Source organism: Schistocerca nitens, chromosome 9, assembly GCF_023898315.1.
Source record: "Schistocerca nitens isolate TAMUIC-IGC-003100 chromosome 9, iqSchNite1.1, whole genome shotgun sequence".
NCBI classification, from domain to species: domain Eukaryota; kingdom Metazoa; phylum Arthropoda; class Insecta; order Orthoptera; family Acrididae; genus Schistocerca; species Schistocerca nitens.
Window position 1 is genome coordinate 81,291,773 of NC_064622.1, and position 72,089 is coordinate 81,363,861.

The window sequence follows — 72,089 nt, forward strand, 5'->3', positions numbered from 1 at the left end:
AATGGCCAGGGAAACATTTAATTATTACGTAAATGATAATTATGGGTCAGAGAAGGTACTTTTTGCTACTAAAAGAAAAACACATACTACCAAGCTATTTGCATATATATTTAACAAAAATTGTCATGACTTTACATATAATTGAAATAATTATTTATAGACCGTGATTTATATGCGACCGTCATATAGGACGTCAGAACCAACCAGACACATAAGACAAAGAAGAAGACAAGAGTATGAAACAAAGAAATCTTTTTCTTATATACTACGATACAGAGATAATAGTAATTACTATTCTATGAGCACATATCCATTGTATTTAACATATCGATAAGTTGATTTGCATTACTGTCTTCAAGAAGCGATGCTATAGAGAGTAACTTTTCCTATGAAATGACATTCCAAGACAACCATTTTATAATGAAGTATATATTGAAAAAGACTGAATAGAACTTTGCGGGATCTTCACGCATAACATTGGTCTGAACAACACTTTGCTTAACAAAGTGAGGAATGATTTAGAAAGATAAAATTTTAACAGAAAATTTCTATAAGAAATCAAAGAGCTTAATCTGTTGAAATCTTAATTCATGAATCAGGGAAGTGGGGTGGGTAATCTTTCTCTCAGCTCTGAACAAGTGAACAAAGTTAACTAGCTGACAATAATCATTCCTACAAACTACCTGTGCAATGCTGCGGTCTTACCTCAAACTTCTTACCTTCAAAAAAATAACATTCTTAAAAAATTTTATTTTTTCGCCTTCCAGTACATAGATCATATTCATCCTTGCTGACCTTTACAATAAATCTTTTTTCATCTAACAGATACGCTCACTAGTCAATACAGCACTGCTGAATGCGTCTATCATCTAACACACTTCAACTAAGGATGAATCACAATGCGCAGAGGCAAAGACTGTGCCACGACCAGACCAAAGATTGTTTAACAGTGGCGTAACTTGCTATCTCTCTGACGTGCGCATCGATAACATACAAAAGCCAAAATGGCATTGCCGCGCGGGGCAGCCACGCGGTCTAGGGCGCATTGCCACGGTTCGCGCTGCTACCCCCGTCGGAGGTTCGAGTCCTCCCTGCGGCACAGGTGTGTGTGTGTGTGTGGTCCTTAGCGGAAGTTTAAGTTAAATTAAGTAGTGTGTGAGCCAATGGACCAATGACCTCAGTAGTTTGGTCCCATACGAACTTACCACAAATTTCCAATTTTCAAAATGACATCACCATTGGTATACGGATAAGAAGTGCATGACGCCGTTGGAGCGTGTTGGAGTGAAATGGCGCAGCAACTGGAAACGTAGTCCTAATGGCAGTACGACTCTTGGAAGCAGGAAGTCTGAATTCCACAGAGACAACCCGCGAAATTGAGGGGTGTATCGACCAAATGCTGTGTCACGTCCCGCCGTAGGGAAACGCTGTCGACAATTTGACCAAGGAGGCACAGACGAGGGTGTCGCTGATCAAGAAGTCCAGTTCTTGGATCAGGCAATTACCATCTCTTCGGCAAGCTGAAAGAACATCTGGGGGGAGGGGGGGGGAGGGGGGCGGAAGGCAAGAGATTTACGACTGCCACACGCAATGACGGTGGTTAACAGAGATTTGGTGACGACGCTGAAAAATAGTATTTGTATCTGTGTCAGTTTGAAATTCAGTGCAGCCTTCAATAGCATTTACACTATCTGAGCAAAGATATCCTAACACATATTGGTGAAAATTAATGAATGGGGTGTGTCCACCGTGCCTTTATGACGGCTCGAGCCCTGCTGAGGACTCTTTCATTTACGTGTCTGAACGTCTGTAAAGGAATGACAGCCCTTTCTTCTTAAAGGCCAGAAACCAGAGAATGTTGGACGCTGTAGTTTGCAGCGAAGATGACGTTCTAACTCATCCCAAAGATGTACCATTGGGTTGATGTCGGGACTCAAGGCAGACCAAATGTTTCGAGGATTACCTCACAAGATGGTGTTTTATAAGAGCGTGCATTACGATGCTGATGCGATGATCGTCTCCTAACTGTTGCTACTATACGCTGTACACAATGCTGTAAGATATGTTCATATACTTCCGCATTTAGCGTTTTCTTATGCGCAATATGGGGATTGCACCCTAACCACGAAAAACATCCCCATACTGTAATACCCCCTCTCGCACGTCACTGTTTCCACTTCACATGATAGGTGTCGTTCTCCAGGCTTTCGGCAAACCCCATTGTTTTTAACTGCCTGCGCATAGTCATTGTGCTAGCAGAGTTGCTGGCAGCAGTTTGGAACTCATGATTGATTCTTTCCGCTGATTTCATGCAATTTTTTTACACACTCAACAGTTCCAATCCGTCAGACCATGAGGTATACTTAGCTTGGTGGTGGTTTAGCTATGGTTGTTTACTCGCGTTCCCACTTTACAATCACATCACCAACAGTCGCTTGGTACACGTTTAGGAGAGAGAAAGAGGGAACTGTTAGGTGACACCCAAAGACACTGAACTTGTAAGTAGGCTGTTAAGGTTTTAATGTTGGTAACGCCACGTAGCGCTCTGTATGAAAATCACTGACTGTGCTGTAGGCAGTGTGTGGCTGGTTGGACACATTTTTAGAATATTCGCTTGTGTAGTGTTGGGCCGTTGGATGTGAACAGCGCGTAGCGTTGGGCAGTTGGAGGTGAGCCGCCAGCAGTGGTGGATGTGGGGAGAGAGATGCCAGAGTTTTGAGCGGACGTTTCGAGTGCCCTGATCGATCCATTCTGCTGTTACTGTCCTCTACTGACAACACAGTTCCGCATTACATATGGGTGTTTGGGTGTGTGTGCACTCTTGATCTGATGGTGTACTTGGCCTGCCATAAATGTGTAACCTACGCTTTGAAGTCCCTTCGCTCCGTACGTCTGGTCAAAGAGTGCTCGTTTGTGCTCTTGTAGCAGAATATTTTGATTGCACTGTTGGCGTCGAATACGACTGGCTCTAAAACTCGAAGGAAGTATAAATCGTTCTTTCTTAGAAAATCCATATTCCTTTTAACACCTCGCTGTACACAGCAGTATCGGACAGGTACTCAAATCCGTCCCCCTTTGAGTATTGTAAGTGCCCGGAAAAGAAACAAAGAGCAATGAGGAGATCTGGACGTAAGATATTTGGAAACACTGCGCCGTATTTGTAATTAGAAACGATAAGGGTACCATTGCGGACAGAGGACGACCGTCCCCTTGAGGCGACCCGCGTCAGTCGGGGCGACGTGGAGGGGCGTCGGTGCGGCATACCTATATATAGGGCGTCGGCGTCGATGTGAGGACGCTACGTCATCAGCTGCGCTGCACGGCGGCCGCCATGAAGGGCGCATTCTACCTCTGCGCGGTGCTCCTCCTATTCGTCTCAGTGCAGGCAAACCGGGGTGAGTGCAGCACCTTTCTCTCTCTCTCTGTGCCTCAGGCCGGTATTACACTATCAAATTTCTTTGTCAAAGATTTGATCAAAGAAGTGATCAAATATTCCGTCAAATATATTTGACAAAGATCTTTGACGTAGCGCTAGAAGGGGTATTACACTGTCATCAAATTTTTCGTCAAAGTTCAAGATGGCTGACAACAACTTGTTATTAACCTCAGCAGTTGCACGTACCGCAATTGCATTGTGTGCACATGCGGAAAAGAAGTGGGGGAAAAGAAGGAACCATACATACGAGTTTGACAGTCTTAAATTCCTGGGATTACAACTTGATAATAAATTCAGTTAGGAGTAGCACACCACAGAACTGCAGAAACGCTTTAACAAATCTGTATTTGCAATTCGAGTGTTAGCAGACATAGGCAAAATAAAAATGAAAAAGCTTGCATACTTTGCCTACTTTCATTCCATAATGTCATATGGTATAAAATTTTGCGGTAACTCTTTGAGTCAAACAAAAGTTTTCCGAGTCCAAAAGCGTGTAATACGTATTATTTGTGGAGTAAATTCACGGACGTCCTGCAGAAACCTTTTCAAAGAACTGAGTATACTAACTACTGCCTCTCAGTATATTTACTCCTGAATGAAATTTGTCCTAAATAATATATCTCTTTTTCCAACAAACAACTCAGTTCATACATACAATACCACGAACAAAAATGATCTGCACAAGGACTTAAAAGCACTTACTTTAGTTCAAAAAGGGATCCACTACTCGGGAACACTCTTCTTCAATAATTTACCAGCCAACATAAAAAATTTAGTTATAAATAAAGATCAGTTTAAAAGGAGCCTTCTACTCCATTGACGAAAGTTTTAATAGAAACAAATGATTTATTGTATTTATTCATACTATTAGTATTGTTATTTCAGCTTTAAAATGGACATGTTCCACATCCACGAGGATCTCCTCAGCACGGATCTATGGAACGAAAAACTAATCTAATCTGGCTGAAGCCGTGAGTTTTACGACGACACGATAAATGCATTGAACAAAACTTGTTACGTGAGCTTACAGTGGAAGACGTCAAGTCGTACATCAATTACTTAAGAATGGATGAGCATACATTTCTGTATGTGCTCAGTGAAGTGTATCCTCATATCACAAAGCACAATATTCACTTAAGAACTGCTACGTCTTCAGAAGACAGGCTCACTGTAACACTCCGATTCCTTGCTACAGGAGAGGGTTATATTAGGTTAGGTTCGGTCAGGTCAGGTCACGTCAGGTCACGTCAGGTCAGGACTCCAATTTTCTTAATCTATTTTTGTATTCAGGGTGCCTCATGTTGTAAAGCGCCCCATCAGCTTCATACATCTCTATTAATTTTGTAGTTGTCAGCACACACCAATTGTATTTACCGCCAATGCTTATAAAAACACTACAGACGACAGAACGCTGCAGCGATGCTAGCGCTCGATGTGGTAACATGTCACATTGCAGTGAACAGAAGACAAAGGACAAGCGATTTCTTTGATCAAATCTACAGCGAGGCCCTAGATTTGATCAAATATTGGACGCCATTTGACAAAGTTCCTATTACACCATCAAATATCTATGACAAAGATTTTTGACAAAGATATTTGACAGAGAAATTGATAGTGTAATACCGGCCTAAAGCCTAGTTTACACGATGACACTAGGTTGCAGGCAACTGCGCTACCAGCCGCTGCGCATGCGCGCCGCGCGTTTGCGCAACTCGTTGGTGAAACTAAACACTTTCGGCGTGTTCCAATTTTGGCGACTCTAGTTGCATGAGTTTTGGGGTTATGTGTGTTCGTATAGTGCAGACAAACTGAAATGAAGTGGGCAACGGAGAATAATGTTCGCTTTTTGGATATCTATGCTTTGCGTAGGTATTGTGGCATTTCAGTGATGCTGATTACAAAAATAAACAACATATTGCTGCCTCATAGACCGTCATGTGCGATCATAACATAGATGGTTTGACAATATCTGAGCTGCAGGGCAAAATTTATTGAGTTAGCAGCAAATATGCAACTGATTTAAGAAAAATATAACCAAGTGTAATTCTAGCTGTGGCAATGCTCTCGTCTACGAGACGAAAATCCCATCGTTCGAGTTGGCCAAGTCTTTGTTAAGGAATATTGTTGACAGGAGGGAAGGCTATACAAATTCAAGAAGCTGTATTCTTTATTCAATATTCATCTACTTAAAACGTCGCTGCAGTGCCCCACATTCACGTATGTTAGAATTATGAAATATTGCCACTGTACAGATCTGTCTTCAGGAGAGTAGTTTGCAAACCATTCTCTTCTTAATGGGACCTGCTTCGAATAATTATTGTTGCTAATGTTAATAATTATTACTGTTAACGTTATTGGTGTTAATGTAATAGCGTCATCACCAACTAAAACCGTATCTTATAGCATGCTGAGTGTTCTCGATTGTAATGGTTCAAATGGCTTTGAGCACTATGGCACTTAACAACTGAGGTCATCAGTCCCCTAGAACGTAGAACTACTTAAACCTAACTAACCTAAGGACATCACACACATCCATGCCCGAGGCAGGATTCGAACCTGCGACCGTAGCGGTCGCGCGGTTCTAGACTGATTGTAATGCACACAATATGATATATAATTTCGGTTCTGGCGACAGTGCTTCACGCATTACAGTACCTTCATTCCTTATCCCATATTTAACTCTATTTAGAAAAAACGTGAACACTTCTGGTGACATTCTAAACTAATTAAAAGAACTTCTGGGATCTTCCGTTGTAAATTATTTCAGCAAGAATGCTGAGCAACCGAGCTGACGTTTTTCTTCATCCAGTCACGAATCGAAACAAGTTTCTTATTTTTTTCTTATGCACCGATTCCACCCAACAAACCTTAACTCCATCACATCTCGTGCGACGTGCAGCTGCCAAAACTTTTATTTCACACACGACTCAGGGACCCACAAAACGACGAAACTGAAGTACACACTGGTTTCGCCGTGTGTACAGTCAAATATGAAACCATTTGCGTGCAGCTCATTCCACGCAACGAGTGGCGCAACCCAATGTCGTCGTGTAAACTAGGCTTAAGAGCCGCAGCAAACGATCATATTCCTACAATATTCCAATGCCTTGTAACACTACCGTCTGCTATACCATAACCTTAAAGTTGGAGGTAGTTCGTACAATGAAATTATTTTTATTCAAGCAGTTATGGTATAAAGCAACAGAGCAGTGTTACCTTCTGAGTGGAATTTCGTTTTGTTGACCGCGATTTACCTAACAGAGGTGGCTTATCGGAAGTGAAAGTCAGAATTACGTAAATATTTAAACAGTAACAAACAATATTTTATCTATCTACACTGTTCAAAGAATAAAGGAAACGGTCGCCAACCTAATTAGGCAAAAGAGTGATTGACATTCTTGTTCAAGAAAATAAGTATGAGTAACTTTAACGGACAAACACAACCTATACTTTGCCACACGTGAGTGCAATGAATTCTGGCACCTGAATACAGTATGTACATGTTAAGGTTGGAGCTAACAGATCAGAACAAACTATTTGCATAAATATAACAGATAACATAACACACTATTATCTTGATGACTTAGTCAAACTGAATGAGCTCAATAACGTTACTCTTAATATTCACTGCAGAATCGTAAATTGGACATAGGTTTAGTATTACTTTTCAGACAAATTCCTATCTGACATGAAATATGGGTACGGTTCACAGAAAATTTAGTTACTGTGCATAGGTTAAGTCTCTCACTACTAACACCTTTCTACTTAGAATGAAAATTAAATTGAGTTCACTAACAAATTACTTCTCACTGTCTATTGAATAAAGAAGTTACTATTTTCATAAACAGTGACCTTTCTATTAATCGTTATCTAGCATGAGCACAATAGACAAACTGTTGACCCTGTTACACCATTAATATGCACTTTTAATACACAAGAGGAACCCAATATTGGCCGGCCGGAGAGGAAGTGCGGTTCTAGGCGCTACAGTCTGGAGCCGAGCGACCGTTACGGTCGCAGGTTCGAATCCTGCCTCGGGCATGGATGTGTGTGATGTCCTTAGGTTAGTTAGGTTTAAGTAGTTCTAAGTTCTAGGGGACTGATGACCTAAGATGTTAAGTCCCATAGTGCTCAGAGCCATTTTTTTGAACCCAGTATTGTACATAATTTGACTTGAACAGCAAGAGTAATTTAATCTTTCTATAAGTAACTTTGTGCCTTTGAACTACTTTCAATGTAGGGGGGCCCTTAATCTTGACCACTGTAGGAGAGCAAACTAAACACACTTTCATTACATCAGTGAACCACTTAGCAAGCATGAACATATAACTCTGAACAGTTTTGAACTTTTACTGCAGTGAAACACAAAATTGAGATATTTGTTAGATCATTTCAACAAACATTATTAATCTTAGCACACTCTATTGCCATATTAATTTTAATATGCTTTCAATAAAGGACAGTCGGTAATCATAGTTCAAACAGAGAGGAACCTGAGAGGTGTTGCGATAAGGAAAAAATCAAGGTAGGTACATAAATTCAGTTATAAATTACCTTATATTTGAGCACACTAACACATCCAGTGAGCTGATGTACATTACTATAGTTCTTCTGCTCTATTACAGTGAATGCGCAATGTGCTGGCGAGTGCATGTCGGTAGGTGGATTGGCAGGTAGAATTGCTGGACTCTGTCATTTCTTGGTGGCAATGATAGATACCAATTTCGGAATAGTTCCAACTCTTTATCCATCCATCCGAGGCACTGGAAAGCGTCAGGAAAAGCCTGTCTCGGAACCAGCACAATACACAACTTCTACATAAGTAGTTGATAGTTTGGTAGCTTGTCCCCAACTGACTCTTAATCCACCTTTTCTACCTATGCGAACCACAATTTGCGCGCGCTACTCAGTTCCGTTTCCGAGGGGAACCACAACGCCTTTTACATATGAAATAACTAAAAACCCTAAGTGAAGGTCACCAGTTTACATAACAGTAACCAAACATATTAAATAAAACAGAACATTTGGACATACTGACATTTCTACAAAACATTATTCATCACAATTCCAAATATATACAATAAGTTTTGTCCCCCTCCAAATAAGACAAAGAATTTAAATGATAGATACACTACATTGCATAGAATCAAACCATGACATCAAAGTTTCTACAAAGGAAAAAGCGAACACTTTTGTGCTATTAATGCAATCAAACAATATTTACAGAAACTCAACGATATAACACTAAACAAAACAAAAGGCAAAATAAATCAGTACCAGCATTAGAGCTATGGTGTTATACAGCCTCTGTTGCTCCGGAGTACGATGCCAAGTTCCTTGGGACATGCGACTTTCACGTAACATGTCTCGCTGTACGGGAATGTACATAATGCATGTACGAGTAGAGGTTATGGACATATGATTGACGACATATGGAAGTTTGGGTCTGGTCGTGAGTCGTGCATGGGTAGCCGCATGGTAAGTCGACAGGATATATGGGTTCAAGTCGAGGAAAGGCAGGGATATTTATTGTCTTCATTCCATTATATAGCTGATGGTTGTCCATGTTCGAAAATACGAATACATTGCATGTAAATCACATTTCTTGTCAAATTCCCTATCTCCATTTCCGTGTTTGCCAAACAAACATGCAGATGGTCAAACCAAGTTTCTAAAACTTAACCTCACTTTTAAAGCAGCTCTGACGTAGTACCTCGCAGCTTATTATTTTGACAGTAGCTTTTCTTGCATTGACTTTAGCACTGTGAAGAAAAGGCTACCAATGAAGGCCTTTAGCACTACCAGTAAAGAATAAAAAGAAAACAAGACGCTGGTACAAGGAAAGTTTTAGGAGAGGTGAGCGTAGCCACAAAAATTGTTGATCTATTCAGAACCTGATGATTACATCAACTTTCTCCGAATGAACAGTCAAACTTTTAATTAAGTGTTAGAATTACTCGCTATCACATTGAAAAAAAAAGACACAGCTATACGGAAATTTATTCCAGCACATAGAATACTGATTTTTGTTTTCATCTTCCTGTGCATTTTTTGGGTGAGAAAGACGCAACCTATCTATCATTTTGGTAGTGTTGTTGATCTTCTCATTTGTGCACACAATCAGTTTCCCAAAGGCATTGTTAAATGTGAAATGCTGGTAGCAGTTTGTAACTCACCACTGAGTCTTTTCGCTGAATTCATGCGATTTTTTTACCCGCTCCACAGTTCCATCCGTCAGTATATGAAGTCTACCTGGTCTGGTGTCGGTTCAGCTATGGTTAAAGCAAAGAGATAAACTTCAATAAAAAATTCATTTTCGCTCAAAATGGACGGAGAAACATCAACATTCGTACGGTCCGTCATCATCGAAGTTTCAGAAGCAGCTGGTTTTTGTTTAACAAGTGAAAGTGTTATCAGATCGGCCGTCAATCAAAATTTCTCTTAAACATGACGAACAATGTCTCTTTTTGACAAACATGCCATTCAAAGCAGCACATTAGGAAATAACTTGCTGAACATACGAAACCTAACAATTTTTTGAGTGCCTTTAAAAAGCCTGGGAGTGCCAAGACGGGCAGTGGGAAAAAATTTTGTGCCATCATTCGAGCAATTGCATCCATGGTACTAATATTTTAAATTACTTGAAACAAATAAGTTCTCTACAGTGGCTATTTTTCGTTACTATTTCATTTTTGCTTTGTGTCTGTGTAGCAATTTTCAAGCATATGAGAACAAAATTAGAAAACAAAGTATAAAGCAACCATTTGTTAGAGCCACCAGAATAAAGTCGGACTAAAATCAGAATGAGAAGGGCACTTACTATGTTTAACCCGTTAACTTCATGTGTTACAGTCATATAAGCTCTTCGGCAGCTGTAAGTGCACTAGCTCATCTCTTTTTAGTTTACTCTTATTCTGGTGACTATAGCCAACGATTGCAAAATGGTCACTGCAGGAAGTTAACTGCTTGAAGAAGATTATTACAGCTGTGGACCCCGTTACAACTAAATTAATAAATATTTATACATCAAGTAATGTTGTCGAAGAGAGGCAGATGTTTCTAAAAAGATTAATCAGACATGTTGGAATATAAACGTAGGTAGAAGGAAGGTAACTGCGAAGAAACATACAGTAACAGAAGAAGTACTTAAATTGTTGGACGAAAGCAGGAAGTAAAAACATGTTCAGAGGAAGAAAGTGGTAGGGCAGTATGGGTCACTTAGGAATGAAATAAATACGGGGTGACGATTATTGAACTATACGAAATAAAATCCTCATAACTTCTGAACGGTTCGCGTTGGGACGTTCCAACTGAATGGTTTGTCGCGGGGCATTATGGGAATTAATATAGGCTGTATGATTTTGTTGAGTGGTGAAGCCCACTTTCATTTGGACGGGTTCGTCAATAAGCAAAAGTGGCGCATTTGTGGGACTGAGAATCCGCATTTCGAGATAGGGAAGTCTCTTCACCCTCAACGTGCAATGTGTGGTGTGCTATGTCCAGTCCAGGAGCAATCATTGCGATATTGCTTGATGGTGCGATGGCTACCGAAAGGTATGTGAAGGTTTTGGAAGATGATTTCATCCCCGTTATCCAAAGAGACCCAGATTTCGACAAGATGTGGTTCATGCGAGACGGAGCTCGACCCCATCGAAGCAGGAGAGTGCCTGATGTCCTGGACGAGCACTCTGCGAAGCGCATTCTGGTTCTGGAGTGACCAAAGGCCACTGGAATGAGCCTCAATTAGCCGCCATATTCTCCGGTTCTGAACACGCGTGACTCCTTGTTGTGGGGCTATATTAAAGACTAGGCGTACAGCAATATCCCCAAAACCATCGGTGTGCTGAAAACGGCCATTCAGGAGGTCATCGACAGCATCCAAGTTCCGACACTTCAGCGGGCCATGCAGAATTTCGCTATTCGTATGCGCCACATCATCGCCAATGATGACAGGCATATCGAACATGTCATAACCTAAATCTGAATATCTGTAGTGACGGTTACATGCTGAATAAAGTATGTGCACGCCATAGTTTGTAACTAATTTGCATTTCTTTCCATATCGTTCGATAATTGTCGCCATGTAGGAAGCGGAGGAAGACCAGGGTGAAATGGTTGCAAGAGAAGTATGAAGAATTCGAAAAGAAGTAATCGTCGTAAGGACTGATTTCGCATGCGGAAAAGTCGAAACAAATTTCAGTGAAATTAAAAGGATTGGGGGTAGCATTACGAGCGTGATGGGAATTCCGTTGTTAAACGCAGAGGTGAGAGCGGATAGTTGGAAAGAATACGCTGAAGGCCCTTGTGAGGGTGAGTAATTGTCTAATGACGCAACAGAAAGGAGGAGGTGAAGAAGATTAGCGTTTAACGTCCCGTCGACAACGAGGTCATTAGAGACGGAGCACAATCTCGGATGACGGAAGGATGGGGAGGACAATCGGTCACGCTCTTTCAAAAGAACCATCCCGGCATTTACTTGAGGCGACTTAGGGAAATCACGGAAAACCTAAATCAGGATGGCCGGACGCTGCTTTGAACCATCGTCTTAATCGAAAAAGAAATATGCGTCGGCGTTGGAAAGATAATCTAGAGGATAAGCATTGGAGTCTGAATTGAAGAGTTCTGGAAGACTTGAGCTCAACGAAGGGATTCACAACATTCCATCAGAATTTGTAAAATTATTGGGGGAAGTGGCAACAAAACGATTACTCACTTTGGTGTGTAGAACGCATCAGACGTCCACAAAAACATCATCCACACAATTCCAAAGACAGCAAGAGCCGACTACTGCTAGGATAATATACAGGACGCAAAAGAAAATCGAGGATCTGTTAGATCAATTTGGCTTTAGGAAAGGTAAAGGCACAAGAGAGGCAGTTGTGACGTTGCAGTTGATAATGGAAGGAAGACCAAATAAAAATCGAGACGCATTCTTAGGATTCATCGACATGGAGAATGCATTCGATGATGTATAATGGTGAATGATGTTCGAAATTCTGAGAAAAATAAGCATAAGCTACAGGGAAAGACGAATAAAAATATATACAAGAACCAAGAGGGAAGAACAAGACTGGAAGACCAAAAACTAAGTGCTCGGAATAAAAGCAGTGTGAGGCAGGGATGTAGTCTACCGCCCTTACTCTTTAGTCTATACAGTGATACGATTCGCTGATGGCATTGCTATCATTTGTGAAAGAGAAGAAAAATAAGGATCTATTAAATGGGCTGAAGAGTTTTCTCGGGCGTGGGCTGAAAAAGAAAAGAATAGAACAGGTGCAGAGAAAAATATCACCAAAAACATATTTGAAGGTCAAAATACTGCAGATGAATTTCAGATACTTTGGGAGTATAATTAGAGCAGAAGACAGGCTGTAAAAAAATTGTAATGTTCGGAAGAACACAGTCTGAAGATGGTTTGAAGAACCGTCTTCCAGGCACTTAAGAGTGATTTGCAGAGTAAACATGTAGATGTAGGTCGAACGTAGAGGAAAACAAAGAGAAAGTGGATAGAAGACATTAAAGAAAGTACTGGAATGTAGAAGTGGTCGCTAAATGTTATTATCTTTACCTAAACTTAAGTATTATTTTCTCAACAATCTTCAAATAGTGAGCTACAGCCCTCATTTTTATGTATGTAATTTGTGAATTTACTCATGGCACTTTTGTTGCCTATGTCTGCAGTCACTTTCAGAATCCAAATTAATTGTCAAATTAACGAATTTAATACGTTTGAATTTTGAATTGCTGCTGTATCCATGTATTACCACAATAAAATAAAAAACGTCAATGATTGGAGGAGTACGAATGAGAACAATGGTGTATTTAAGTTTTCAAAAATAAGAGCAAGTTTTTATTCATCCTTTCATAACTACAGTCAAGCTGATAAAACTTACTAATAAATAATAATAGATGTCGTGCGACTAGGGCCTCCCGTCGAGTAGACCGTTCGCCGGGTGCAAGTCTTTCGATTTGACGCCACTTCAGCGACTTGCGCGTCGATGGGGATGAAATGATGATGATTAAGACAACACAACACCCAGTCCCTGAGCGGAGAAAATCTCCGACCCAGCTGAGAATCGAACCCGGGCCCTTACGATTGACATTCTGTCGCGCTGACCACTTTTTTTTTTTTTTTACTATTTTTGTTCGATATACTTCGTTGCGTTCGGTCGGGGCGGACATCACAAGACATCCGTTCAAATTGATCGTTGGTTCCTTGACTCAGTTTTTCAGTTTTTTTATTACAGGGAGCACGCAGCCCGCTGACCGAACACGCTGAGCTACCGTGCCGGCTACCCACTCATCTACCGGGGGCGGACATAAAACTTACTAAGAAAATGCGAAACATAAATCAGACAAAAGGGATGATTTTTGAGTGGCAAAGCAGTTATTGGGGTGGAAATTATACAAATTCACGCCTGAATTAATCCCTCTTAAAAAGCAATCTGACTTTGCTTACATGAATCCACTGTGAGGCCCAATTCTATGCAAATGGAATCGGCTACGATCAAGTGCACGCAAACTATGGTTCACGGATAACAGGGAGCTGTGAATATCATTTAACAACCCTATGCCGTTGCAGGAATACTTCACCTAGATTCAGATGGCAGCAGAAAGCGGCGGGCTGTGGGCAGTGAGCGGCGCACTGCAGCAACTGTACATCTACATCTACATCTACATGACTACTCTGAAATTCACATTTAAGTGCTTGGCAGAGGATTCGTCGAACCACAATCATACTATCTCTCTACCATTCCACTCCCGAACAGCGCGCGGGAAAAACGAACGCCTAAACCTTTCTGTTCGAGCTCTGATTTTTCTTATTTTATTTTGATGATCATTCCTACCTATGTAGGTTGGGCTCAACAAAATATTTTCGCATTCGGAAGAGAGAGTTGGTGACTGAAATTTCGTAAATAGATCTCGCCGCGACGAAAAACGTCTTTGCTGTAATGACTTCCATCCCAATTCGCGTGTCATATCTGCCACACTCTCTCCCCTACTACGTGATAATACAAAACGAGCTGCCCTTTTTTACACCCTTTCGATGTCCTCCGTCAATCCCACCTGGTAAGGATCCCACACCGCGCAGCAATATTCTAACAGAGGACGAACGAGTGTAGTGTAAGCTGTCTCTTTAGTGGACTTGTTGCATCGTCTAAGTGTCCTGCCAATGAAACGCAACCTTTGGCTCGCCTTCCCCAAAATATTATCTATGTGGTCTTTCCAACTGAAGTTGTTCGTAATTTTTACACCCAGGTACTTAGTTGAATTGACAGCCTTGAGAATTGTACTATTTATCGAGTAATCGAATTCCAACGGATTTCTTTTGGAACTCATGAGGATCACCTCACACTTTTCGTTATTTAGAGTCAACTGCCACCTGCCACACCATACAGCAATCTTTTCTAAATCGCTTTCCAACTGATACTGGTCTTCGGATGACCTTACTAGACGGTAAATTACAGCATCATCTGCGAACAACCTAAGAGAACTGCTCAGGTTGTCACGCAGGTCATTTATATAGATCAGGAACAGCAGAGGTTCCAGGACGCTTCCCTGGGGAACACCTGATATCACTTCAGTTTTACTCGATGATTTGCAGTCTATTACTACGAACTGCGACCATCCTGACAGGAAATCACCAATCCAGTCGCACAACTGAGGCGATACCCCATAGGCCCGCAGCTTGATTAGAAGTCGCTTGTGAGGAACGGTCTCAAAAACTTTCCGGAAATCTAGAAATACGGAATCAACTTGAGAGCCCCTGTCGACAGCGGCCATTACTTCGTGCGAATAAAGAGCTAGATGCGTTGCACAAGAACGATGTTTTCTGAAACCATGCTGATTACGTATCAATAGATCGTTCCCTTCGAGGTGATTCATAATGTTTGAATACAGTATATGCTCCAAAACCCTACTGCAAACCGACGTCAATGATATAGGTCTGTAGTTAGATGGATTACTCCTACTACCCTTCTTAAACACTGGTGCGACCTGCGCAATTTTCCAATCTGTAGGTACAGATCTATCGGTGAGCGAGCGGTTGTATATGAGTGCTAAGTAGGGAGCTATTGTATCTGCGTAATCTGAAAGGAACCTAATCGGTATACAATCTGGACCTGAAGACTTGCCGTATCAAGCGATTTGAGTTGCTTCGCAACCCCTAAGGTATCTACTTCTAAGAAACTCATGCTAACAGCTGTTCGTGTTTCAAATTCTGGAATATTCCATTCATCTTCCCTGGTGAAGGGATTTCGGAAAACTGCGTTCAATAACTCCGCTTTAGCGGCACAGTCGTCGGTAACAGTACCATCGGCACTGCGCAGCGAAGGTATTGACTGCGTCTTGCCGCTTGTGTACTTTACATACGACCAGAATTTCGTCGGATTTTCTACCAAATTTCGAGACAATGTTTCGTCGTGGAACCTATTAAAGGCATCTCGCATTGAAGTCCGTGCCAAATTTCGCGCATCTGTAAATTTTAGCCAATCTTCGGGATTTCGCGTTCTTCTGAACTTCGCATGCTTTTTCCGTTGCCTCTGCAAGAGTTCGCACCTGTTTTGTGTACCACGGGGGATCAGTTCCATCTCTTACCAGTTTATGAGGTATGAATCTCTTAATTGCTGTTGCTACTATATCTTTGAATTTGAGCCACATCTCGTCTACATTTGCATGGTCAGTTCGGAAGGAATGGAGACTGTCTCTTAGGAAGGCTTCTAGTGACACTTTATCCGCTTTTTTAAATAAAATTATATTGCGTTTGTTTCTGGTGGATTTGGAAGAAACAGTATTGAGCCTAGCTACAACGACCTTGTGATCACTAATCCCTGTATCAGTCATAATGCTCTCTATCAGCTCTGGATTGTTTGTGGCTAAGAGGTCAAGTGTGTCTTCGCAACCATATACAATTCGCGTGGGTTCGTGGACTAACTGTTCGAAATAATTTTCGGAGAAAGCATTTAGGACAATCTCGGAAGATGTTTTCTGCCTACCACCGGTTTTGAACAAGTATTTTTGCCAACATATCGAGGGAAGGTTGAAGTCCCCACCAACTATAACCGTATGAGTGGGGTATTTATTTGTTACGAGACTCAAATTTTCTCTGAACTGTTCCGCAACTATATCATCGGAGTCTGGGGGTCGGTAGAAGGAGCCAGTTATTAACTTAGTTCGGTTGTTAAGTATAACCTCCACCCATACCAATTCGCTCGGAGTATCTACTTCGACTTCACTACAAGATAAACCACTACTGACAGACACAAACACTCCACCACCAATTCTGCCTACTCTGTCTTTCCTGAACACCGTCTGAGACTTCGTAAAAATTTCTGCAGAACTTATTTCAGGCTTTAGCCAGCTTTCTGTACCTATAACGATTTCAGCTCCTGTGCTTTCTATTAGCGCTTGAAGCTCAGGGAGTTTCCCAGCACAACTACAACAATGTACAACTACAATTCCGACTGTTCCTTGATCCAAGCACGTCCTGTATTTGCGATGCACCCATTGAGATTGCAGCCCACCCCGTACTTTCCCGAGGCCTTCTAACCTAAAAAACCGCCCAGTCCACGCCACACAGCCTCCGCTACCCGTGTAGCCGCCAGCTGAGTGTAGTGAACTCCTGACCTATTCAGCGGAACCCGAAACCCCACCACCCTATGGCGCAAGTCAAGGAATCTGCAGCCAACACTGTCACAAAACCGTCTGAGCCTCTGATTCAGACCCTCCACCCGGCTCTGCACCAAAGGTCCGCAGTCGGTTCTGTCAACGATGCTGCAGATGGTGAGCTCTGCCTTCATCTCGTAAGCAAGACCGGCAGCCTTCACCAAATCAGATAGCCGCTGGAATCCAGAGAGAATTTCCTCAGATGCAAAGCGACACACATCATTAGTGCCGACATGTGCCACCACCTGCAGCTGGCTGCACCCTGTGCTCTTCATGGCATCCGGAAGGACCCTTTCCACATCAGGAATGACTCCACCCGGAATGCACACGGAGTGCACACTGGATTTCTTCCCCTCCTTAGCCGCCATATCCCTAAGGGCCCCATTATGCGCATAACATTGGAGCTCCCAACTACCAATAAGCCCACCCTCTGTGATTGCCCGGACCTTGAAGACTGAGAATCATCCTCTGAAACAGGGCAGGCAGCTGCATCTGGCTCAGCTAGAGACAGTGCCTGAAACCTGTTTGTCAGACGCACCGGGGAGGCTTTCTGATCAGCCTCCGGGGACGTCTTTCGCTGCCTGCCACGCCTTGGAACGACCTCCCAATCAACCACAGGCGAGGGCTCAGCCCCACTGCGGGCAGCAACCGGAGCAACCACAGCGGCAGACCGATCTGGGGACAGACGAGACGAGGTTGATATCCCCGTGATACCCAAGTCCGGCTCCCCACAGTGGTGCCCATTGGCGACAGCCTCAAGCTGCGCGACCGAAGTCAGCGCCGCTGTAATGTCCTGACGCGTCCACGAAAACTTGCAAACTACGCGGACTGGCGGTCTGATTATTAGAAGGCCAAAAACTACCCTCTCAGATCCCTGAAAAAGTGTGAGGTGAACCCATACGCTAGTCTGGCCAACCAGTATGATTCACAGGCACGATAGCACGTGCTGGAATTGCCAAACTTCAGTTGGCCGACTTTGCCGACAAAAACAAAAACTGCACCCCCTCTTTTGGTCATTCAACCACGGGTCATACACACACACACTGCTGCATGCCTGCAAAAGTTTTGTAATTTTCTATGTGTCAGAATTGTTCCTGTGGACCCCTCAGGTCTTTGACATACGTCCCTGAACATAAAAACAATAATCGTATGGTTAAAAGATCACGGAAACATTTAACTAACCCAGTCACATAGAATCTGAGGTCAGAGATGATTGTTTTCCCTAACTACAATACAATATCTTTGAGCACTGAGCAGTCTCTGCCAAAATGCCGTAAACGCAAAATAAGCAAAATGTACATGAAATGTGTAATATAGCGAGACTTCACACAAATGACACAAACAAAATAAATACATGTGTCAATTTCAACAGGTTGTTTCATTATTAGTGTATTGGTTTTGTGTGATCTTTTGTCAATCTTAGATTTTAGATGAGAATGACCTTTTACCCCAGTACATATTTAAATATAGAGTTATCCCTTAAAAGATTACCTTTAACCTAATGAAATAAATACAGCAAGGCACACAACAATAGGAACTAAAAAACACAAATATATTTAAAGTCTCTTATTTCTCCCTTCTGAAGGGCCTTTAGTGAGTCTAAAAACTAACCTAAACATTAGATGGACAAATAAACACAGCACTACAGTCAAGATATATTAACAGGTTAGATGTGGCAGGTGTAGTGGGTGATTTGGTGCTGAACATAATCAGTAGTGGGAGCAGTTTCGGGGAAGGACCTGTCTCCATCTATGTCAGCAACACGTAGGCATCTGGACTACTCACTGACCAGAGATGTTGCATCTGCTAACAAACGGTTGCTCTTGTTGAAGACAGTCCTCCAGCAGCAGTTGTCAGTGTCAAGGCAGGTGTCCGGAGATGTCAATCGATTGGTCCGGCGCTCTCCAGTTGCTCCTTTCTGGTCAGCATCGCTGTTACGTTTAGGTCGGATCCCTCGGTACTCTTGCGCAGACTGTGGTGGTGCCAAGTGGTCATGTGACGTCAGAGGCGAGTCGCCGTTACCTACTGGCTGCAGGTGAGGCATCCCTGTGGTTGCTTTCACTCTCCATTGGTACGAGTGAAAGAGACGAACAGGACTGCATCCACGCCTCCGTCGCCCTTGAGCTGCTCCAGTGTCATCGCGTCCGCTGGATGCCAGCACTGTCGCTCCAGGGTGGGGGGCGGGTCGCTTGTAACTCACAGCTGCCGATCTGGCCTGCGGTAACGTCAGGTCACCCGGTCTCTTGTCCGGGGACGTCGCCCCTGCTGTGACGTCACGCTGGCAGCCGCACCCAAGCTCTCGCTAAGACACGTAAAGCCTGCCAGCCGCCTTGTGATACGGACGGCTGCGCTGCACCAAGCCACGTCCAGCCGCGGGCTTCTACTAAGTCACCGTTTGGAACGCCATAGTCCTCTGCACAACCCTTAGCACACATTTTAGTGCCGTGTTTTTGCAATAGATGTTTACTCAAACACAAATGTAGAAAATCATAAATGTAAGAGTAGGGAAGGAATAGCGATGGAGGGATTTTTTTTTTTTTTTTGGTAGGGGAGGGATAAACCATGCTAAGTGGACACAAGTACATAGCAGTCTGATGGAGTGTGAGTTAGACCAGAAGGCGACTCTTACACAGTACAGAAATACACAGAAATATAATTAATTATAATTGCACGCTTACAGTAATCTAATTTTTAAAAAAAATTGTAGGTGGAAGACAAAGCTGGCCGGTGTGGCCGAGCGGTTCTAGGCGCTTCAGTCTGGGACCGCGCGACCGCTACGGTCGCAGGTTCGAATCCTACCTCGGGCATGGATGTGTGTGCTGTCCTTAGGTTAGTTAGGTTTAAGTAGTTCTAAGTTCTAGGGGATTGATGACCTCAGATGTGAAGTCCCATAGTGCTCAGAGCCATTTGAAGCATTTTCAAACACAAAGTAGTGGAAAGGTTATGTTGCCAACACTACAAAACACAAACCGCAACACATGCTTAGAAGTACAAAAACAAACAGAATACAGTGGTGTGCATAAAAGTGTGTCGTGAAAATCATAAGAAATGCATACTGCTGCAGAAAAACAAAAAATTAGAACAAAATTATCAGAGTCTAGCGCAGGAAAACGATGATGTGCTGGCAAACGACATTTTCCAATGCAAGCGAGAAATCAAGAAGAGATCATCGTAAGTACAAAATGGTTCAAATGGCTCTGAGCACTATGGGACTTAATATCTGAGGTCATCAGTCCCCTAGACTTAGAACTACTTAAACCTAACTAACCTAAGGACATCACACACATCCATGCGCGAGGCAGGATTCGAACCTGCGGCCGTAGCAGCAGCGCGGTTCCGGACTGAAGGGCCTAGAACCGTTCGGCCACAGCGGCCGGCTACAGTGATCTGATGGCAACCTTTGTCACCACCGCCAACGCCGTTGGATTTACTAAAGAAGTGCCAAACATAAATCAGAAAACAGGAATGATGTTTGATTGTGAACCATTTATTGAGATGAAATCTATACAAATTCTCCCCTGAATTAATCCCTCTTACGACGCAATCTGACTTTGTTTACGTGAATCCACTGTGAGGTCCAACTCTACTCAAATGGAATCAGCTACGACCAAGTGCGTCACGAACTGTGGTTCACGGAGAACAAGGAACTGTGAATATCATGTAACAGCCCTACGCCGGTGCAGCAATACTGCACCTTGATTCAGACGGCAGCAGAAAACGGCGCGCTGTTGGCAATGAGCGGCGCACTGCGGCAGCTGTAATATTCTGACGGGTCGACGAAAACTTGCAAACTATGTGGACTGGCTTTCTGATTATTAGAACGCCGGAAATTTCCCTCTCAGAGCCCTGAAATCCCGGCAGATTTCAGTGTGTGACGCACCCATTCGCTGGCCAGGCCGAACAATTTGACTCACAGGCACGACAGCGCATGCTAGAATTGTCAAACTTCAGATGGCAGACACAGGTTGAGTAGGTTCACCCTCAAGATATACTATATGTCCGAGATGATATGTAGTTCCAATCTCGGTACAGTTGGAAAATGCCACTGGCTCTCAGTCCACCACAAGTTGCAGACCACAACTCTCACCCACTTGGGAAAGACCTGACGTTCTCCACATGGTGTGGATCAGAAGACGAAGAAGGCAAAGAATCACAATCACTTTCCAACAAGCGTCGGTACGGGATTTGAATTAACAGAAAAAGCCGCCTCCACGTTGTACAAACCAATCGAACTATCCTCTACTCATTTGAATCTCTCCTCTTGACTGTTCTGCTGGCCTGGTAGCCAATCCAGACGCAGCACCGAAGCTCCCGTGCTGGGTGAGCAAACCTGTGCTTTGCATATCCTGAGAGAAGCCAATCAGCGATTCAGAATCACTCTTGTCTGAAAAACGAAGATTTTAGACTAGGGAGGCGTCGTTCTCACAGTAAGCATGGCCATGTTTTGGCAAAAAGTGTCTACCTAGACGGAACCACAGTCCCTCGTTTATGGAGAGATCTAATCTTTCAAGGTCAAACATTTCCAATTTCTGAAAGAAGACTATTCAGCTTTCCAGACAGTCACACCCGTGAAATATATGTTTTTTTCCGCTCGCTAAAAGAAACTGGCGACTTTCTGGCGTAGGGGAGTTACAGTCTTGCCTCCACTAAACACATGCACCAGCCACTCTGTTCATATCATTCCAGCTTCTAACATGAGAATGCTTGTAGCATGCTACAAGCCTATTCTGAGTAAGCCTACTGGACTCTACACCCATCTGGAACATTGTATTCGTGCCGAGGTTTCACTGTACAATTTTTGTCCCGCAAACTTCCCTCCATTACTATAACGACAATTCCTTGATGTCACAGAATGTGTCCTATAAGCCAATCCCTTTTTCTTACTGCCAGCAAATATCGTAAGCAGTAGACTCAGTTTGCATCTGATGATGACGGTGTCTAAGGCAATGAAAACAGTCATGTGCCAATAAAAATACTGTCAATTCGAGACAGAGAATTCTTAAAAATGGTTCAAATGGCTCTGAGCACTATGGGACTCAACTGCTGAGGTCATTAGTCCCCTAGAACTTAGAACTAGTTAAACCTAACTAACCTAAGGACATCACAAACATCCATGCCCGAGGCAGGATTCGAACCTGCGACCGTAGCGGTCTTGCGGTTCCAGACTGCAGCGCCTTTAACCGCACGGCCACTTCGGCCGGCAGAGAATTCTTATTTTGCTTAAAGTTCTTAAGTTCAAAACTAATGCAAATGATAGTTTGCAGAGCTCACAGTGGCCTCAAGAGTTGTCATTTCATAGCAAATTGGATAGTGGAGGCTTGGATCAAATGATCTCTTGGTCAGACATCTGGCAATGTGTTGTTCCAGCTTGCACAGAAAAGTCCAACGACTATAGTAAACAAAATTCCACCTTTGTCACAATTTCTTTTACTAATAATTAATAAAAAAAATATGTAGGTTGCAGTAGTTATATGGAGATGAAGAGGCTTGCTCAGGATAGAGGGGAAAGCTGCATCAAACCAGCGTTCGGACTGACGACCAAAAGAAGAACAACAATAATGCTTTTGGTTTAATCCTCTTTATTTTGGCTTTTTAGTTACAATTGCATTGCATAGGTAACGTACTAGCCACAAAATTCTAGTCTGGGCGTGCCACCAAGAAGCACAGCACCATGAGTCCATGTATTGAGCGTGCGTACAACGTGCTGTATCGCTGCCAAAAGCTAATCCTGTTAAATAGTGTATCTGTACAGCCGTCAGGTATAGAACCGACAACCAAATGCGCTCTAGAACCACTGTAGATGTGTGTATCTCTTTGGCACTGATACTCCTTCGATTCTCTTCCAGCTCTGTCACTTCTTTTCAAAAATACCTGTGTTCATTTTCATAAATTAGCTAATCACATGTTTCCCACTCTGCATACAGGTGACTGTGTAATATTTACATTATTAATAACATTTAATAACGTGTGAAGTACATAAAATCTGCAATGTTCAGTGCAGGAATGTGATACGTATAAAAATATCTGTAAACTACACTCCTGGAAATTGAAATAAGAACACCGTGAATTCATTGTCCCAGGAAGGGGAAACTTTATTGACACATTCCTGGGGTCAGATACATCACATGATCACACTGACAGAACCACAGGCACATAGACACAGGCAACAGAGCATGCACGATGTCGGCACTAGTACAGTGTATATCCACCTTTCGCAGCAATGCAGGCTGCTATTCTCCCACGGAGACGATCGTAGAGATGCTGGATGTAGTCCTGTGGAACGGCTTGCCATGCCATTTCCACCTGGCGCCTCAGTTGGACCAGCGTTCGTGCTGGACGTGCAGACCGCGTGAGACGACGCTTCATCCAGTCCCAAACATGCTCAATGGGGGACAGATCCGGAGATCTTGCTGGCCAGGGTAGTTGACTTACACCTTCTAGAGCACGTTGGGTGGCACGGGATACATGCGGACGTGCATTGTCCTGTTGGAACAGCAAGTTCCCTTGCCGGTCTAGGAATGGTAGAACGATGGGTTCGATGACGGTTTGGATGTACCGTGCACTATTCAGTGTCCCCTCGACGATCACCAGTGGTGTACGGCCAGTGTAGGAGATCGCTCCCCACACCATGATGCCGGGTGTTGGCCCTGTGTGCCTCGGTCGTATGCAGTCCTGATTGTGGCGCTCACCTGCACGGCGCCAAACACGCATACGACCATCATTGGCACCAAGGCAGAAGCGACTCTCATCGCTGAAGACGACACGTCTCCATTCGTCCCTCCATTCACGCCTGTCGCGACACCACTGGAGGCGGGCTGCACGATGTTGGGGCGTGAGCGGAAGACGGCCTAACGGTGTGCGGGACCGTAGCCCAGCTTCATGGAGACGGTTGCGAATGGTCCTCGCCGATACCCCAGGAGCAACAGTGTCCCTAATTTGCTGGGAAGTGGCGGTGCGGTCCCCTACGGCACTGCGTAGGATCCTACGGTCTTGGCGTGCATCCGTGCGTCGCTGCGGTCCGGTCCCAGGTCGACGGGCACGTGCACCTTCTGCCGACCACTGGCGACAACATCGATGTACTGTGGAGACCTCACGTCCCACGTGTTGAGCAATTCGGCGGTACGTCCACCCGGCCTCCCGCATGCCCACTATACGCCCTCGCTCAAAGTCCGTCAACTGCACATACGGTTCACGTCCACGCTGTCGCGGCATGCTACCAGTGTTAAAGACTGCGATGGAGCTCCGTATGCCACGGCAAACTGGCTGACACTGACGGCGGCGGTGCACAAATGCTGCGCAGCTAGCGCCATTCGACGGCCAACACCGCGGTTCCTGGTGTGTCCGCTGTGCCGTGCGTGTGATCATTGCTTGTACAGCCCTCTCGCAGTGTCCGGAGCAAGTATGGTGGGTCTGACACACCGGTGTCAATGTGTTCTTTTTTCCATTTCCAGGAGTGTATTTAATGTTTGCGGATGCGTAGCTGTAATAGATTAAAAATTATCTTATGCATTTCCGTGTACAAATATAAGATTGCATGACTTTTTTTACAAATTTAGTATAAACACTTAAATGAAAATGTATTTAAAATTTTTCACTTGTTCGACACCCTTTGGGAACCATTTAACCTAAGATCTGTTGAAGCAATATTACTTCTTTTAGGTATTTTTGTTTTTATGACATGGTTCAAAAAATGGTTCAAATGGCTCTGAGCACTATGGGACTCAACATCTTAGGTCATAAGTCCCCTAGAACTTAGAACTACTTAAACCTAACTAACCTAAGGACATCACACACACCCATGCCCGAGGCAGGATTCGAACCTGCGACCGTAGCAGTCCCGCGGTTCCGGACTGCAGCGCCAGAACCGCTAGACCACCGCGGCCGGCCCTTTTATGACATGTTCTTCACCTTCCCTCTGTGAATACGTAGAACTTCTATGTTTAAGGTGTATCCTGTTATCTAACTCTTCAGCTATACTGAACATCCTACCATTTCTTGATTATGCTTCGACATCTGAAATACTACTAAATAATACGAACATTGAATTCAGAGTATATATTAGTGTCAACTGTATTCACAATGTCACAACGAGCCCAATTTTGATTTGTTCCAGAGTGCACGGCTGGCGAAACTAAGCGGGAAAGCTGCAAATTGTGCACGTGTTCCGCGACTGGAGTGTGGGTCTGTCCAGGTAAGGGAGATATAAATGAAAAGCACAGTATTGTGGATGTTCTAAAAAATTAAGTTATCTCGTTAACCGGTTCTTGACTTACAGGTACATCATCACACTAACTATCGTGGTCAAAGACTGTACACTGCTGCTGAGTAACACTGAAAGAGATTTTCTTTATTCTGGGACCTGCAGATTAGAATTAGTAGCCGGCCGTGGTGGCCAAGCGGTTAAAGGCGCTACAGCCTGGAACCGCGCGACCGCTACGGTCGCAGGTTCGAATCCTGCCTCGGGCATGGATGTGTGTGATGTCCTTAGGTTAGTTAGGTTTAAGTAGTTCTAAGTTCTAGGGGACTGATGACCTTAGAAGTTAAGTTCCATAGTGCTCAGAGCCATTTGAACCATTTTTGAATTAGTAGATCATATGCTGCCTGATTTTTATTTTTGTGTATAAGGCAATTACGGTTTTATTGCCTTCATCAGTGCATCTGCAAACAATCGTATTTATTTATATTTTACATAATGTATAGCTTATAAAAGTTTTTTACACTGGAGAGTCAAAGAAACTGTTACACCTGCCTACTGTCGTGTAGGGCCTATGAGAGCAAGGAGACCTGCCTCAACACGACGTGGCATGGACTCTACTAATGTCTGAAGTAGAGCTTGAGGGAATTGACACCATGAATGCTGCAGGGCTGTCCGTCCGTGAGTACGAGGGGGTGGAGATATCTTCTGAACAGCACGTTGCAAGGCATCCCAGATATGCTCAATAATGTTCATGTCTGGGGAGTTTGGTGGCCAGCGGAAGTGTTTAAACGCAGAAGAGTGTTCCTGGAGCCACTCTGTAGTCATTATGGATGTGAGGGTTGTAGAATTGTCTGCTGGAATTGCCCAAGTCCGTCAGAATTCACCTACGGACATGAATGGATGCAGGTAGCCAGACAAGATGCTTACGTACGTGTCACCTGTCAGAGTCGTATCCAGACGTATCATGGGTCCCACATCACTCCAACTGCACACGCCCCGCACCATTGCATAGGCTCCACCAGCTTGAACAGTCCCCTGCTGACAATGAGGGTCCATGGATTTATGAGTTTTCCTCCATACCCGTACATGTCCATCCGTTCGATACAATCTGAAACGGGACTCGTCCGGTCAGACAACGTCTTTCCGGTTATCAGCAGTCCAATGTCGTTTAGACGGGACCAGGCGAGGCATAAAGCTTTGCGTTGTGCAGCCATCAATGTTACATGAGTGGGCCTTCGGCTCCGAAATCCGATATCGATTATATATATTTGAATGGTTCGCACACTCACTCTTCTTCATGGCCCAGCATTCAAATCTACAGCAGTTTGCGGAGGGGATGCACTTCTGTCACGTTGAACTATTCTTTTCGGCCGTAGTTGGTCCCGTTCTTGCAGGATCTTTATGCGGACGCAGCGATGTCGAAGATTTGATGTTTTACCGTATTCCTGATATTCACGGTACCCTCGTGAAATGGCCGTACAAGAAAATCCCCACTTCATCGCTACCTCAGAGATGCTGTGTCCCATCGCTTGTGCTCCGACTGTAACACCACGTTCAAACTCACTAAAATCTTCATAATCTGCCGTTATAGCAGCAGTAGCCGATCTAACAACTGCACCAGACACTTGTCTTATATGAGCGTTGTCGACCACAGCGCCGTATTCTGCATGTTTACGTATCTCTGTATTTGAATACCCATGCCTACACCAGTTCCTTTGGTGCTTGAGTGTAAATTGAATGTTGTGCTCATGGCCTGACGCTGTAAACGGACGTACACCAACTTTGAATAAACTATTGCTGCTGTCCGTAGTTGTTCGATCTAATGTTTATCCGGTAACATTTTGAAATTTTTTCGATAAGACGAGTATGTTTTTCATTATTTTGACAGTCGTAGAAATTAAAAGTTTGACAGCTAGTTGTATGTTCAAAGATATTTATGTTGTTGCGGGTCGTGTATCTATGGAACCTGTTGGAATTGTGTGAACAATATATTCCATGCGTGTCGGTGCAAAGTGCACTGTGTAAAATAGACCTCTTTGGCATTGTCTAATACTCTTTGTGTGCGCTAATTATTCTGTTGTGTTCGCTGTAAATTTTTTTGTTCTTGAATGTGCAAATATAGTTATTAGTAAAATGTACTTTTTTTCTCCTTAATACTTATTCAGCTGCGCAAATTCCAATAGGTTATGGGCCCAGGCTGCATTTGGAATAAGTATATCAATAAAATAGTAGGGAGAAAGTACTGGAAAAGTTCCAATTTACGTGAAGTGCGAGTTATCCTTACAAGACGATCGCAATTTTTTTTCCGCATTATTTTTCGGTGTTCTTTACGGCAATAAAAAGCAAGTTACCGTTAAGAATGAGTGCGTCACAAATTCCACAGATTGAAAGACTTATAGGTCGCGAAAACTATGCAACCTGGAAGTTCGCAGTAGAAGCGTATTTACGTTTAGACGACCTATGGGACGTGGTAGATGGGACAATGAAATCCACAGATCAGAATTATTCAAGTAAAGATAGGAAAGCAAAATCAAAATTGATATTACTGATTGATTCGGTGAATTATGTTCACATTGAAAAAGCTGCCACAACGAAAGAAGTCTGGGACAATTTACGAAGTGCATTCGAGGATGGTGGTCTTACGAGAAAAGTAGGATTATTACGCGAGTTACTTACCACTCGTCTGGACAAATGTAAGAGTGTAGACGAATACGTTAACAAAATAAAAACCACGTCGAACCGACTGAGAAACATTAGATTCGAGATCGCTGACGAATGGATAGGAACATTGCTGTTGGCAGGACTGCCCGAAAGCTGTGCACCTATGATTATGGGACTTGAAAGCTCGGGTATACCAATCACAGGCGACAGTGTTAAGGTGAAAATCCTGGAGGACGTAAAGAGTGCTCCAAGCTGTTGTACATTGGAGAAGGAAGGTGCGTCTGCTCGCTACTCAAAAAACAATAAGAAGAAACCGGTGAGGTGCTATAAATGTCAAAAGATGGGACATATTGCGTCTCAGTGCAAAGAAAAAGTAAGCCCAAGATCAGACACTCAGCAAAAGAGGTATGTTACTTATAGCCCAGAGAGAAGGACCAATAACAAAGACACTCTCATGTTTTTATTCTTTTGGTGGGATGAGTAATCGTGATATGGAATGGATTTTAGACTCAGGTGCATCTGTGTATAATGTTAAAGATAAATCACTTCTTTATGACATCAAAGATAAGACTCATATGGGAATATCTACTGTTGATGGCAACAAGCTCCAGTGTCACCTGGCTGGGAAAGTAGACCTACATGTAAGTGTAAATGGTGAATCAGATATGGTTACAGCACACAATGTTCATTATGTGAAAAATGTGGCAACTAACCTGCTGTCTGTAGGGGAAATTGTCAAGAAAGGAAATACAGTCACTTTTGACATGCAGGGTGCAAGAGTAATCAGTGAAAGTGGTGAAGTTATAGCTACATCAAGTAACGAAAGGGGTATTTTTAAGTTGGATACCATGAACCATGAACCATGGACCTTGCCGTTGGTGGGGAGGCTTGCGTGCCTCAGCGATACAGATAGCCGTACCGTAGGTACAACCACAACAGAGGGGTATCTGTTGAGAGGCCAGACAAACGTGTGGTTCCTGAAGAGGGGCAGCAGCCTTTTCAGTAGTTGCAAGGGCAACAGTCTGGATGATTGACTGATCTGGCCTTGTAACAATAACCAAAACGGCCTTGCTGTGCTGGTACTGCGAACGGCTGAAAGCAAGGGGAAACTACGGCCGTAATTTTTCCCGAGGGCATGCAGCTTTACTGTATGATTAAATGATGATGGCGTCCTCTTGGGTAAAATATTCCGGAGGTAAAATATTCCCCAATTCGGATCTCCGGGCGGGGACTACTCAAGAGGACGTCGTTATCAGGAGAAAGAAAACTGGCGTTCTACGGATCGGAGAGTGGAATGTCAGGTCCCTTAATCGGGCAGGTAGGTTAGAAAATTTGAAAAGGGAAATGGATAGGTTAAAGTTAGATATAACGGGAATTAGTGAAGTTCGGTGGCAGGAGGAACAAGACTTCTGGTCAGGTGACTACAGGGTTATAAACACAAAGTCAAATAGGGGTAATGCAGGAGTAGGTTTAATAATGAATAGGAAAATAGGAAAATAGGAACGCGGGTAAGCTACTACAAACAGCTTAGTGTACGCATTATTGTGGCCAAGATAGATACGAAGCCCACACCTACTACAGTAGTACAAGTTTATATGCCAACTAGCTCTGCAGATGACGAAGAATTTGAAGAAATGTATGATGAAATAAAAGAAATTATTCAGATAGTGAAGGGAGACGAAAATTTAATAGTCATGGGTGACTGGAATTCGAGTGTAGGAAAAGGGAGAGAAGGAAACGTAGTAGGTGAATATGGATTGGGGCTAAGAAATGAAAGAGGAAGCTGCCTGGTAGAATTTTGCACAGAGCACAACTTAATACTGGGAGATGAAGAAGCTTGCACAGGATAGAGTAGCATGGAGAGCTGCATCAAACCAGTCTCAGGACTGAAGACCACAACAACAACAACCATTGACAGTAAACATAAAAATGTTAGTGATTCGGTATATTCAGCAGAAGGTTTTTTATGGCACCAGAGGCTTGGACATCTAAATAGAAAGAGTATGTCTATAATAAAGGATATGGTGAAGGGAATACAGAATTTTAGTGTGTCCAAGGATCCTTGTGAGACATGTATAAAGGGAAAACAAGCAAGGTTGCCCTTCAAGACTAGTAAGAGTAAATCCACAGAAGACTTACAGTTAATCCACACAGATGTATGTAGCCCGATGGAGTGTGAATCCATAGGTGGGAGTAATTATTTTCTTACGTTTATTGATGATTACTCACGATATACTCATGTTTATTTTCTTAGTTCTAAAGACCAAGTGAGAGATATCTTTGAGGAATATTGCAATATGGTTGAAAGGTGGACGGGAAAGAAGATCAAGATCATCAGGTCTGATAATGGGAAAGAATATATTAACCAGAAATTGAAAGAACTTCTGGCAGAAAAGGGAATCAGGCATCAAACTACCATAAGGTACAGCCCATCTCAAAATGGGGTTGCTGAGAGGGCTAATAGGACCATTGTTGAGAAAGCAAGGAGCATGATGACTGACGCTGAATTATCCAAAGATTTTTGGGCAGAGGCAGTGTCAACAGCTGTATATTTGAACAATAGATCACCTACAAAAGCATTAAAGAATAGAACCCCTTATGAGATATGGATAGGAAAGAAACCTGATCCAAGCAATATAAGGGTTTTTGGGTGTGATGCAATGGTACATATTCCAAAACAGCTAAGAGGAAAATGGGATCCGAAAGCTAAAAAGTATATTTTTGTAGGCTATTATGAAAATTCAAAGGGCTACCGATTAATGGATCCATTGACTAAAAAGATTGTCACAAGTAGAGATGTAATATTCTTTGAAAATAGAAAGGACTCAAAAGAGAGCAAAACTACTAAGTTCAAATGGTTCAAATGGCTCTGAGCACTATGGGACTTAACATCCATGGTCATCAGTCCCCTAGAACTTAGAACTACTTAAACCTAACTAACCTAAGGACAGCACACAACACCCAGCCATCACGAGGCAGAGAAAATCCCTGACCCCGCCGGGAATCGAACTTGGGCGTGGGAAGCGAGAACGCTACCGCACGACCACGAGATGCGGGCAAAACCACTAAGTCAACTGCACCTACTTCAGAAGGTGAAACCTTGTGTGAGGAAATAGAAAGTGAAGAAGAGGAAGACGACAGCCAAGGACAAATGGATACAATTTATGATGACAATGAGTTAGAGGGTGAAAAAAATGAAGAAAACAATGTAAGGCGTTCTTCTCGTGTACCAAAACCGAAGGAATATCCGGATTTTGAGATGTGTACAGCACAGTCTTTTAATCATGAGCCAAGAACAGCAGAAGAAGCATTGAGTGGCCCAAACTCTCAAGAATGGAAAGAAACGATGAAGAGAGAATTGGAATCTTTATATCAGAACGAAACCTTTGAATGGGTAGATATGCCAGGAGATAAGAAACCACTGCAGGCAAGATGGGTATTCAATTTGAAGAAGCCTGAAAGCTCATCACCAAAACACAAAGCAAGACTTGTGGTAAAAGGATATTCACAAAACCAAGGGCTAGATTACGAAGAAAGTTTTTCACCTGTAGTCAAGTATGCATCATTGAGATATCTTTTAGCCTTGGCAGTAAAACGAAATTTAATAATTCATCATAAGGATGTTAAAACGGCATATTTAAATGGGAAATTGGAGGAGGAGATATATGTCATTCCACCAAGGGAGGCCATAAAAACCAGATCAGAAAGTAAAAAGATTTGGCGTTTGAGAAAAAGTATTTATGGACTTAAACAAAGTGGACGTTGCTGGAATCGATGTCTACATGAAACTCTAATAAATATGAATATGAAGCAATCCAAGGCAGATCCCAGCATTTACAATAAAGGGAGAAAAGAAGAAATAATAATAATGGCGATATGGGTGGACGATTTCTTTATCCTGTATGAAAGTGAAGGCCAAATGAGAATTTTCAAGAAACAGCTGCAAACCAAGTTTAAGGTGCATGATTTGGGAGAAGTCAAACGTTATTTAGGTATGCAGATTACTAAGGATGAAGAAAGACAAGAATTGAGCATAAGTCAATCATCATACACGGAAAAAATATTAAAGAAATTTGGCATGAGTGATTGCAAACCCGTAAGTACTCCAATGGAAGTAGGAGTGAAGTTAAGTGTAAATGAGACTGATGTGGAATGTGACAAGAATGTTCCTTATTTAGAAGCAGTAGGGAGTCTGTTATATTTGTCTCAAACGTCACGACCCGACATTGCTTTTGCCACCAATGCAGTGAGCAGATATTGCAGAGACCCAAAGGAAAAGCACTGTAAAGCTGTAAAGAGGATATTCCGATACCTAAGAGGAACCTCAAACTATGAGTTAAAATACCATAGAGATGGTAACGCAAAACTAGAGGGATATAGTGATGCGGACTGGAGGAGTGAATTGGGAGACAGATACTCCACCACTGGCTGCTGTTTTAAATTAATGGGGGGCCTCACATCATGGTCCTGTCAAAAGCAAAAAACTGTTGCATTGAGCACCGTAGAGGCCGAGTATATGGCACTATCTTACACCACACAGGAAGCATTATGGCTACGATCATTAATGAGTGAAGTAGAAGCTAATTTAATTGAGGAACCTACAACCATCTTCTGTGACAATAAGGGAGCCATAAACCTAGCTAAAAATGACGTTACTAGTGCTAGGACAAAGCATATTGATATACAGCACCATTTCATTCGGGACCACATAGAGCGACAGAACATTGCCGGGGACTATCTGCGCACAGAAGACATGTTAGCTGACCTTCTTACCAAACCCTTGGAAAGGGAGAAGTTTGAGAAGATTGTGGGACTATTTGGTTTATCTTGTGGAAGCAACACACAAAATATAAGTTCAAGGAGGGGTGTTGGAATTGGGTGAACAATATATTTCGTGTGTGTCAGTGCAAAGTGCACTGTGTAAAATAGACCTCTTTGGCATTGTCTAACACTCTTTGTGTGCGCTAATTATTCTGTTGTGTTCGCTGTAAATTTTTTTGTTCTTGAATGTGCAAATACAGTTATTAGTAAAATGTCATTTTTTTCTCCTTAATACTTATTCAGCTGCGCAAAATTCCAATAGAACCGTTACTGATGTTTTATTTAATCTCTGGTATTTTGGTTATCCATTATTCCGATAAAAATCTTCAATAATTTTTTTAAAACTGTATATGCTTTTAAACGGTTTGTAAGTTAGTATATCGTCGGATAACCTTTAGTGTGTAAGTATAGTTGAAATTCCTCGAAAAAATTTATAATTGGACCTTTTGCGATTTTGTACAGGATTTGTAGTGCGTTTTCAATGTTGTCAACTTCGTGTTTTCCATTTTTGAGGCGTGTAATGAAGGTGGATTGGTTGTTATTTGTTTCTCTCGAGTGTTCTTTGAATCCGACGATAAAATGTGTTCCCGCCTGACCCATATAAAATTTTTTGCAGTTATTGCCGTTAATTTTGTAACTTTCAGTCTTTCGGCAGTGTAGGTTTCCCTGAACGTAGTGTTGCGATAGTATTATTAGTTGTCATGAAGGCTGATTTTATGTTAATATTTTTTGTAGCTCATTTATTTTATCAGATAGTTTTCCCACATACTGTAGTTTATTGGTATGTATTTTGGAGGAATTTGAAATATAAATACACTCCAAAGATTATCTCGACAATATACTAAATGAACAATAAAGCCGAAATAAGCTTACACACAAAAATAAATATTATGTAAACATAAATATATATAAAGTATCAAGCAGCATACTATCTACTAATTGTCTGCATTATTGAAGAAGATGTTACATATCGAGTGGTAGACACACGGAGTAAATGTCTCTTTGACAATGCAGTTGTAATATCATTGAAGAAGTTGAAGCGAAAAACAAAATAAATAGACGAAGAACAGACCAGAAAAAGTTTACGTAAAAAACGCAAAACCCCGAATAACAGTTTTATCTCTCTCTCTCTGTCTCTGTCTTTGTCTGTCTGTCTGTCTGTCTCTCTCTCTCTCTCTCTCTCTCGTGTGTCTGTGTGTGTGTCTGGTTGTGTGTGTGTGTGTGTGAGAGAGAGAGAGAGAGAGAGAGGGGGGGGGGGAGGATGAGGTAAAAGGGAGGAGGACAACAGCTGCAAAATTTGGAAATTTGTGGTAAGAGCCTATGGGACCAAACTGCTGAGGTCGTCGGTCTCTACAGAAGCAAACAATAACACTCACTCAACAGAAAAGAGGATGTACATAACGGTAAAGCAGCGTAATAACCTATACAAAAGTTTAAGTTAAATTAACAGAAGCGTACAGAAAAATAGCTTGAAGTATTGCATTTGGAATGTGATACAGGGACAGTAAAAGATAAATATATAGAATATGTAAACAATACAGCAAAATACACAAATACAGGAAGAAATGGAGGCATAGAATGGAACAGACAGTGTGAGAATAGATGGAGAAATGTGAGGGTATGTTCTGAGCTGCGTTTGACCAATATATTAAATCGGGACTGTGAACAAGATGTTTACTGATTTTCAGAGCTTCCAGCAGACTAATTTTTTTGGCTTTTGCATGTTAAGCGGAGGACCTGAGACAGTGGCTGGTAGCTGTGGTACACGCTCAGCAGATGTGGAGACATAGCTCTGCGACCTCCAGCTGCGTTCATTCAGCCAACCTAGTTGTTACGTCTCTGCCTGAGTAACCAATGTAAAACTTATCACAATCGGGACAAGTGATTTTGTATATTGCACTGTTCCCAAGTAGTCGCGTTATATCATTGCTGTTACATCTACATCTGCATCTACATACGTACACCGCAATCCACCTTACGGTGTGTGGCGGAGGATATGTTGTACCATTACTAGTCATTTCCTTTACTGTTCCACTCAGAGCGAGGGGAAAACGACTATCTATATTCTTCCATAAAAGCCATAATTTCCTTATCTAATGCATGTGCTTCTTACGTGAAATGTAAGTTGATGGCAGTAGGATCGTTCTGAAGTCAGCTTCAAAAAGAACGTTTCCTTCCCTCCAGAGATCCCTGTTTCAGTTCTCAAAGCACGTCCGTAGTACATGCATGTCGGTCGAGCCTACCGGTAACAAATATAACAGCCTGCCTCCGAATTGCTTCGATGTTTTCCTATATCCCACCTGGTGAGGATCCCGGACACTAGGGCAGTAACCCACAATGGGTCGCTCTAATGTTCTATATGCGGTCTCCTTAAACAGATGAACCACACTTTCCTAAAATTCTCCCAATAAACCGAAATCTGGCGATATACCACCTGACTTTCGGAAAAATATCATCAACACAGTTCCGAAGACTGCAAGAGCTGACAAGTGCGAGAATTATCGCACAGTCTCCTTAACAGCTCATGCATCCAAGTTGCTGACATGAATAATATACAGAAGAACCGAGGATGTGCTAGATGACGATCAGTTTGGCTTTAGAAACGGTAAAGGCAAAAGAGAGGCAATTCTGACGTTGCGGTTGATAACGGAAGGAAGACTAAAGAAAAATCAAGACACGTTCATAGGATTTGTCGACCTGAAAATAGCTTTCGACAATGTAAAATGGTACAAAATGTTCGAAATTCTGAGAAAAATAGGCATAGACGGGTAATATACAGTATGTACAAGATCCAAGAGGAGTAATAAGAGTGGACGACCAAGAACGAAGTGCTCCGATTAAAAAGGGTGTAAGACAGGGAGGGATGTAGTCAGTCACCCCTACTGTTCCGTCTGTACATGGAAGAAGCAATGATGGAAATCAAATAAAGATTCAAGGTGAAAGAATAGCAATATACAATTCGCTGATGATATTGCTGTCCTGAGTGAAAGTGAAGAAGAATTAGATCATCTGCTGAACGGAATGTACAATCTAATGAGTACAGAATATGTATTGAGAGTAAATCGAAGAAAGACGAAAGTAATGAGAAGCAGCAGAAATGAGAACAGCGACAAACTTAACATCTTGATTGATGGTCACGAAGTAGATGAAGTTAAGCAATTCAACTACCTATGCAGTAAAATAACCAATGACGGACGGAGCAAGGAGGACACCAAAAGCTGACTAGCGTTGCCAAAAAGGGCATTCCTGGCCAAGAGAAGTCTACTAGTATCAAACATAGGCCTTAATTTGAGGAAGAAATTTCTGAGAACGTACATCTGGAGTACAGGAATGTATGGTAGTGAAACAAGGACTGTGGGGAAACCAGAACAGAAGAGAATCGTAGCATTTGAGATGTGGTACTACAGACGAATGTTGAAAATTAGGTCAACTGATAAGGTAAGGAATGAGGGGGTTCTGCGTGGACTCAGAGAGGAAAGGAATATGTGGAAAACACTGATAAGGATAGGACATCTGTTAAGACGTGAGGGAATGACTTCCATGGTACTAGATGAAAGTGTAGAGGGCAAAAACTGCAGAGGAAGAAAGAGATTAGAATACATCCAGCAAATAATTGAGGACGTAAATTGTTGCATGTGGTACTCTGAGATAAAGAGGTTAGCACAGGAGAGGAATTTGTAGCGGGCAGCATCAAACCTGTCAGGAGACTGACGAACCACTAGAAAAAAAAAAAAAAAAAAAAAAAAAATCGAAGTCAACAACCCGCATTCCCCATTACAATCTTTCAATCTTTACATGCTCGTTCCCATTCATATCGCTCTGCAGCGTTACACACAGATATTTAATCGGCATGACTTTGTCAAGTAGCACGCTGCTAGTGCTGTATTCGAATATTACGGGATTTTTTTTCATACTCATTTGTATTAACTTACTTTTTCTGCATTTAGAACTAGCTACGATTCATCACACCAATTACAATTTTTGTCTGTCATCTTGTATCCTACAAAAGCCTCTCATGTTCGCCTGGGGCGCCGACTTATAAAAAAATATTGGAGGGACCCAGACTGGGGGTCTTGCCCCGGGAAATTTTCTAAATTTTGGATGAAAATAGTGAGTTTTCAAGTTTTTTTAAGCATTTTAGTCATATGATCAACACTAGAACCCCGAAAACTGGGCTCTCGATAACTCGACACTCTGGCAAAATTGACAAGCCGGACACATTTTTTGGCTTTGAAAAAAAAACATAAATACGCACGGTGTTTTCGTAAATAGCTAATTTAATTTACAGTAATAATCATGCTTATAGACGATTACAGAGCAGTGAATATATAGCTCTGAAAAGTCTGAAATTATATTTAAATAAATCCTAAACTATCATTAAAAGAATAAAACATAAAATATTGCTACCGCTCAGTAATAGCACTTTGATTAATAAGTGAAATAGCTAATTTAAGCTTAGCCTACTTTGAATAAGGCTCAGGGTTCATTAAATAAAAACAATATCTCAAAGTTAATGCTTTAATACAGTTAATAAAGTTAATACAGTATGCTCAATACTTTCAGGCAAAAAGTATGTATGCCCCAAAAATATTTAAGTATTTGATAATAACTAATACAGTACTATAGTAATATTGTAATAAGGTACTAAACTAGTACTATTAGTTCGAAACTGAAACTTTAACATTATGTATTTAATTCTCTGTTTTATAAAGATTTTTAATATTGCTCTAAATGCCATTATTAGGGATAGAGTGTCTTTAGAAAGGTGCAAATGTCGGCCGTCTGACTCGATTACCGAATATGAAGTCGTTTATGACTGGTCGGATATCCAATTCATCCAAAACATCTCGGTGGGCATGAAGAACAGCCAAGTTATTCAATCGCTTCTGTTCTATTGTTGATCGGAGATATGACTTCAGAGGTCTAAGGGTGCTAAATGACAGTTCTGTTGTTGGTGTCGTGATTGGAACTACTTGGAGAAACTTAATGCACTTCACTACTTCACATAACATTTCTCCAACTGCAGGCTCTTGTGTATTGTACTTTCTTACACCTCGTATGTTTTCTTAAGACCAGTTGTTTATTATTAGCGATATCGGCCAACATATTCAAGTGTAAGCGCAGTCTCTCAATCTCTAAGTCATTTTTGAAAAACTCCGTTGATTTTTCCAAATTTGTTTCACCTCTGTTCACCAAAAGCAAGCACTCTTGTTTAACTGCAATACCCTGCGTGAGTCCAGTTGAAGCAAACCGCTCAGTAAGCACCGTTTCACAGACTTCAATGTAAATAGCTTTGTAGTATTCCTTTGGGGTTTTGAAAGTGTGCGGTGAGCTGGCTTCGTTTCTTTCATACTTCTTTGGTATACTTCGATTCCGAGGAAGCGAAGGATCATCAACTTGCGACGGTTTTTCTTTTAAACACAGTTCCCAAAAGTGTTCAAAACTATCAAGCCTTCCACTCAACATACAAATCTAGCCCTCATACATTTTTTCCAGATCAGCAACACTTAGATGAGGACATTGAATTTTTTCTGTGACATTCTCTTCTGGGTTCATTGCATGGCAATAAAGACGTAAAAATAAATGTCTTGAATTGTAGCATTGACTCAAGGTAGCCTGCACATTTGTAACCTGCCTATGTTTTGTCCTCTGCAGATTTTGCTTCAACTGGCTGTAAGCACTATGGGACTTAACATCTGAAGTCATCAGTACCCTAGACTTAGAACTACTTAAACCTAACTAACCTAAGGACATCACCCACATCCATGCCCGAGGCAGGATTCGAACCTGCAACCGTAGCAGCTTCGTGGTTCCGGACTGAAGCGCCTAGAACCGCTCGGCCACAGCAGTCCCCTGCAGAAAATGTTTCAAAAAACTCTAGAAGTTCTTCAACGTTTTTCAATATTCTCAACTCGCATAGTCCATCGAGTCGGGCAAAGGGGTCGTAGACCAGCTCGGTCGTTGGCGCTCTCACAGTGTATGCTTCTGAAAAGACCAATCCTACTGTTGGATTCCCTGACGATGTTTATTAAGTCCTTGGCTAAAGCTGTAATATCCCTCATAGATATAAGATGGCGGAGACTGTCTACAACTGCCACGTCTAAAGTGTGAGCAGTGCAGTGCACATAACATCCTTTTGGTTGTATATCCAAACTAACATTTTTAGTCCTTTGAACTTATCCCTCATATTCGAGGCACCATCGTAGTAGTGTACTCTTAAGTTATGCATTGACAAATCAAGACCAGCAAGAACGTCTTTTAAAATACTAAACAGAGTTTGTGATTCAGTGTTGGGGGTCTCGTATAAGCCAATAATGATTTCATTGATGAAATCGCCAGTACGAATGCAAAATGACACTTGTTCGTGAATCGAAGAATCACTTGTTTCGTCAACCATAACAGAAAAATGTTCAGTCTTCTTGACTGAAGCCAATACCTTTCTCAACACAGGCTTTCCTAGTGGATCAATGATCTCGTTTGGAATATCGTGGGACTTCCACTTATGCCCCAAACGCCCTAACAAATCTTTAAACTCAGGTATGTCATTCTTTCGGAGTTCCAACAATTGAAAAAAAATGAGTTGTCATCTTCGTGTACTCTAATTGCTAGTCCTTCTCAGCATAGAAATTGCATGGTAGTAAAAATTGTCGCAAGAGCTAAACGGCCTTTCTTCATATCAAGACATAATTTTTCCAAAGCCGTTTTCCAGTAAGAAAACCTTACAGAAGTAAATGCGTCTACTTTTTTGAAGAAAATTGTACTAGATTTTTAGCATCTGCCTCTTTGTAGGTTTTGCAAAAAACTTTTTAGGTAGATGCTTCATATTCTAGTCGTGTATATTTGATCAACCATGACTTCTGAAATGATCTTCACTCACCAGATTGTGCAGGTTTCGGCTGTGAACGGTTCTCGCCTAAAGACGACGAAGCATTTGACGACACAATAATTGTTGGAGGTTGACTTGCAGTATCATCAACTTCCAAGCGCGCCTTTTCAGTAACAAATTTATCCATTGCAAACTTAATTCGCAATACACTAAGAGACTAGAGTAAACGAATAAAATATAGTCATATAAAACAGTCCACTAAAGTCAGAACACTAAACACATCTGCAGCATGCACTGAACGAAACTATCCACACTGAATAACTGCGCCAGCAGGGCAGGTTTCATATAGCGTGGCGTCGTAATGTCTCGAAGCGTCAAGGCGACACAAGGCAGAGGGTTCCAGGCGCTTCTGCTCCAGTCCTTTTGATGTCGCCGCGGCCGCAGCGCTGGCCCGCCGGCGCCAGACTTTACCCGAAGGTTCACGCACCGGGACAAACTCTAAGTTTGCCCGCAGCACCGTAACACTATCATGATTCACACCTCTCGTTTTCAGTTAACCTGCTTATTACCGTAATAATTATTTGTTTTAACTCATTACTGAATGTATTTTAAAACTATCGGCAAACAAGGCAAATAAAAAATTCCAACATTATTTTGTGATTTTACAAAGCGTAATATAAGTAATAATCTTCTTAAAATATTGGTGGCCACCAACCCCCCCCCCCCCCCCCCCCAACGTATTTTTGAGGGGGCTCGGGCCCCCTCAGGCCCCATAGAGTCGGCGCATGTGATGTTCGCCACCTTCCCGTGATCCACAGAGTCGTCAGGAAACAACTGCAGACTGCAGTTCTTCCTGTCCGTCAGATCATTTACGCATATAGAGAATAATAGCACCCCTATCAAACTTCACTGGGGATCTCCCGAGGATATCCTCGTTTCTGAAGAACACTCACCGTCTACGTTCCATTAGACTGCTTAAGAAGTCTTCGAGCCACTCACATATCTGGGAACCTAATCCGTATGTTCGTTCCTTTGTTGACAACCTGCAGTGGGACACCGTGTTAAACTCTTTCCGGAAATCTAGCGTTATGGAATCTGCCTATTGCCATTCATCCATAGATCACAGGATATGGTATAAGAAAAGGGCAAGCTGAGCTCCGCGCGAGCTTTTGCTGTCTCAAGGGGCTTTATTATATTCGAATAGAAGAAACGTTCAAGGATTCCACAGCAAATCGATGTTAAGGATATTGGTCTGTAATTTTCCAGCTCAGTTCTTTTACCGTTCTTATATACGGGAGACACCTGTGCTTTTTTCCAGTCGCTGGGAACTTTGTTCTCGGCCGGAGGTACGCGATAAATGCAAAGTGGGTTAGTGACCAATGCCGTATTGTACTCTTGACCGAATTGGGATCCATCCGGAATCTTTTTTAGTTTCTTCCCTATTGCAGGGATGATTATTACTATGTTCTCCGTACGGAAATCTGTGTGATATTCAAACGACAGTGTGCTTGTGCGCTGCAGCAGCGTAAACGATTTCTTAAACGAGAAATTAAAACTCCGACTTTCATTTTGCTACCCTCCTTTGCCACACCAAATTGATCAACGTGTGACTAGATAAAAGTCTACGACCTGCTTCGCTGTTTTACGTAGGACCGGGATTTTCCCTGGTACTCAACTAGATTCCTTGCTAAGATATAACAACTGGCTGTCCTGCTCTTTACTCCCCTTTAACGCTATGTCGTTTTTGAGTTGTTCAATGCAGTTCGCTTTGGTAAAACATTGCCCCCACATTTTTCTAAAACTTGCCAAGCACACTGTGCCACGCAGTGGCTGGCAAGGGTACTGAGCCCTGATGCCAGACTAATGACGATTACAAGGAAAGTACATAGTTACTTTTTACAGACGCACGAATCTCTGCCGTTCGGGGTAGCCGAGCGGTCTGAGACATCTCGTCACGGTCCGCGGGCTTCCCCCGTCAGAGGTTCGAGTCCTCCCTCGGGCGTGGGTGTGTGTGTTGTCCAAAGCGTAAGTTAGTTTAAGTTAGATTAAATAGTGTGTAAGCTTAGGAACCGATGACCTAAGCAGTTTGGTCCCATAAGATCTTACCACAAATTTACATTTTTTTTTACACGAATCTCTACTAACTTCTACCTGTGAAACTTCTTTATTTAAATGAGTGTGTCTGTACTTAAATTCCTGAATGACTGAGAAGATGAAACTTCTACGTTATTTGATTCTGAAATAGCTGAGTAAAACTGAACGTACTGAGACTACATTCTCTTTCCAGAATGAGATTTTCACTCTGCAGCGGAGTGTGCGCTGATATGAAACTTCCTGGCAGATTAAAACTGTGTGCCCGACCGAGACTCGAACTCGGGACCTTTGCTTTTCGCGGGCAAGTGCTCTACCTAGCAGAACTAGCACTCCTGAAACGTTCGCAGGAGAGCTTCTGTAAAGTTTGGAAGGTAGGAGACAAGATACTGGCAGAAGTAAAGCTGTGAGGACCGGGAGTGAGTCGTGCTTCGGTAGCTCAGATGATAGAGCACTCGCCCGCGAAAGGCAAAGGTCCCGAGTTCGAGTCTCGGTCGGGCACACAGTTTTAATCTGCCAGGAAGTTTCATACATTCTCTTTACTTTTTCTTATCATGTGAACATTGACCCACAATACTGTAGCGCAAAGCATTCTGAGTGCTCAAAAAAAAAATTACAACCTGACTTCAAATAATTAATACAAAAGAAAGGCCTTTAATAAGAAGCAATACTGACAATAACCTATACATTTCATTAATCACTTACCTCACAAAAATCTTCATTACGCGAGCTACCGCCATACAGCGAGCTCCAATACTGCCAGCTAAATAAAAGATTCTAACTACTAAAGCCACTAACTACTAATAGGCATGTGGTTAGCAAAGGAAAGATTTTGTTGCAAACCAATAACGTATTTATTTACCTTAATAATGTGACATCCGATTCAAACACGAATATAAATCGTCACTGACATCTAGTACAAAGGTGTATAATCCTGAATAATATTCAGTCTCCAAGTCGAACATGTACAGATGGTTAGCCTACGCTAACACTTCGGACCTCTACCCTCCGTCAATGCTAACTTCTCACATCGAACATCCATCACTACTGGCTCTTCACCTCCAAGTGCCCAACAGTACTTCCATCACTGCTGGCGACTAACTTCCAACTACCCAACACTACTGGCGATTAACTTCCAACAACGAGTCCAACCAGCCACAGAGTCTCTTACAAAGAAAGCGCAGCCAGAGATCCAATGCAAAGCGCTACACAGCGCTGCTAACACAGAAGCAGCCCACTTACACCTGTCCTCACTTTGGGCTGTCGTATTCCTCGAGTAGAAGGAAATTCTGTAGTTCCAGGGTTTCTGTGTTTTGGCTACACTCTGCTATACCTGCCCTAGGTATGGGACTTGACTTGAGTCCATGCAAACATTCAAAGCAACAGCAGATGTGGTATAGAAAAAGTAACAATATCTTGCTGATGTTTCTTCTCCAGTGTCAAAAGAAGATTTCAGAACTGAATATAGACATTATAAAATTTATTGCCTTATTACCTAGCGATGACTGATTACATCTTACAAAGGAATAAAAAATTTAAAATTGCACCCTCGTCTACGCTCCCTCTGCTGTTCCTAACAGTACTCCATCCCTCGTAACTCATTAATCTCTCGTATCTTGGTTAGCACCCTCCTTTAATGGAACGTCTTGTCCGACCACGAATACACATGGTGGGTCAAAAAAATTGGTCCCGAGTATATTTCATGCACTTTAAAATAAGCAGCCTGACATACATCATCCTTTCCGGTTGCGGATAACGAAAGTTTGGTTGCCTGTCTTAATGTGTGAAAGGACCAATTTCAATTGACCCACCCTGTAGTGTTCTAATTCGTGACACTTCCATAAACACAGAAAGCAATGAACTGCCCACTAAGAGTCAGCAGCCGATATACGCTGGGAACTGCAATGCAAAAGGATTTGCTCAAATTACCTCGTATTATTTCGCAGACTTTGCTGACTTGAACTTGTTGTTGTTGCGGTCTTCAGTGGTTTGATCCAGCTCTCCAAGCTACTCTATCCTGTGCAAGCTTCTTCATCTCCCAGTACCTACTGCAACCTACATCCTTCTGACTCTGCTTGGTGTATTCATCCCTTGGTCTTCCTCTACGATTTTTACCCTCCACGCTGCCCTCCAGTACTAAATTGGTGATCCCTTGATGCCTCAGCACATGTCCTACCAACCGGTCCCTTCTTCTTGTCAAGTTGTGCCACAAACTCCTGTTCTCCCCAATTCTATTCAATACCTCCTCATTAGTTCTCTGATATACGCATCTAATCTTCAGCATTTTTCTGTAGCACCACATTTCAAAAGCTTCTATTCTCTTCTTGTCCAAACTATTTATCGTCCATGTTTCACTTCCATACATGGCTACACCCCATACAAATACTTTCAGAAATGACTTCCTGACACTTAAATCTATACTCGATGTTCAAATTTCTCTTCTTCAGAAACGCTTTCTTTGTCATTGCCAGTCTACATTTTATATCCTCTCTACTTCGACCATCATCAGTTATTTTGCTCACCACATAGCAAAACTCCTTTACTACTTTCAGTGTCTCATTTCCTAATCTAATACCCTCAGCATCACCCGACTTCATTCGACTACATTCCATTATCCTCGTTTTGCTTTTGTTGATGTTCATCTTATATCCACCTTACAAGACACTATCCATTCCATTCAACTGCTCTTCCAAGTCCTTTGCTGTCTCTGAGAGAATTACAATGTCATCGGCGAACCTCAAAGTTTTTATTTCTTCTCCATGGATTTTAATACCTACTCCAAATTTTTCTTTTCTTTCCTTCACTGCTTGCTCAATATACAGATTGAATAACATCGGGGAGAGGCTACAACCCTGTCTCACTCCCTTCCCAACCACTGCTTCCCTTTGATGCCCCTCAACTCTTGTAACAGCCATTTGGTTTCTATACAAATTGTAAATAGCCTTTCGCTCCCTGTATTTTACCCCCGCCACCTTCAGAATTCGAAAGAGAGTATTTCAGTCAACATTGTCAAAAGCTTTCTCTAAGTCTACAAATGCTAGAAATGTAGCTTTGCCTTTCCTTAATCTAGCTACTAAGATAAGTCGTAGGGTCAGTATTGCCTCACATGTTCCAATATTTCTACGGAATCCAAACTGATCTTCCCCGAGGTCAGCTTCTACTAGGTTTTCCATTCGTCTGTAAAGAATTCGCGTTAGTATTTTGCAGCTGTGACTTATTAAACTGATAGTTCGGTAATTTTCACATTCGTCAACACTTGCGTCCTTTGGGGTTGAAATTATTAATTTGTTCTTGAAGTCTGAGGGTATATCGCCTGTCTCATACATCTTTCTCACCAAATGGTAGAGTTTTGTCAGGACTGGCTCTCCCAAGGCCGTCAGTAGTTCCAATGGAATGTTGTCTACTCCCGGGGCCTTGTTTCGACTCAAGTCTTTCAGTGCTCTGTCAAACTCTTCACGCAGTATCGTATCTCCCATTTCATCTTCATCTACATCCTCTTCCATTTCCATAATATTGTCCTCAAGTACATCGCCCTTGTATAGACCCTCTATATACTCCTTCCACCTTTCTGCTTTCCCTTCCTTGCTTAGAACTGGGTTTCCACCTGAGCTCTTGATATTCATACAATTGGTTTTCTTTCCTCAAAAGGCCTCTTTATTTTTCCTGTAGGCAGTATCTATCTTACCCCTCGTGAGATAAGCCTCTACATCCTTACATTTGTCCTCTAGCATCCCTCCTTAGCCATTTTGCACTTCCTGTCGATCTCATTTTTGAGACGTTTGTATTCCTTTTTGCTTGCTTCATTCACTGAATTTTTATATTTTCTCCTTTCATCAATTAAATTCAATATTTCTTCTGTTACCCAAGGATTTCTACTAGCCCTCGTCTTTTTACCTACTTGATCCTCTGCTGCCTTCACTACTTCATCCCTCAAAGCTACCCATTCTTCTTCTACTGTATTTCTTTCCCCCATTCCCATTCCAGACTTGAACTTACGAGTGAGAATTCAACACTACTGCCACACCAATGAGTGCAGAAATTGCGTCTGCTTCTTTTCTTGTTACGTTTACAGTGCCTCCCATACCGCAACGAGGAAGTGTGGGAATCAAGCGCTCACGGGTGGGGGCGGTTTCACTGACGCCCTTTGCGCCACCTTCTGAGGGCTTTCCGCGTCGATTCTGAGCGGCGAGGTGTGTGGGACGTTTCCCCGGTCACCCACAAGGAAGTCTCGTGATTTCAACGCAGGGTATCGCCGTTCGGACCTCCACCACAGAGGCGTCAAAAGAAGGGGTTAAATGTGGATAAGAGGAATCTGCCGACCTGCCCATCGTGTGACATGTCCACAGTGGCATGGGGCACAATTGTAGCGGAACTTGGTCTCAGTGTGACATCAGTAATCCACCTTACACGCCATATGAAATTTTGAACTGCCGCGTTTTCTTCCGCATGTATCGACACTTTGCTGTTTGTGGCGTTTTCGAGCCCGAGTGTGACATCGCTGGGCGCCACGCTTTTACACCGTGACAGAGGAAGGTTGTAGGCCTCTTGGAGCCAAATATCAAACTTATCCGTCTTAATGGGTGATAACTACGGCATTTCGAAAAAGTGATACTTTTTTTCTTTGCGCAATGTATTCCCAAAGTTTGAAAGGTCCTACAAATCTGGAAGGGCCAAATTAACAGATTAAGTTCATGTAAAATACTGTACAGAGAATAGTTTTACGAAACTATGTTGTAGCCTTGGTGAAAGAGGCCTACTCTTCAAAACACCACCATCAAACCACTACTATCCAAAGTAGCATGAATAACAGTCAGAGTCGAAACTACAGTGTGCTGTTGAAAAGTGGAGAATGCTGTGGAGTGTAGTGTTTATTCGTGACCCCCATACATGTCCCGTTACACTTGTAAATTTGTTGTAAGTACCTATGGGCCCAAACTGCTGGGGTCATTGGTCCCGAGGTTTACACACTACTTAATCTAACTTAAACTAACTTACGGTAAGGACAACACACACACACACACACACACACATGCCCGAGGGAGGACTCGAAGACTCAAACCTCGGTTGGGGGGGGGGGGGGGTTTACACGTTCCTCACATGTTCCTGTCGATCTTATGAGTCACGTGAGGATATCTCAAAGAAATCACTACACAGTTTATTATAAAGTATCATCATTGTTACGAGAGAACTTGAGAACGTAAGTTACACGCGTCGTCACACGCTAACACAGTTATGCAATCAAGAGAGGCGCACCGGCAGTCGTACCGTTAAGAGATTCATCATAGTATGCGAGTGAAATGGGGCGACAATTTATAAACGTACTCCAAAGTTGAAGTATGACGGACAGTACAATTCCTGTGGGCAGAACGTCTAAATTGCAAACAGGTTCGCCGTGAAATTCAGGGTGGCATCTGTCACGTCTACCAGTAGTGACATGGGGCTAACAATTTGGTCAGTTTTGCTCTGACGTGAGTAATGCTGGTCATGAAGGAAAGCTGCCGACATCGACCACAGCGGACTATGTCAAGGCAATCTGTTGCCTGCTCATGAGCGTTGTGTTGCGTCTCAAGTATAGTTATGTTCTGTCCAAATGTGTGTTCAGTAAGGAATCTTCTAAATGTGCTACAGGTCTCTCTGATATAGAATTTAGAGGGTTCAGTATATGCAATTTTATAAATACAGCTAGTATCTGTTACGCTCTTGTGAAAAATCACGATGGATATGGAGCCTTAACCTTTTATTCATGTTAAACGCAGCTGTAATGTTAGCTTTATGTAACGAAACCTCACTCTTCTCCGATGTTATACCGAGATGTTCGCAAAATGCCTATCATTCCATACTGTAATCGTTTGGTTGTTACGTAGTATCTTCTGACGGCTAAATAAACTACCTTTGTTATTGCCAACGTCAGGTTCGACTTGGGAAAATTGTTGCGCAAAGTAGTCTGACTGACACGTTTCCTGATGAAAATATAAATGTTTCTCATCTCCCTTTTTAAGAGTTAATTACACAAGAAATAGTTCTCAATCAAGACTCTGTCTTAAGGGGAGACGGAAGTCATTTTGTATCCCTATTCTGCCAATACCATTTCACCCTTGGAATAGGTACACTTTTCAAAACAACTAGAAGTGTTAAAACAGTGAAATTGTTACTGAATATATATAACACATATGCCTGAATTCAAACCTAAAATGAACAAAATATCTCTTATGCTTCTGAAGAATTTTCTTTATACCCTCACCAATAAAATTTCATTTTTTTAATACATTGATTATTGTATAACAGTTTCCGTTGTGTTGGTGGTCCTCAATTTACTTTTAGTAACTTATTACCATCCTAAGTACAAATTGACGAAATCTCATATCTCTAATCCACTTAGGTTAGAAAATAATGGTACCTGAATGTCAAAAAAATGTAGTTTTGAGAAAAGTCAATTTAAAGTCTAGTATTGCAATTTTAGTGCAGTTACTGATGAGAATTACTTATCACTAATATTTTGCTGCACCATACTGAGCACTATCTGAACCATATTGATCTTCTTAAAGTTATTGATGGGAATTACTTACCACCAATATTTTGCTGCACAGTACTGGGACCAATCTGAATCATACTGATCTTCTTTTCTTCACTTGGTCCCTCTTCTTTTCCGTATAGCTTCTCTTGCGCAGTTTAAATTAGCAGTTTCTGCTTTGCAGATTCTCTCTTTATCTTTGCACTAAGAATATTGCAGTATTTCCATAAATTTTATGCCCAATATTTCCAAAACATTCAGTTCTCTTGTTAAACCATAACTGAAGCATAGACAGCAGCATAAACACCAACTTTGAGGGTTGTAATCTCAACAAATTCAGTTTTCGGTAACCGGGTCATTTAAATTTCGCGGTTTCTCATGAAGACATTTTTTCAACAAAATATCTTTAAAAGATCTCTAAGTTTAAGTTTAATTTAATTCATTACTGCTGCAGCAAAAGAATGTTTGTGGTTCTCTGTTGCACTTCTCCTATATTTGCACAAAGTGTCCGAATCATTCGGGCAAAGACAGTGCTGAGGATTTTCATTTGAGGAAAGGTTATGGAAGAAGGTAGCCCATACAGCTTTTTTCGTGTTTTCTAAACTCGTAACATTCCTTCTTACCACCAAGTCATAATAATTCTGGAATCTATCAATTTCATATTTGTCAGGCGACCTTGGCAGCTCTCGGAAGCACTACTAAACACAATCGGAACGATGAGTATCGATACAGTTAATGTTTCACATGGTGCAGTAACTGTCTCTGGTTGCACCATAATACTGAAGTCCTGGAGGTCTATTGTGCTGGAAGGCGTGTAGCACGCTGAAGACTGCTGGCAGCTCCGTGTAACATCAGAGGTAAAGATTGGTAATCTGGCTGGTACTGGAAAACAGGTGGCTGAAGAATCCAGGAGCGATTGTGATACATGGACCACGGCAATGGTTGGTGTTGAACCCAGAAACTCATTCCTCAAGAGCTTGATGTGAACTGCCATTTCATGGCTGTGCACTGCTGTAAAATCGTTGCAGCACATGGAAACAATGCGATCTACCTGTAGGTAAGCAATATGCAGAGGCGAATTGGTTCCCATGGCATCAGCGCCATGGCTGTGGACGGACACACTGTTGTCGACGAATCTCATGACTCTGGTGGTGGTTGCCAAAGGTTCAGTGGACAACAAACCAGAGAGTTTGTTTGTTGTGCTGGGTATTTACTTATGTATGGTGCTTACTGGTGTATAAACTGGCTGCAAAGGGTACATCTAGTGCCTGGCCACCTGTGGGACTCAGATGCGCTACTGGTGAGGGCAAGCACTATCGTGGTTTCTGCCCACAGCAAGTGGCCCATGGTGCCAGAGATGTCATCCAGTGGCTGTGCTCATAGGCTGCGATCTGGGACCCATCCTGAGGATGGTATGGGCGGACCCACAGTGGCCATCAGTAGCCGAAGAGCAAACTGCCTTAACAGCATCTGTAAGGATAATAAAACCAGTAAAAGATATACTGTGCCTGGAGGGCTGACAGTGGTGTGAGACCACCTGATATCTATGCACAGGATGCCCAGAGGATGGAGTGTTGCGAGAGCACACTGGAAAGAAGATGGAGAAAACATTGTGCCCATAGGGTGCTGAGTCAGAAGAGGTAATCTGCAGCCACCCAGAGTCCATGAACAGTAGAGATGCTTTGAAGTTAGAGTGAGGCTGGATATCATCTCCAACCACAGTGCTTACTGTAGGCAGTGCTGCGACTGCTGCATATCGTGGGACAGATATGGAAGGTGGGGAGCCACATCCAATGAATGATGAACATACTGCAAAGATAACTGAACGTTATCCCACCAAGTGGTGGAACAAGGTAGCTGACACGTCCGGTCTATCTGGGGAATAGCACACAAGTTCAGAGCAAGTTTACAAAAATCTATGTTGCTAATTGACGTGGATTGAGATACTTGGGAGACGTCGCAAAAAATATGGACGAAATTGTAAAATCCTTGAAACCATGGCCAATGGTGGGACGAAACTTGAAATCCTTGAAGTCGTCGCCATTGATGGGACGAAAAGGTATAAGCCATATCCAGTGCTGAGATGCAACAGGAATGGTAGCGCTGAAGCCATTGGCGGCATTGGAGCCCGTGAAAAATGTTTATCCTCGTTGCCATTTGAATGAACGAAACTTTGAGTGGTGGCACTGGAACCAGTGAAAACTGTTTACCCTTGTCACCAATTGATGAGACGAAGAATATTGAGGCCATCGCCAGAAGCTAGGACAAAACTGGAAAATTGCATCCTCATCGCCAATTGTTATGGAACGAAATATGATGAAGCTGTCGCTAGGAACTGTGACATAACTGGAGCTAGTGGTGACGCTGGAATCGGATAAAAATGTTTAGCCGTATCACCAGTTGTTCTGGTCCACGTTAGGTTCTCTATAGAAATGATTGACTGATCTGGCCTTGTAACATTAACCAAAACGGCCTTGCTGTGCTGGTACTGCGAACGGCTGAAAGCAAGGGGAAACTACAGCCGTAATTTTTCCCGAGGACATGCAGCTCTACTGTATGATTAAATGATGATGGCGTCCTCTTGGGTAAAATATTCCGGAGGTAAAATAGTCCCCCATTCGGATCTCCGGGCGGGGACTACTCAGGAAGACGTCGTTATCAGGAGAAAGAAAACTGGCGTTCTACGGATCGGAGCGTGGAATGTCAGATCCCTTAATCGGGCAGGTAGGTTAGAAAATTTAAAAAGGGAAATGGCTAGGTTAAAGTTAGATATAGTGGGAATTAGTGAAGTTCGGTGGCAGGAGGAACAAGACTTTTGGTCAGGTGATTACAGGGTTATAAATACAAAATCAAATAGGGGTAATGCAGGAGTAGGTTTAATAATGAATAAAAAAATAGGAGTGCGGGTTAGCTACTACAAACAGCATAGTGAACGCATTATTGTGGCCAAGATAGACACAAAGCCCATGCCTACTACAGTAGTACAAGTTTATATGCCTACTAGCTCTGCAGATGATGAAGAAATAGATGAAATGTATGACGAGATAAAAGAAATTATTCAGGTAGTGAAGGGAGATGAAAATTTAATAGTCATGGGTGACTGGAATTCGTCAGTAGGAAAAGGGAGAGAAGGAAACATAGTAGGAGAATATGGATTGGGGGGAAGAAATGAAAGAGGAAGCCGCCTTGTAGAATTTTGCACAGAGCATAACTTAATCATAGCTAACACTTGGTTCAAGAATCATAAAAGAAGGTTGTATACATGGAAGAAGCCTGGAGATACTGACAGGTTTCAGATAGATTATATAATGGTAAGACAGAGATTTAGGAACCAGGTTTTAAATTGCAAGACATTGCCTGGGGCAGATGTGGATTCTGACCACAATCTATTGGTTATGAACTGCAGATTGAAACTGAAGAAACTGCAAAAAGGTGGGAATTTAAGGACATGGGACCTGGATAAACTGAAAGAACCAGAGGTTGTAGAGAGTTTCAGGGAGAGCATAAGGGAACAATTGACAGGAATGGGGGAAAGAAATACTGTAGAAGAAGAATGGGTAGCTCTGAGAGATGAAGTAGTGAAGGCAGCAGACGATCAAGTAGGTAAAAAGACGAGGTCTAATAGAAATCCTTGGGTAACAGAAGAAATATTGAATTTAATTGATGAAAGGAGAAAATATAAAAATGCAGTAAATGAAGCAGGCAAAAAGGAATACAAACGTCTCAAAAATGACATCGACAGGAAGTGCAAAATGGCTAAGCAGGGATGGCTAGAGGACAAATGTAAGGATGTAGAGGCCTATCTCACTAGGGGTAAGATAGATACTGCCTACAGGAAAATTAAAGAGACCTTTGGAGAGAAGAGAACCACTTGTATGAATATCAAGAGCTCAGATGGCAACCCAGTTCTAAGCAAAGAAGGGAAGGCAGAAAGGTGGAAGGAGTATTTAGAGGGTTTATACAAGGGCGATGTACTTGAGGACAATATTATGGAAATGGAAGAGGATGTAGATGAAGACGAAATGGGAGATAAGATACTGCGTGAAGAGTTTGACAGAGCACTGAAAGACCTAAGTCAAAACAAGGCCCCGGGAGTAGACAACATTCCATTAGAACTACTGATGGCCTTGGGAGAGCCAGTCATGACAAAACTCTACCATCTGGTGAGCACGATGTATGAGACAGGCGAAATACCCTCAGACTTCAAGAAGAATATAATAATTCCAATCCCAAAGAAAGTAGGTGTTGACAGATGTGAAAATTACCGAACTATCAGTTTAATAAGTCACAGCTGCAAAATACTAACGCGAATTCTTTACAGACGAATGGAAAAACTGGTAGAAGCCGACCTCGGGGAAGATCAGTTTGGATTCCGTAGAAATGTTGGAACACGTGAGGCAATACTGACCTTACGACTTATCTTAGAAGAAAGATTAAGAAAAGGCAAACCTACGTTTCTAGCATTTGTAGACTTAGAGAAAGCTTTTGACAATGTTAACTGGAATACTCTCTTTCAAATTCTGAAGGTGGCAGGGGTAAAATACAGGGAGCGAAAGGCTATTTACAATTTGTACAGAAACCAGGTGGCAGTTATAAGAGTCGAGGGGCATGAAAGGGAAGCAGTGGTTGGGAAAGGAGTGAGACAGGGTTGTAGCCTCTCCCCGATGTTATTCAATCTGTATATTGAGCAAGCAGTAAAGGAAACAAAAGAAAAATTCGGAGTAGGTATTAAAATTCATGGACAAGAAGTAAAAACTTTGAGGTTCGCCGATGACATTGTAATTCTGTGAGAGACAGCAAAGGACTTGGGAGAGCAGTTGAAGGGAATGGACAGTGTCTTGAAAGGAGGATATAAGATGAACATCAACAAAAGCAAAACGAGGATAATGGAATGTAGTCGAATTAAGTCGGGTGATGCTGAGGGAATTAGATTAGGAAATGAGGCACTTAAAACAGTAAAGGAGTTTTGCTATTTAGGGAGTAAAATAACTGATGATGGTCGAAGTAGAGAGGATATAAATTGTAGACTGGCAATGGCAAGGAAAGCGTTTCTGAAGAAGAGAAATTTGTTAACATCGAGTATAGATTTAAGTGTCAGGAAGTCGTTTCTGAAAGTATTTGTATGGAGTGTAGCCATGTATGGAAGTGAAACATGGACGATAACTACTTTGGACAAGAAGAGAATAGAAGCTTTCGAAATGTGGTGCTACAGAAGAATGCTGAAGATAAGGTGGGTAGATCATGTAACTAATGAGGAGGTATTGAATAGGATTGGGGAGAAGAGAAGTTTGTGGCACAACTTGACTAGAAGAAGGGATCGGTTGGTAGGACATGCTTTGAGGCATCAAGGGATCACAAATTTAGCATTGGAGGGCACCGTGGAGGGTAAAAATCGTAGAGGGAGACCAAGAGATGCATACACTAAGCAGATTCAGAAGGATGTAGGTTGCAGTAGGTACTGGGAGATGAAGAAGCTTGCACAGGATAGAGTAGCATGGAGAGCTGCATCAAACCAGTCTCAGGACTGAAGACCACAACAACAACAACAGAAATACGGATGCCCAAGGTAGTGTGTTAATAACATAAATGCTTCTCATCCTCTTTTTCTGGAGCTTAATTACACAAGAGATAGTTATCAGTCAAGTCTCTGCCTTTAAAAGGGTGATAAACGGTAAGTTCGGTGGGCCTGCAGTCAGGAAAGATGAGTCAGTATTTCTAGGGTTATAATTAATGTCTCACATGGTGCAATAATTGCCGCTGGTAGCACCAACACTACAACACACCATTAAACCGAAATCCTGGGTGTCTGCTAAAGTAGAGGCCACGTTCCAGTGTAGCACGGCGATGGCTGCTAGCAGCTCAATGTAGCATCAAAGGCGAAGGTCCAGTGTCGATAGAATGGCTGGAGTTGGAGGGTAGGCTACTCAAGGTTCAAGGAGAGACTCTGAAAGATGAATTATCAGCAGCAGCCAGTGTAGAGCCCAGGGAACTCGTCCGTGGAGAGCTCAACGTGAACTGCTGTTCCTTCGTTGTGTGCCGATATAAATAAGGTCGCTGTGTATGAATATCGCGTGATCTGCCTCTAGGCTCATGACACACAGAGGTGAAATGGTGTCCAGGATGGCAGCACCGCGGTTCTGGATGCACGAACTGTTGTCAGCAAGCTGAAGCCTGTTGTGGCAACTGCCGAAGATTCTGTGGACAACAAATCAGCCTTTTCTGTGTTAACACGTAAGTCGAGGGGTGGTCAGGGTTGGGTTTGCGAGCATGCAGGCTGGCGGTAGAGGCTGACGCCTGATGCTTCACTACCTGCAGGACGGGAGTGCACGTCTGGTTGCTGTCGCAGAGGCGCGTAGCCACAAATCTGCAATCTTCTTTTCCATTATCTCCTGTCGTTACGATTTGTCATGTTTAATTAACATTACGTTGGCGGTTGGCAATATTAGAGCTGTAAGGTTGCCGCTTGTCCTTCCTGTAACCAACACGCCACCCTTGAGACAGAATTTGTGTATCGCAATTGCCTGTGTCTAATGCTAACCGATTGAAAGTGTGCTAACGTTCCTTACACGTTTACGAATCGTGTAACTGAGGCCAGACATTGGGTTCACCTAGTCAGATGTGGGGAAATCGCCTAAAAACCACATCAAGGTTGTCTGGCACTCCACCCCTCGTCATTAATCCGCCAGGCGGATCGCATCCTGGGCCTGCGTGCCTTCCCTAATCCCGGAAGCGGCGCTGCTATCCAGGAGAGTCATGTGTGAAAAAAAAAAAACTATATCTTCTGCAAATAAAACATTGCTTAGCTAAAGAAAAAACGTACTGTTCTGTACAGTATCTTGAGGGAAAGGAAAAACGTAAAACAGGACGCTCTGAAATTCTAGTGGTGTAGACGGATGAAACAGGTGTATTATAGGACTTCTACATGTTGAAGTTCAGAAACCTTTGCTCTGTATTTATGATTTTGGCAATGAAAATATCAGAAAATACATTTACCGTGTGTGCTTCATTAATATCATATGGAATGTTATGCTGCATCATTTCTACACATAAAAGTAAAGTAACCGTCGTCTAGTTGCGTGCATTATGAATACACATTCAGAAAAGTCATATAGATACCCGCTTAACCCACTATGTTTATTAGTACGACACACTTATTTCATTCCAAAGTACATGCCTGACAAGTTCAAAATAAAACTAGAGTGCATCAATTAAAAACTGGGAATATAAATGGCTTCTGCTATTGAAATCACCACTTGAAGTTGGTACACAAAGAAATTGATTATACAGCCAAAAAATTAAAAGTGTTTAATCCCGTCTGGCAGTTTAAATAACTTTAATAATTACAAAACAAATATAGACGCTATGGCCATACAAATGAAGAAGCTAGATTACAACTTAAATATACTCATATACAATAAAACCAGTTTAAAAATTTAATTGGAATTGTTTCACAGCTTAAGTTCCGTATCGGAAATACGGAACAGAAAAATGGTTTGTTTGTGTGTGTGTGTGTGTGTGTGTGTGAGTGTGTGTGTCCGCCAGTGTGAGTGAATCATTGAGTGAGTCCGCGCATTGCACTTCACGTGATTAATTTAAATATTTTGCAAATTAAGTGCGAAATAAATATACATACATGGTGCACGGAAACGAGTAACTGAAAGTAATGTAATTTGCACGAATAAATACAAGAAAAACATTTTTTATTGAGGAAAGTGAATGTGTGCCAACTACGTTTTCACTACAAAATGTCACCAAGCGTCTCTTTACTGCTTAAGGATGACGTTGACAGGATACTGTTGGCAAGAAAGAATGTTGATCCATATACTGGTCTGCGATAGTGAAAGGTGCTTCTCAATATTCCCTTTTGCGTTTCACATTCTAATAGCTCGTTCTGGAAACTCTGCACTGTGCAGCGTGTCTCAGGGAATGACAGTGATTTCGTCTTCAATCTTCGGTCTCAGTTCAAGAATAGTTGCAGGACGTGTGCGGTACACGTTGCTTCTAAGATGTCGCACTGAAAGAAATCGCTCACACTGAGATCAGGGGATATCGTAGGGCGTGGAATGTCACCGCTACGTGAAATGACGCGCGTTCCAAATTTGGCGAACGGCTTCCTTCTATTGTCAAGCCGAAAGTGACGCGGCTCCGTCCTGCTAAAACCATACGTTTTCTATGTTAAGATCGTGTAGTCTCGTTGTAAAGAATGTTTCAAGCACATTAACATACGGAAAGCATGTTATTGTTGTTACAATTTCAAAAAATTGAAGGTCAGTGATACCAAAAACTGACACACCTCACAATTCGAGTACTGTAACCTTGGCGCTACGTTATGGACACTCGTGAATCTCGCGAAGATTTCCCTGTGCCCAGTGACGAAAATTCTGTTGTCACCATATCTATCAAGGTGAAAAGTGGTCTTTGTCTGGAATTCTTATGTTGTTGAGGAATCTGGGGTCCTCGTTGATTTTAGCCAACACCCTTTCGCTAATCTTCCTACGCGACACAGGGTCTCGTGGGTTTAACTGCTGCACAATCTGTGATTTATAGAAATGGAACCTTAATTCTTGCAGAATTCTTTGTACGCTTCATTGTTAAATCTCTGATTTCGATGTTCTCTGGAGTATGCAACGTTCGAACGCCACCTGGAAGCTTCTTCTTCAATACTGAACCAGCTTCTTCAAAATTACGCTTGCGGAGTCTGCGAGACGTCCATGACGCCCTATCTGTCTAAAGATCCTTCGCACAGCAGTCACGCTGTCACCCTGCTTGAAAACCGGCCGCACAGTGGTCGCACGTTCCGCAGCACTCCAGTGCTCTGCGATTACTAAGCCCGAACGCCGAAGGATAGACACATAAAATTTTGAGAGGGTTTGGTCTTGTGCTACAGACATCATTTAAGATGGATTGTTTCGAAATTCCATCCCTAAGGGTGTGATATAGGGGATGAAATGTTTTTTTTTAATAGATCACTATTAATTCTATTTTGAAGCGAGAACTACAAAAATAAGTATTTGTGTACTCCATCAGAAATAAAGATAAATGTTTCATAATTTTTGTTAATTCAAGCACTGAGTGGGTAAAGTAGTGGGTGAAACATTTTTCATTAAATTATTATTTAAGTACTAATAAAGTACTGTCAAGGCTACATCTATGAAAATTCGCATTTCACTTCTCGGTTGGATATGAAAACATAAGGGTTTCGGTCTTTTTGAAAATTCAACATTTTTATGGAAATATTTCATTATGAAATAGTTTTTTAAACTAAATCTCTCAAAATTTGTATTTCACTTCTCAATCAGAAATAAAAAAATACTTTTTCCAGTGTTTTTTTTTTTTTTTTTTTTTTTTTTAATTCAACCCCTAAGGGGATGAAATACTGGATCACAAAGTTTATGAAACTATTTAGTTATGCTAAAACAGTTTTACAGCTAAATCTAAGAAAATCTGTATCTGAATTCTAGATAAATATGTGTGTAGGGATGACAGTTATTAAGGAAACATCACCGAAAGAAATCAAAAGGCACGATTAACAAAGGTGTCATACTATAGCTGCTAGCATCGCCTTTTGGTTGGAAGAAAATTTGTAAAATACCGTGCTTCTATGGTCGTAATTAAAGTGCAAAGTTTGAAAGATGTCGCAGTTCGTGAACAACAATAAAATTCGATTAAAGGGACCATACTGTCACCGCGAGCGAAGCAGCGGCCGCTAAGCTAATGTTACAATGTAATGACGCTCTCTGCTTTCTGGTGACTTAGATGTTGAAGACACGTTGCTCAGAAAATATTCTGCTGGCACACTCTCTGTGTTGCAGACAAGTACTGCGTACCGGGAACTACGTACATGGACGACTGTAACGTGTGCCGATGTGGAGACGACGGCATATCGGCGGCCTGTACGCTCAAGGGCTGCGGTGGAAATTAAAATCCAGGTCAGTACTGTCCTCACACTTACTTCTTTAAACCGCTAGCCGCCCACCCACTCCCTCTCTTTTCACACTATGTTCTATTACGTTTCGGTATCCGTCGCTGTTGGCTTGTATTTTTTACTGTACCTTCCCCAACCATACACACAGACTGAATCATAAATGATAGAGAAAACTGACGCTGCTGAAAGTACCCTATAATAGAGGCTAAAATCACAGTTAAACGTAGTAGCAAGCGAACCATTTGCGATATATAAGCGAACATGTGGTTACGAGATGCCACTAGTTTCACTACGCGGTATGTCCTAGTTGTATTCTTCATCTTAAAAGTGAACTTGTAGATTAAGTTCCCACCTAATACGTCTCAAAGTTGTCCCATGTTCCACGATTCATTATCGCTTATGGATGAAGTATTCCGCTCGTCTCTACAGTGAATTACGAATTCTCTCAAACACTGCCCAGTCACACCTTAAAGCTTAACAAGGACATGTACGAAAGAACACACACCATATCCACATAAGTATATAGTTCTGGCAATATCGCCCATGACCTTCCTCTTCTGTGCGGATGCACACATATTACCCGAACTCTTACGGGAATTGGTAAGAACGTCTTCCACGAGTTATGAGTATGTTGGGTAGGGACACTACGAATGTAATGTGTGGACATATTTGGTGAGAATGTGGATCTCGCGGGAAGAGTCCGTGAGATAGTCCCTGCAGTCGCACTCTCCTCTGTGCCCTCGGAGGCTCAGATGGACAGAGCATTTGCCATGTAAGCAGGAGATCCCGGGTTCGAGTCCCGGTCGGTGCACACATTTTCACCTGTCCATGTTGATATATATCAACGCCCGTCATCAACTGAAGTATTAATATATAATTCTAAATTCAATTAACAATGCGTGCTACATTTATATGTTGCAGAACAATTTTGTTCCGCTGTTTTACCAACAAGGTTACCGACGGAGACACTATGGTTCATACAAAATGGAGATCTTCCTCATACAGCAAATGTTTTTCTGGATGTCCTGCACTAGCATTCTGGGCACCGTATGATGTCCCATCGATATGAAGAAGGTTTTCAGGGCGGTTCAATGTAGCCGCCACACACCCCAAAAAAAGAATGCCTCTGATTATTTCTTATGTGGACATGTGAAGGAGACAGTCTACATAAATAAACCACCTAATCTAATGCAACGGCAAGCAGCTACCACAATAGTTGTAGCTCTCTGCTGTCAGTTACATCTATGACTGAATTTGAGATAAGTCATATAATACACTACGAGGGGCATTCAATTAGTAATGAAACACATATTTTTTTCTCTGCCAATTTCGACTGAAAACCTGCAGAATTTGTTCCAGTAGGTAGTGGCACCATACATACCCTACAAAATGGGATCTGTAAAAGAGATGCATTCCAAGTAGAGAGCTGCCATTGAGTTTCTTTCTGCTGAAAACCAGATCATCGCATATATGCATACGCGTTTGCAGAAAGTTTACTGAGACCTGGCAGCAAACAAAACCACGGTGAGTCGTTGGGCGAGGAGTCTCTCATCATCGCAACAAGTTCGCACAAACCTGTCCGCTCTCACGAGTTCCGGCTGGTAGCCCACAGCTGTGGCTCCTGCAATGTTGGAAAGTGTGGACACTCCCATTCAAGGAGATCGACGGTCCACAATCAAAAACCTCGCTGCTCAACTGGACGTTTTTGCTGGTAATGCTGACAAAGTCGTCCACCAGTTAGGGTACTCAACGGTGTGTGCTCGCTGGGTTCCTCCAGTCTGACCCAATGAAGGATGCACTCCGCGGGAATCAGTAGGTGGATGATCGGGAGGTTGTTGACGCAGGTAAAGATTGGCTCTGACATCGACCAGTAGAGTGCTACCATGCGGGTATACGGGCCCTCCCAGTAGGTTGGAGTAAGGCCGCTGCATTGAACGTAGACTGCGTTGAAAAATAGCGTTTTGTAGCCAAGAGTGGGGAATAATATGGGGTATTGGAATCCTGAATAACGCCAACTTGCTTTCAGGAAAAAAGTTTTGCATTACTTATTGAACGCTCCTCGTACAATTAACAGTTACAATATTGGAATGGCTCCAGGTAAAAGTAAGTGCAACGATGATTTGTTTGGCGCTTTTGTTTTCCTTCAGCTTGAGTACACTGCCTACCTCTCAACAATAGCACTATTTAGGCTTCAACAATTATTTCATTTAGCCATCAACAAGTACAAATATCATTTTTGTTAAACGTATGTAATAACGTATTACTTAGAAACAAGTAAACAGGACGTCTTTTTGATTAGTTTTGTTGGAGATCACACTTTGTTTTCCGCGCAGGTATTGTCCACGAGCTCACCATGCTGTTGGAGAAGGGGTCAGCTGCAATACGACGCCCTCCATCTGCCTGCGATGTAATTCTAGGACATGACGCGCTTTCAGTGAACACTGTCTGTACCATTGCTTTATACGTTTCAAAAATTTTTGTTGTGTTTTGTAGCAAATAGAAAATTTTCAGCAATTCTGAAAAACATTGTAAAATATTTAACATTTTCAATAATTATTTTTACAGAAGATGAGGAAAGCTGTAGCTTCCCTTTTTCAAAGAGAATAAAGAACCTCGAAGCACATTACTAACGTAAACATACTGAGAAAAGTGACGTAATGTACGCAGGCGGTTTAGTTCTGGCTCGTTACGAAACGATGTTTGAAATGAAAACAAAACTCTGTAAGAAATGTAAATGAAAGTGAGAGAAACTAAATATTTGACTTAAGAAACCAGCCACGTGTAACACTTAAGACTTCGAGAGACCGGTAAAAATTCACTCCTCAAATACACCAGCAGTTAAAGAGAACCACTAAAAAGAAAATAACATAGCTACAACGATATATTTATTTCATGTTCTCCATATATCGCGGGTTGGAGCAGCGACAATCACAATCAGAAAGAAGTATTTGTTTTCGCCTACACTCGAAGTTTCTTTATTTTGTCTACCGGCTGCCGGTTTCTGTACACAGTACCAACCGCCGGCCATTGCGACGCGTCTTAATGAACCATTTAATATTTCAAGGAAGAGTTCCGTTTTTTTCTTTTTTCTAAAAAGTAATTCTACGGGTCTATCTCGCAAATTAATGATTTACGTAGAGTTCCATGTTCGTGTAAGAGCAACAACACAAATGGTTCAAATGGCTCTGAGCACTATGGGACTAACATCTGTGGTCATCAGTCCCCTCGAACTCAGAACTACGTAAACCTAACTAACCTAAGGACATCACACACATCCATGCCCGAGGCAGGATTCGACCCTGCGACCGTAGCGGTCACGCGGTTCCAGACTGAAGCGCCTAGAACCGCACAGCCACACCGGCCGGCTAGCAACAAACACAGTAAGAAGCCAGCCCTCCTAGCTTGTTTCATTTTTCATGTCATATGACTAGTTACGACAGTGAGTCGTTCCTTGTTGCGTTTGTTCTGATCGGGATTACATATGAAAGCACTTCTGTACAAATGAAAGTAAGTTTCTTGATCTAATTGGAATAATAATTAACAAAAGAGGGTTATTTAACCTTCTTTACGTGATTCCCTACCCTTTTATTATCGTTAAGAAGTAAAATGTGGCCCCTGTAATTATGTTAGTGGAAGATAGTTTGTATTTGCGTGTTATAGTTAAATTATTTTCATCTTCAAGAGCAATTTCTTGGCTCTACTGTTTACCAGAACCTGCACATATTTTTTTTTTTTTTTTTTTTTTTTTTTTACTTTGAAGAACGGATCTTTGCTAATAATCCTGTGTTTAAGTCAGAGATGTCATTTAATCGAGATAACCATCTTCTCAGCTGCGACGAATTTATAACTGATCCTCACGAAATATTGTGGCAACCAAATGAAATAAAGATTTCATTATCTTCTTGTAGTAAGGTAAAGTCAAATATCAATAGAGGTCAGTTATACCACCCTCTGATCAAAACATCATAGCACGTGGTTAAAATAATTATGAAGAAACATTTACAAAGTATCTCTCAATAATAGCGAACGTGCGGTACACAGTGCAATCTTAAAATTTGCAGCTAGACCTCTTAACCCTCGCACTTACCCATCACGATCGCTTCTCAAGTAGGTGTGTCAGAAACTAAGGGTAAAGTTCAATATTGAGCTTTAAATAGATGCAAACTGCGGCCTGCAGTTCCCACTATGTACAGAGTTCCTTCATAAAAAAAACTGTAAAAAATAGCATAAAATATGAACTTTTTGAAATTACACAATAAAACAAAGAATAAAACAGTCCCCACTGTAACAAAATGTTAAAAGCAAAAGAGCAAATGTAGGAGGCCATGTTTGCATTCACCGTTTTATGTGGTTTATTTAGCTATAAAGCATTAATAGGACCATGGACCAATTAATAGCGTTTGTAACCGCCCACCCCCCTTCCTAATCGGCTTACTGGATTGCGATATAATTGACCATAACAAGGTATGCTTAATGAAATTTTACAGTGAGTATGGCTATCGTTACCGGAGTAAAATAATACTGGTTAGTAGGAATAAAGTGAACCACAGACACTTCTGAAGGAAGAATCTATTTTTAACCTAATCAAAATACTGATAATAATTTTGAAATGGGTGGAACATAGCGCAATCGCTCACGAACCACACAGAGGGGAAAAGGGTACCACGTAATATTTTTAATATAAATAATACTGATAATAAAAAATACTAAGGTGATGACAAAAAAGATTAAGCAAATAATCACTGGCGTAGCAACGCATTTACAGAATCCAACAGTTAATGAGAAAATAAATGATCAGAAAACACAGAGTTTGCAGTTACTTAATCGGAAATGCTAAATTTTTAAAGTTAAATGAAGTTTCTGGTTAAATAAATGAATGACTTGACTGAAACTTTGTTACATAAAAATGACTTTCAGTAAACTCAGCATAACGTAATGCAAAATGTGAAAAGGGCTAGCAATTTACTTTTAATTGTTGAAAGATTGAATTTAATTTACTATAAGCAAATGAGCAACCGATTTACTTTTGACAAAAGAACAATGAGAACAATGAGATATGTACCAAGCCAGCAGAAGTTACTCGTCGCCCTAAATACAGAATAAATGAAACTGCTGCATCTTCAGTTATTAGTTGTGGCAGTGAAATTTTACGTTACTTTCAATGATTGAAGTTTACATTCAAAACCGTAAATTAGTCAAGCCTCTGTTATGGAATATATGAATGAACAGTTACTGAAGCAACAAAATTTACACTGAAACTGGTCATTAGCAAACAAACTGCAAGTAAGTAATAATCAATTTTAATATTTTTGCGACATTCGGTGATTTCATTGAAAGGAAAGGGACTCTTATTGGTAATGATGTCTGAGGACAGTGACAGCGCAAGTACCTTACAAGTTTAAACAACTGCACGTTATTATTCACGAAAGTTAATTGACAATTGTGAAAGAAATGCCTCTACAATCTTAGCTGTGCTTTGTCACTTAACAGTCTTACGATGTTGTAGCTGTGCAGACGACAAAAAATGTAGCCGACGACCATGCTGAGCTGCTGCTGTTGCTGCTGCTGGTTGAGAACCACGAATCGTCTCCAGAGCCACGGACAGTTATGGGACAGGCAGTAGTTAGAATTGCAGCTTCCTCCGCCTGACCACTCCTACCGTGCTAAGTTTTCTTGGCTTGTATCCAGCAGTTTATAACATTTTCATTATAATTACAACCAGTTATACACAGTCAGAAACGAGTACACTATTGAGACGCCCTGCTTAAATCTGCAGGACAGAACAAGTAGTTGGAATTGTGGAAAGGGGCCAAAACGGGGCTGTCAGTTATACTCAAACACATATAACTTTATTTAGTTGTCCAAACAATACAGCAAAAATTTTTGAACTTAGTTATCGGCTGAATAGGCCACACTATCTTATGCCTTAAGGGTACAACCACTTAAATTTAAAAACGGTTGAAAGCCATTAACTTAAAATTCAGACTCAAAACAGGATGTTTAGAAGGCAGAAGGCCTGACGTACGTAAGTTCTATAACTTGGCTGAAAGGCCAACAAATCTAACACTTGAAAAGCAAACAAGTTTAATTTAAAGACGGCTGAAGGCCCATGATTTAAGACTGCAGGTCAAATTAATTAAAAAAACACAAGGTAGAAGGTCTTATCTTCAATTAGGCTGAAGGCCCCACACAGTCTGATACTTGAAAGACAAGAACTTTAATTTAAAAACGGCTGAAGGTCGATGACTTAAAAAACTAAAGCCTTATCTTTAAACAATCTTTTACACAGGCTGAAGGCCCAAACAATCCAAGATTTAACAAGTAAGGAATTTAAATTTTAAAGTAGCTGAAGGCCCATTATTGAAAAACACCACCACAATAAATTTTCAAAAGGCAGAAGGCCTAAAGCTTTATCCAAAAAATATTTTAAATTAGGTGGAAGGCCCAAACAATGCAAGACTTGACAAGTAAGGATCTTCCAATTTTAAAGGGGCTGAAGGCCCATTATTAAAAACCCAGCTAAAAGCATACAAATTCAAACCATCGGCTATGAGCCATTAAAATACACAATCACACATCACTAAGAAAAGGCTGTACAGCCAGCGGCGCTGAGAAGTTTCTGGGGGTCGGTCTGCACTTGAAATATTAACGTTCACTTAGGCGACACAGGTAGTCGATACCAACTATATCCAATCTGCCGGCAACCCAACCAGGTCAACGGACCCACCGACAAGACGCCTTGCTTTCCACCTGACCATTGCACAAGGAACTCCAAAGCCAAAAGGTAAAAGGCGTAGCCGCCCACAACAAAGTATGCATAAGCTGTCAAAACTAAACACACATGTTGGAAAGCGACAACACGGTGAGGAAAGGACACTGCATGAATTTTACGTCAGCAGCCAGGGAAGGTAACCCGAACGCTAACTGCCACAAGGCAGTTAATTTCGCTGATGCACTTGGACTTCAGATAACCAAAAATCAGTTAAACTCCATCGGATGGTGGTCAACTCGAACACTCGCTGTTGCTCACGGGAATACCCCCCCCCCCCCCCCCCAACAGCCAACCATGAAAACCAACGGCACAATGTGAACAGTCTGGCTTCGGTAATTAAATCACCACTCAACTTTGATGTCCTGGGTCTGTAAGCCACGAACCTCGTAGCAATCGGAACAGCTCCCACACACTCCGACACTGCGTAGAGACCGCCAGCGGGCCCGGCCCACTGCACCTCGCGGAGATTTCCAGGCTGATCTACACCAACCGACCGACTGCCACACATCAGCACGGAGATAGCACTAAAATGAGCAGTCGACATCACAAGCTACACACAGTTTCACGAATACTTGCATGAAGGACTAGACAATGGTAACGGCAGCGACTGTGCAATAACATGGACGAATCACGAGTCGGCACACGCAGGCAACCCATAAGCGATCGCCTGCCAACATACACGTCGTCCGACAGGACGACCGACCGACGATCAACCAAGGTGGTCCGCACTCAAGTGATATGTTTCGGCAACCTCGGGCGAGTCACGACTGTCCGGACCTCACTGCAGCCGCGCCCCGACTGAACTTCTGCTGTGTCCTAAGTCAAACACTGCCAGGTCCCAACTGCACTGCTAGCGCCTCCCAACTCACTGCAGATCCGAACTAACCCCGAACACACAACAACCAGGAAGTAATAGCAGTCAGCAATGGTTTTTTTTCTTTCTTTATTGTGATTTTAAAACATGTGGAACAGGTAGGCTGGCAGCAGCACAATACGCCGCTCTTCAGCCGAAGAGAGTCAATGATATAAACAGAGAAGATACATCACTTGGAAAAACGGCGGGAAAAAACAGTAGACACATGAACATAAAAAAACATGAAGCCGTTCACACTCGATGACAATCCACACTACGAACTGTTGACACGACGCACAAACATTGAAGAAGACGATGGCACTGGTGAACGATGGAGTGTGACGGTGAACACTGAACACTAAACATGACGACACACACGAAACACTGATGGCGGTGATCTCCGGCGCGCGAATGTCCACGTAGCGTGTGCGAGTCTGGGGACCTGCCAAGAGGGGAACAGGGGTGAGGTGGGGGAGAGGGAAGAAAAAGGATGCCAATGGCTGAGGAGATGGGGGCAGGAGGAGAGGGACAGGGGAGGGGAAGCCCGGGGAAGGAGGGGGGACAAATGGAGGAGGGAGGGAAAAGGGAGAGAAGGGAGGGAGGGTGCCCAGAGGAGCAAGCACAGGAGGAGGGTGGGAGGATCAAAGTTGGTAGGAGGGGTAGATGGAGGGGAGGAGGGCATCATCAGGGAGGGGGAGCTGGCGGAAGCCACGTTGGGAGAGGATAAGGAGGGTGGAGAGATGGAGACCGGGTGGGACGTGCGAATACAGGCGCGGCAGCCGGGGGGGGGGGGAGAGGATCGGGGAGACGAGCGGGTGAGGAGGATCGAGTTTGCGGGAGGTGTACAGGATCCGTATCCTTTCAAGGAAAAGGAGGAGGTGGGGGAAGGGGATGAGATCGTACAGGATCCACGTGGGGGAGGGGAGACGGATGCGATAGGCGAGGCGGAGAGCATGCCGTTCAAGGATTTGGAGGGATTTATAAAAGGTAGGGGGGGCGGAGATCCAAGCTGGATGGGCATAACAAAGGATAGGGCGGATGAGGGATTTATAGGTGTGGAGGATGGTGGAGGGGTCCAGACCCCACGTACGGCCGGAGAGGAGCTTGAGGAGTCGGGAGCGTGCCTTGGCTTGGATTGTCCGGAGGTGAGCAATGGTAATACGCCAGGGCTTATATCGACAAGCGCCGCTGCTGCCGCTCACGTACAGGCAAGGTGACAACTCAGTGACACCAGTAATTGAAATTAACAAAATGAGGTGGTAGTATAGTAAAAACAGGATGTCAAATGAGATATGGCACGAACACGAGCCACGCACGGCTCAACTATTACATCCATTACACATTGAATATAATTTCTGTAATGAAGCTTGCAGATTCAGAATTAGCAGGACTGTACAAGTGGCTCGTGCTCGTGTCATTTATTGCTTGACATCTTGTCTTTGTGGTACTGCCGTCCCGTTTCTTATTCAATTTATTGGCGTCACTAAATTGCTGGCTTGCCTGTTCGTGAATGGCAGCAGCAGCGCTTATCGATAAAAGTACTGTCGTATAATCTTTGGAGCGACCGCTAGTGTTTCCGGGTCGTCGTGTGTCGGGAGTTGAGTCGGAACGGAGCAGCAATGAGGTTCGGATACCCATGACTCGCCGACCGTTGCCGACACACATGACTTGAGTGGGACGTCCTTGGTTGGTTGGTCGTTCGGTCGGTCGTCTCATCGGACGAAGTGTATTTGGTCGCCGACCGCTTCTGGCTTCTCCGTGTGTGTCGACTTGTGATTTGTGCTTGTTTTTCCACAGTCACTGGCTTTAGTGTTGTTCGAGTTGTTTGTGGAAGTGTTTCGTGGAATCGTGTGTAGCTTGTGTGGTTTGACTGAGCAGCTATTTTAAGGCTGTCTGCGTGCTGCAGGCAGTCGGTCAGTTAGGACAGAGCAGCGAGGAAGTCTTCGCGGCACTAGGTCAGCCCGAGACAGCTGGCGACGTGCACGCACGGTCGGATTTTGAGGCCATAGCTGTGAGAGCTACAGAGTTTGTTGCACACCAAACCTGGACACTGCAGTTGAGTGATCAGTTAACCTGTTATGAAACGTCAACTGCTGTGACATCTCTTCGTTCATTGCTGGTTGTTGCTTCCTGGACCGTTCCAGCTATCAGCAACGTATGGTGTGTTGGAGTCGGCGAAATTTTGCAGCCATCTTCCTGTATGGTCTTTAACTATTAAATTGGTTGTTACTTATTCTTTAAGTGGACCAGCAGTATTTTCTGCTTGTGGCCGTTGACGCCCCAGTTACCTGCCCTGGCCGTTAGCGTAGTTTTCTGGCAGTGTGTTTTTCCTTGCTGTGTTGATGCTGGCCGGCCGTTGTGGCCTAGCGGTTCTAGGCGCTTCAGCCTGGAACCGCGCGACCGCTACGGTCGTAAGTTAGAATCCTGCCTGGGGCATGGATGTGTGTGATGTCCTTAGGTTAGTTAGGTTTAAGTAGTTCTAAGTTCTAGGGAACTGATGACCTAAGATATTAAGTCCCATAGTCCTCAGAGCCATTTGTACCATTTTTTGTTGATGCTGTCCGGCACAGCGTGTAGTTAGACAGCCTTTTAGTTGTTAGTTAATTTTTTTTTCTAGGAGTGGTTACTGTGCCTTGGCTGTTTTTCGACGCCAGCTTTGAAGACATAGTGCTGCTGGTATCTTCGTAGTCAGTTGATACTTTCAGTTGCAGTGCCGTTGGTGGGGCGGAAAGGAATAGATTAGATTGTTGGTTGGTCCTTCAGCCGTCCCTGGGTTGAGTTGCCATGCGATTATTTAACCTTACTTTTGGCTGCCTGTCTCACCTCACCTTACGTTAGTGCTACCTCCTCAGGCTGACCCTTGGAACACTTCTGAGCACCACTGTTCTGTTCTTTTTAGCTCGAGATTTTCATTTATTCTGAAGTAAAGTGTGTGGCCTTTAGCCGACCTTTACGTGAAATGTCTTTAAGATAAGGCCTTTAGCCGTTTAAAATTAAAATTTGAAAACTGATTTGCTTAAAACTATTTTTTTTTATTTGCTTACTCTCAGTTTCTTGTTATCCTGGCCCTAAGCCCTCAGCTCTGAGTTGTTCAATGTCTTGTGTGTGGCCTTCAGCCAAGCATTTTTTTTTTTTTAATAAGGCCTTCAGCCGCGTGCATTCTTTAAAGCAGTTTTTAATAACTTGTGTTCAGGCCTTCAGCCGTTTTTGATTTCGGCGTGATTTGGGCCTTCAGCCCAGGCGGTATAGCAAGTTTTCTTAACTAGGCCTTCAGCAGTATTATTTTAATTTGATCCTTTTAAGGCAATGTGTAATTAAGTCGTTCTAAGGAAAATAAAAGTTAGTGTGTTTGTGCAACTAACAGTAACTCATTACGGCCCCTTTCCACAACCACAACCATAACCTGAACCGCCCTAGCCTGTGAAATCAGAGTTCACAAGTTATCAACGGATACTAAACGGCGTAAATTTTTGACTGTTGCAGAAGGTATGTTATCTGCATTTTCGGTGTTATGCATTACACACTGAAAACCCAAAATTAGTTTTACTGAGAAGATATCCAGCATTCAGGACGAACAGCGGCGCAGTGTGGCTAAGAATTACTCAGCAGATTTGGCCACAATTCCTGTTTCACGTTTATTCTAGCGATGTTGATGTGTACAGTGGGGCTTGCGCTCCCTCTATGCCTTTCCGCAGTTTATCAGCTCGCTGCGCCCGTAATGAGAACTCTTCGTATGTGCTGTGCACTTGTGACAAGTTGTATCGATGCGCTTTGGTATTGCGACAAGGCCACAGCAATACTTCACAGCAGTGTCGCGCTGTAAATGTTATCCGATTGTTGCACTTGAATCCAGTACTTACGTTCTAATCCTGATAGTGGTGTACGTTCATAAGTAATGAGACCACTTTACGTCCAGAGCTACTTTGGTCGTCTGAAACTGAAAACAACAAATCTAGGGCATTCAAAACATCTTCTATGGCCCCTTCACCTCAAAATAAGTTACAGCACGGTAGATAGTGGGACTAAATACTACACATTTGCATATAAAAATCTTTTATTGGTTGTGCTAAGGTGGAGAGGGAATAGGGAGAATGAAGAAAGCGAAAAGGCATAGGGGAAGCAGAAGCACATAAAACTATGCAAGTAAAGTCAAAAAGGAAAAGCTGGGGAAGGGAGGGAAGAGTAGTAGCAAGACGGGTAACTTATGGGTCAAAAGCCGGCCGCGGTGGCCGAGCGGTTGTAGGCGCTTCAGTCTGGAACCGCGCGACTGCTACGGTCGCAGGTTCGAATCCTGCCTCGGGCATGGATATGTGTGACGTCCTTAGGTTAGTTAGGTTTAAGTAGTTCTAAGTTCTAGGGGACTGATGACCTCAGATGTTAAGTCCCATAGTGCTCAGAGCCATTTATGGGTCAAAGTATATCTAGTAGTCAATCTAATTTGACAACCTTAGACCCATTTTGTAATTTCAGGTTTTCAGTGTCTAATGCTGTTATTATGACGATGTTTACAAAATATGACAATTTACATTTGGTGTCTTAGACAGAGAGAGGAACCTGTGACCACTGGAGACAGTGCTACAAGTTACCCAAAATCGTAACACAATACACACAGACACATGTCATTCTTACACATGTAAATCCTCTGATAACGAGTATTTAAGCCTTCGAAAGGCATCTTGGATATAAATAAACAGTGACTCGTAACAGTACACTTGTTTCTTTCGATATCAATAACAGTCACGCTAAAGCCTAACCTAAAATGTTCGCATTTGAAGTTAAAATGATGAAACTTGGTTAACTGACTCCGATCATACAATGATATAAAACTTATACGAACAGTGAATGTAAACACAAATATTTTTTGCTACTTTGATTTTAATGTTTTATTACAGAGGGGACTGTTTTAACCTTTGTTTTACTACGTGATTTCGTAAATTTAATATTTTATGGTATTTTTATTCTTAGATGTGTTTTACAGTGTGACTTATTTAAGAAGACAAGCAAAGAATAGCGGGCACTCTTGTCATTGCTGGTCGCAATTTGCATCTACTTAAAGCTCCGCGTTAAGCTTAATTTTTAGTATTTGAAACACCAACTTAGAAAGTGAGTGTCGCGACTGCATACCAGGGTATAAGGCGCCGGCTACATATTTTGTGGGTTGACTGTTTACCATACATCTGGTATTACAAAGATCAGATTCTTCGTAAATGTTTCACACGTCATCATTTTAACAATGTACTGCGATTTTTGCTCATAGGATGCCCCGTGGATGGTGCTGTAGAGCGAAACCTGTAGCCGGCAGGGATATTAAAATTTTCGACTTTGAACGTAAGCAAATATGTATTTATTACTTGTACTTAATTATATTAACCATTACGTGAAGAATATAGAGGAAACCTATGTGGTTATGCCCCAACATTACTTCCTACGCTCTTCAAATTGGACTTGAAATATGAAAATACCTCTACACATGAATTATGTTTTATTTCTTAAATTGCAACACGATGACATACCTACAATCCTTGTAAAAGTGAGCCAAAGATGGGTACAACTAAGTCCAGATCTACTACTACTACTACTACTACTAGAGCTACTACTATTATTACATACAGCTATAAACTATCAACATAGTCAACGTGCTCCAAAACAACACATTTAAACGTGTTATGTTCTAGGAGAAAGACGTTTTAATGTATCCTCACACTATGTTATTACACTAAAAGTCAAGTACCATAAATACAGAAAATGTGTGACAAATAACAGAAAAAAACGAGTCTACAGCCGTTTTGCATCTCGGATGTATACATCAACTAGTATTTATTTTGGTGTTTAGAATCCGAATATACCTTTCAAAATGTTCTAGCACGTACCATTTTTAGGTTTTTAAAGGTTTTTTTTTTATTTTTCGTATTCAGTATTTCTCTCCATGCTGGTCTTCTGTTTTGATGTTTAATTGTTTGTTTTTGATTTACATAGGAAAGCTAGAAGATCTACACATCGTCAATAAATGGTTGGTGTGGTAATCCCGGTGTGAAAGAGATCCTCATTGAGTGTTTCCTGTGAAAGATAATGCTAGGTTTACGTGTTTAAAACTTACACTAAGAAAAATGGCAACTAGTAAATCTCGCTGTCTAAACCACCGCCACAGCTTTTGTTATGTGTGTGGGAAATTCACTCCAAAAGCCCAAAAGAAACTAATCACTGATTTGGTTAAGAAGGCATATTAATTGTATTTTGATTGCCCTGATGGTGATCAAGATAAAAATTTTGCATCTCATATTGCCTGCATAACCTGTACTACAACCTTACGCGAGTGGTTGAAAGGAAAACG

At 42.3% G+C, this 72,089-nt stretch overlaps 1 long non-coding RNA gene across 1 annotated transcript; it reads left to right on the plus strand.

The window, feature by feature from the left end:
• Positions 1-25,213: 25,213 nt before the first annotated feature.
• Positions 25,214-60,591, plus strand: LOC126203926 (uncharacterized). The gene is made up of 3 exons (XR_007540418.1): positions 25,214-25,292; positions 58,021-58,137; positions 60,467-60,591. It is a non-coding gene; the product is annotated as an uncharacterized LOC126203926 (long non-coding RNA).
• Positions 60,592-72,089: the final 11,498 nt, after the last annotated feature.